The following is a 72089-nucleotide window of genomic DNA, read 5'->3' as shown; positions in this document are numbered from 1 at the left end:
TCTGATTACCAGATTACCAGTTATGTGCTTTAGACCACTACACCAACTGAAGATGATATCATATGAACCTTTCAGGTAAGACATGCCGTGAGCTCTGTGGTTGTTCAGCAACAATATACATTTTGGTTGAATTTGATCTCATTTAACAAAATCATGTTTAATTGCAGAACTCCCATGAAGAATTTCAATTGACAGAATTGTGTTGGTCTCTGTACACTCTTAAACTACTATTAAACGTGTATATTTAAGCAATATTACACAAGCAAGTGTGCGATATGGCCCTACATCAGCACTGCTGTGATTCGGCCACAGACCAAGTGCCGTTGGTAATTACAGCAGTGCTGATATAGGGCCATATCGCACGATTGCAAGTGTGATATTGCTTATATACAACAGTTCAACGAACAAGGCAATTTAAAAAAATTTGGATAAACTGAGCACATCATAAAAACACATTTGTGCATGGAACTACTTTCTTACGCAATGGATCAGAATCTCCCGTTGCTGGTTCAAAACAAATGATGCGTCCAAACCTCCGTTAGTAATGTCACTTCAGAAATAGTATCACGGCTTGCGCTGTTTCTAACAAGTCATTGGATAAACATGGATAGACGGCTGGATGTTTGTGCGTGTGCGTGTGTGTGTGTGTGTGTGTGTGTGAGTGAGAGAGAGTGTGATCACCTGTTGCCACACCCAATCAGAGTTGCTGTCAGCTTTCTGAAGGTCAGCTTTCTCAGTGGAAAAATAGCGTCCAAGAAGGGGTATTACTCTCTATTTCGGGGTAGCCGGTGCGCAAGAGTAATTCACTATAGAAACAGCGATGTCCTCCGCCATTTTAAACAGTATGTATCCAATGTGGAAACTCCAATAAAAGGTAAGCACAAGAGTTCTGTAATAAATCAGTCTGTTGTGTCTCTCAGCTGTGATGAGCCTTAATCCTGAACTTGTCCGTTTAAAGCCGTTTAAAGCTATTGGCTAGCTTAAGTAATGTATTAGTAATACAAGCGATCATGGAGCGCTTTTCTATGTAAACAATGACTAACGAATTCACTTTACGTCACCAACTGGCTCATATTACACACAAAAATTATCTTTTGCCACCACCTGCTGGCTATCATATGTCATTTCAAAAATAAAGACCGTAACTCTTAACACATATGCACTACTCTTACACTTTAGTGACACACACACAGTGAAGCGTCTGAGTGCTGATGATGTCATACTATAAGTGCTCATGGAATGTCTCTCGTCCAATCAGATTTGAGGACCGGAACTAACTGTTGTATATATTTCAATATTTAGCATTGAATTTAAAAAATATTGTTTTATACTAATAAGCCAATTTTGTTATATTCTACTGTGATTTTAAATTCGATTTTGTAATTTGCGAATGCATAGTTCAAGATGTTAAGTGCAGTCTTGTACCTAGATATTGCAATTTAATGTTTAACATATTTTTTATTTGCATTAAGCTATCAAAAACAGAATGAAAACCGATTTTCTGAAGAAAACTTGAGTGTTGGCTGCAATACTAGCGTGTTTTGGGTAGTTGCCAGGGCGTTGCTATGCAGTTGCACTGGTTTTACCGTTGCCTAGTTGTTGTGGGTGGTTGCTAGGGTGGTTGCTATGTTACTAAATGGCAATTAGGTTGGTTGCCGAGTGGTTGCTAGGGTGTTTTGCATGGTTGCTAGGTGTTGGTTTGCAGTTTAAGCTTCTCAAACGTCTCATACAAATCTTGAGTGAATGCGGCCAATGCTAGTACGTATTCTCGTGAGTTCATGAAACTAGAAGATGGTTTTACTGAAGCTCTCTGGAGCTCATAAAGAGAATGTTGCTACAAAAGCCATGATTAGTATTCCATGTCTCTCTCCCCACAGGACCATTACCCCACCTCCAAACAGATGTGTCTGGATTTAAACACTGTTCACTTGCTCTGAAACCCTCTGTTGGCTACTAGACAGGATATTACAGTCCGTACCTGTAGTCATATGGAAAAAGTCAGTCCATAAGATGTCAGATATGTTCTGAAGAGATAGGGTGCTCTGGTCAGAGTCTTCCTCTGCAACGGTTTTAAAGGACCCTGCCTCTGTCTTCGTTTCGGCCCACTGAGCAACCAGACACAGGAATATAGGATTCAGCAGGCGCGGTCGCAATCCATGCGGTTTCCATGGAAATCTCCACACTCTGGGGTGTAGTTGGATCCCTTATGTTATTTTTAAATGGTTGAAAACACATAGCCCCTAGATGAAGGGTCTTAAAGGAGTAATTCACCCAAAAATGATTCGCAGACAATCTTGCCTTGAAAATCATGACTGGCAGCTATTGCAACTTGGTCTCATGACAAGCCATAATAATAGTATGAGCAGTGTTGTATATAATGTAATTACAAAGTAACTAGTCACTGCAATCCAATTACCTTTTAGTCAAAAAATAGCTGCACATTTAGCTGCAGTTTCCCAGTGAAATGTCCAGCGGGGGGCGACAAAAGCGAGTGAAATAGTGTCGTAATCGGACGAGGTTTTAAGGTAAATGTTTTAATGAGTCAAACTCAGCTCCCTAACCTCAAACTTGAACATCCTTACCCTCAATAAACCCCTTAACCTATCCGATAGTGGCCAAAAACAACATGCAAAATCAAAAGCACATATTCTGAACCAACCACATCATCTCATGTTGCATTTATGACACTTTCGTCTCACGTATCAGCTTGCCTGATTGTCTGGGCTCGCGTACTTTTGAGTCCAAAGTCCAAAGGTGGTGGTGTAGTGGGCTAAAGCACTGAACTGGTAATCAGAAGATCGCTGGTTCAATCCCCACAGCCACCACCATTGTGTCCTTGAGCAAGGCACTTAACTCCTGGTTGTTCTGGGGGGATTGTCCCTTTAATAAGTGCACTGTAAGTCACTTTGGATAAAAGCGTCTGCCAAATGCATAAATGTATATGTTATATTACATTTTGTAAGGGGCATAATAGGACTCCTTTAAGTAAAAGTGAATAAAAAGTTGTTGTAGCACCTCTAGTGTTCATTTAATCATGAAACTGCGCCGAAACATAGAACAAGGTACATAAAAGTCAGTTTGCAAAAATGTAGTTACAGTAACGTTCATTATATGAGACTAGGTTGAAAATGAAAATTCGCTCATGTGCAAAAACATACGACTCCCATAGGAAATATCATAACATCATATGTTGGGCCTTGCTCAAACAAAATCACAATTTTAACAGGAAAATAACTTTAGTGGACTGTTTTGTTTACAATAAAGTGTTGTATAGGAGGCAATAATCAAACTTGATGCCTGTTTTGTATCGATTTGCAATTCTGCATGTCGATTGATTAGCCAAAATCTTCTTGAACTAGCCACGTTGTATGCTATGTAGTGCAAATTATTATGAGTTTTCATGAGATTGTGATGACCATTGTCACCATTCACTCATTTTGTATGGAAAATTGCAGTATAAACATTAGCGGACTCCAACTTTCTCCTCATTTGCACCTTTGTGCAAAACTCACAAACTAAAATTAGCATTCATCGCTTAGCATTCCTTTAGTATGCACATATTCAAATATGCACATAAATCATCAATAAGGAATGTGTGCCTTATATGTAATGAAGTCTTTGCAATTGCAAGACAACCATTTGATATGCAAAGTCTGTTTACAGTCTCTCACTTTCTGCAGAGACAGTGGGTAAATAAGTTTTGCACACCGCTCTATTTAAAACATCAAGAATTAAAAATTCATAAGGGTGATTAGAGACCAGTGGCATGGGGGTGAAGACTTATTACCAGCTCAAGTCGCTTAAGATGTAAGTGGGACAGCGATGTTTAAGAAAAAGCAATGTTTTTGAGTGGAGAAAGTCATATTTACAGGTGAAACCACGTTTTAATATTGTATTGTGTAATAACACAGTTATAACACTGTAATAGTGGGTTTTTCAATGCTTTTTAAATGGTAGTCATTTTTTTCTGTTTCTGTTTGGAGAGGAGGATAATAAGGCAAGACAGGCAGTGTGTGAGACCCAAAACTAACAATATTGGGGTAAAATCACACAGATGCGATCATATAGCAGCCTCCGCACGTTGTTTTACCCTGCAGCCCTGACAACACGCCTTGTAATTTCCCGATGCATCACGCCTGCAGTCGTACACGATTTGCATCCAAACCCGTAAAGCCTGAAGTCCTCTGTTACCCACATTGGTTGCAGGCGGAACGATTTATGCCAACACTAATTGAATTCACGTTTCAGCCATTGAATCTCACTTCATTCATACTAATGGTGAATGTGTGAACATGTTTGCTCTGAAATGCTCGCAGGGAAAATGTGAATTAATTGCAGAAGTGTGATTTATTCACTGCTCAGCACATCACATACGTGTGTGACAAAGAGAGAAGAATGTGATTTATGGAGCTGTTTGTTATTCAGAGTCGGGCTTTTGCTGTGCATTACTTGTTTAAACAGAATGTGTGTTGTTAATCTCATAATAAGAGGTCTGGGAATAATGATACTAGGTGGAAATATACATTTGTTGACCGCCGTTATCTGAATGCTTATGAAGTGTTTGGAGAGGGTGAATCTCATGAAAACAATTCCAGATCACATTTAACCCCGAAATCAAAAGATGAAAAATAGCTTTTGCAAGAAGGAAATGAGGCCTACTTTGCACTTTTTGCATTTTCATGTAAAAATTAAGCACTTAAAGTATGATTAAATAAATGTATTTGTTAGGGTTAAGTTACATTTATATATATATGCTCTTATTTTTTCTTATATATATATATATATATATATATATATATATATTTTTTTTCCTTATGAGTTGTAAATAGTTCTGTAAATGGAAATATTTAAAGACAGAATATAAAATTAGAGGTAAAAAGTATAGGCATAATAAAGTTTGGCTTCAGCCCATTCCTTTTTGGACATGGATGATGTCATAATAAATAAAGAAGTAAATAAATAAATAAATGAAAAATGTAATAAAACAGTACAGTTAAAAAATGGTTACTTAACATACTATTCATTGTCACTACAATATTACTATAGTAAAAGCATGTTTTACACCAAAAAACAAATCCTGTTTAGCCTACAACAGTCAAGGTTTCTACATTATTACTATAGATATATTATTTCTGGCAAAAACCATGATTAAAGTCTACAATGTTACTTAAGTAAAACCATAGTTAAAGTAAATGCTATAGTAAAACCATAATAACCACAACATTGTTTTTTAATGCCAGCTTTCATTTTCTGTGTTTTTACTATGGTTTAACTATGGTTAATATATGGCTACTGTATTAAAGACATGGTAAATTTATTGCGAGGGAACGCAAAACTATTGCGAGAATACAAAACTTATTCCAAGGGAACGCAAAACTATTGTGAGAGAATACAAAACTTACTGCGAGGGAACGCAAAACTTATTGCGAGAGAATGCAAAACTTACTGCGAGGGAACGCAAAACTTATTGCGAGAGAATGCAAAACGTATTTCAAGGGAACGCAAAACTCTTGCGAGAGAATGCAAAACTTATATAGAGGGAACGCAAAACTATTGCGAAGGAACGCAAAACTTACTGCGAGGGAACGCAAAACTTATTGCGAGAGAATGCAAAACTTACTGCGAGGGAACGCAAAACTTATTGCGAGAGAATGCAAAACGTATTTCAAGGGAACGCAAAACTATTGTGAGAGAATGCAAAACTTATATAGAGGGAACGCAAAACTATTGCGAAGGAACGCAAAACTTACTGCGAGGGAACGCAAAACTTATTGCGAGAGAATGCAAAACGTATTTCAAGGGAACGCAAAACTCTTGCGAGAGAATGCAAAACTTATATAGAGGGAACGCAAAACTCTTGCGAGAGAATGCAAAACTTATATAGAGGGAACGCAAAACTCTTGCGAGAGAATGCAAAACTTATATAGAGGGAATGCAAAACTATTGCGAGGGAACGCAAAAACTTAAACTATAGAGGAATGCAAAACTATTGTGAGGAACAAAACTTACTGCTAGGGAATGCAAACTATTGAGAGAACGCAAAACTAACTGCAGGGAATGCAAAACTATTGTGAGAATGCAAAACTTACTAGAGGAATGCAAAACTATTGAGAGAACGAAAACTTACTGAGGAGCAAAACTTACTAGAGAGCATAAAACTATTGTGAGAGAATGCAAAACTTATATAGAGGGAACACAAAACTATTGCAAGAGAACGCAAAACTAACTGCGAGGGAATGCAAAACTATTGTGAGGGAATGCAAAACTTACTGCTAGGGAATGCAAAACTATTGAGAGAGAACGCAAAACTAACTGCGAGGGAATGCAAAACTATTGTGAGGGAATGCAAAACTTACTGCGAGGGAATGCAAAACTATTGAGAGAGAACGCAAAACTTACTGCGAGGGAACGCAAAACTATTGTGAGAGAATGCAAAACTATTGCGAGGGAACGCAAAACTTACTGCGAGGGAACGCAAAACTTATATAGAGGGAATGCAAAACTATTGTGAGAGAATGCAAAACTTATATAGAGAGAACGCAAAACTATTGCGAGAGAACGCAAAACTAACTGCGAGGGAATGCAAAACTAACTGCGAGGGAACGCAAAACTATTGCGAGGGAACGCAAAACTTACTGCGAGGGAATGCAAAACTTATATAGAGGGAATGCAAAACTATTGTGAGAGAATGCAAAACTTATATAGAGGGAACGCAAAACTATTGCGAGGGAACGCAAAACTTACTGCGAGGGAACGCAAAACTATTGTGAGAGAATGCAAAACTTATATAGAGGGAACGCAAAACTATTGCGAGAGAACGCAAAACTAACTGCGAGGGAATGCAAAACTATTGCGAGAGAATGCAAAACTAACTGCGAGGGAATGCAAAACTATTGCGAGAGAACGCAAAACTAACTGCGAGGGAACGCAAAACTAACTGCGAGGGAACGCAAAACTATTGTGAGAGAATGCAAAACTAACTGTGAGGGAACGCAAAACTAACTGCGAGGGAATACAAAACTATTGTGAGAGAATGCAAAACTTATATAGAGGGAACGCAAAACTATTGCGAGAGAACGCAAAACTAACTGCGAGGGAATGCAAAACTATTGTGAGAGAATGCAAAACTAACTGCGAGGGAACGCAAAACTAACTGCGAGGGAATGCAAAACTATTGTGAGAGAATGCAAAACTTATATAGAGGGAATGCAAAACTATTGCGAGGGAACGCAAAACTAACTGCGAGGGAACGCAAAACTATTGCGAGGGAACGCAAAACTAACTGCGAGGGAACGCAAAACTATTGCGAGGGAATGCAAAACTTACTGCGAGGGAATGCAAAACTATTGTTAGGGAATGCAAAACTTACTGCTAGGGAATGCAAAACTATTGTGAGGGAATGCAAAACTTACTGCGAGGGAACGCAAAACTATTGAGAGAGAACGCAAAACTATTGCGAGGGAATGCAAAACTATTGCGAGGGAACGCAAAACTTACTGCGAGGGAATGCAAAACTTATATAGAGGGAATGCAAAACTATTGTGAGAGAATGCAAAACTTATATAGAGGGAACGCAAAACTATTAGCGAGGGAACGCAAAACTTACTGCGAGGGAACGCAAAACTATTGTGAGAGAATGCAAAACTTATATAGAGGGAACGCAAAACTATTGCGAGAGAACGCAAAACTTACTGCGAGGGAATGCAAAACTTATATAGAGGGAATGCAAAACTATTGTGAGAGAATGCAAAACTTATATAGAGGGAACGCAAAACTATTGCGAGGGAACGCAAAACTTACTGCGAGGGAACGCAAAACTATTGTGAGAGAATGCAAAACTTATATAGAGGGAACGCAAAACTATTGCGAGAGAACGCAAAACTAACTGCGAGGGAATGCAAAACTATTGCGAGAGAATGCAAAACTAACTGCGAGGGAATGCAAAACTATTGCGAGAGAACGCAAAACTAACTGCGAGGGAACGCAAAACTAACTGCGAGGGAATGCAAAACTATTGTGAGAGAATGCAAAACTAACTGCGAGGGAACGCAAAACTAACTGCGAGGGAATACAAAACTATTGCGAGAGAACGCAAAACTAACTGCGAGGGAATGCAAAACTATTGTGAGAGAATGCAAAACTTATATAGAGGGAATGCAAAACTATTGCGAGGGAACGCAAAACTAACTGCGAGGGAACGCAAAACTATTGCGAGGGAATGCAAAACTTACTGCGAGGGAATGCAAAACTTACTGCGAGGGAATGCAAAACTATTGTTAGGGAATGCAAAACTATTGTGAGAGAATGCAAAACTTATATAGAGGGAATGCAAAACTATTGCGAGGGAACGCAAAACTAACTGCGATGGAACGCAAAACTATTGCGAGGGAACGCAAAACTAACTGCGAGGGAACGCAAAACTATTGCGAGGGAATGCAAAACTTACTGCGAGGGAATGCAAAACTATTGTTAGGGAATGCAAAACTTACTGCGAGGGAACGCAAAACTATTGAGAGAGAACGCAAAACTATTGCGAGGGAATGCAAAACTATTGCGAGGGAACGCAAAACTTACTGCGAGGGAATGCAAAACTATTGAGAGAGAACGCAAAACTATTGCGAGGGAACGCAAAACTATTGCGAGGAAACTCAAAACTTACTGCGAGGGAACGCAAAACTTACTGCGAGGGAACGCAAAACTATTGTGAGGGAACGCAAAACTTACTGCAAGGGAATGCAAAACTATTGCGAAGGAACGCAAAATTATTGAGAGAGAACGCAAAACTAACTGCGAGGGAATGCAAAACTATTGAGAGAGAACGCAAAACTATTGCGAGGGAATGCAAAACTAACTGCGAGGGAACGCAAAACTATTGCGAAGGAACGCAAAACTATTGCGAGAGAACGCAAAACTTACTGCGAGGGAACGCAAAATTACTGCGAGAGAACGCAAAGCTATTGCGAGGGAACGCAAAACTTAGTGTGAGAGAACGCAAAACTTACTGCGAGGGAACGCAAAATTACTGCGAGGGAACGCAAAATTACTGCGAGAGAATGAAAAACGTATTGCCAGAGAATGCAAAACGTATTGCGAAGGAACGCAAAAGGGGCTCCGTGCTATGAAAAGTTGTTTGATGGGAAAAAGCAGCAGATTCCTCAAAATGTATCCTTTTTTAATTGAGAAAATTAGACATTGAAAGATTTTTCATTTTTGGGTGAACCATCCCTTTATAGAGAGAGGGGACATTTAATCTAGCCTAAATCCTCAAGTTTATGTTTTTAAATTATACCAAACTATCAAGGGTCAGTCTTCTAACAGAGCCAGCTGATGACTACATAGCGACGGCAGGAAATGAGGTAGCAGATACGCACCACTTACTGTGGGTTTTCATGGCAAAACGCAGCATATGTGAGGATGTGAGGGCACATAAGTCGAGAAAGGTCTGGAAGATGTGACTGGTACAACCTTCAACGCAGGTTGTACCTGAAACAAATTCAGTTTCAGATTTATGTGACAAGATGCCAGATATCATTTCTTTCAGTCACTTTAGTTTCAAACAAAGGGTTGGTTGATCTAAAGGTTGTTAGGAAGGACGTTTGTTTGGATGCTTGAAGCTAGAATTCCTCTGGTTTGTTCTCCGATGATGGTGCAGTGTGAATGTATGTGGAGTGACACCGCTTCAAGACAACCCCACAGAGACATACGAGCATTACAGTCAGATTGTCACTGTCATATACACCGAGGATGCTTCAGGGAAGGTCACGACACAAGACCAAACTGCAACAACAATAGAGAAAGAAACAAAACTGAGAAACACACACACACACACGGGCATGTTTTGTTACCTGCTGATGTGTTTGGTGGTTTTTGTTGCATTACTGATTTTATTGCATTACTGATTTTATTGTGCACTCCACAAGAGATGATGCGACACAGTTACTCATAAACGAGCAGAAATGAGGATGTGTAATCGTGCTCTAGAGGACAGAGATGAACTGATGCTCGTGGAGTTTCTCTGGCCGTCTCTCTGCGCTGTTGTGATTTATCACCTCAATTCTGCTGAATGTGACTCAACACACTCCCTGAGAACTGTAGAGAAACAAACCGTACACTTCCGATGAGGTTCTGCAAGCTTTAAATTGCTTTTTATAATGCATAATGGTTTTATAGGTTACATGTGAAGTAATTGATCTACACATGGGCAGGACAGCTTGTATAATCAATTAACATCTACACTGCAAGCGACACATCACGATAAACCAGCTTACGACAAGTAGTGCAAGAAAATCGAAAGCTGCCATTGTAATCAATTTAGCTGTCTACGCTACACGCATTGTGATGTAACCGTTATAATAAATTAAGCTATCTGCACTGCATGCAACACAACGTGACTTTTTTATTCAACCTTGTTGATTACATTGGTAGCATTGGTTAGCTTGCTGGGGATCTCATCGCTGTTTTTTGCAGATGATGTGGTCTTCATGTCATCATCGGTCCGTGACCTTGAGCTCTCACTGGATCACTTGGCAGTCCAGTGTGAAGCGGCTGGGATGAGGATTAGCACCTCTAAATCTGAGGCCATGGTTCTCAGCAGGAAACCGGTTGAGTACGTACTCCGGGTAGGGAAGGAGGTATTGCCCCAAGTGAAGGAGTTCAAGTACCTCGGGGTCTTGTTCACGAGTGAGGGGACAATGGAGCGGGAGGTTGGCCGGAGAATCGGGGCAGCGGGGGCGGTATTGCACTCGCTCTATCATACCATTGTCACAAAAAGAGCTGAGCCGGAAGGCAAAACTCTCGATCTACCGGTCAATTTTTGTTCCTACCCTCTCCTATGGTCATGAAGGCTGGGTCATGACCGAAAGAACTAGGTCGCGAGTACAAGTGGCCGAAATGGGTTTCCTCAGAAGGGTGGCGGGCTTCTCCGAGAGATAGGGTGAGGAGCTCAGTCATCCGTGAGGAGCTCGGAGTAGAGCATCGAAAGGAGTCAGTTGAGGTGGTTTGGGCATCTGGTAAGGATGCCCCAGGGTACCTCCCTAGGGAGGTGTTTCAGGAACGTCCAGCTGGGAAGAGGCCTCGGGGAAGACCCAGGACTAGGTGGAGAGATTACATCTGCACACTGGCCTGGGAACGCCTCGGGGTCCCCCAGTCAGAGCTGGTTAATGTGGCTCGGGATAGGGAAGTTTGGGGCCCCTTTCTGGAGCTGCTGCCCCCACGACCCGACTTTGGATAAGCGGTTGAAGATGGATGGATGGATGGCAGTGGGACAGCTATGTTCATTTTATTGCATCCATTCTTTTGTAGTGTAGACAGCTTTGTTCATTATAATCGTAGGATTCGTGTCATTTCATTTCAAGTGTATACAGTAGAGGTAGACCGAAATATCGTTTTTACCGATGTCATTTTAAAATAAGAGTCCCTGGTGTATTTCTGGCATTTTTATACATAAAAGTCCCGCGTTATGCACCACATCTTTTTGGTTGAATTATAAAGTGCATCTGGGATTTTATTAATATTTAACTCTTTATTAGTGCTCGTCATAGTAAAGAAAGAATAACATTTTTATTTTGAGATTCTATACATCGATTTTTTTTAAAACTATCAGTTGCCTAATCCAGTGTTTCCCAACATTTTTTCTGCCATGGCACACTTTTTATGACGAACAAATTATACGGCACACCACCCAGGAGGTCGCTGCCCCTTCAGTATATCACGGCGCCGTTTTATAACGGTAGTTCATTTCAGCTTGGTCCCGGTTCTCCCGATGGCCAGTCCATCCCTGATCGCCCCCAAAGTGTGTCCGGGAAAATGCCCGGTATGCCAGATTACCAATCCAGCCCTGCACACCACTATCCCACATAGGCTAACCATCGTCAACATTTGTCCTTTTCAAGAACTTGTCCATGTTTTCTGTCCGTCTTAGTAGCATAAAATTCGGCTGTGCAAAACAACAAAACAAAAAAAATGCATTTATCAAAATAAGATTCCCCTGTGTATTTCTGGCTTGTATATACTTAAAAGTCCAGCGTTACCACATCTTTATTTTTTAAACAGCTTTGTTCATTATAATGTTAATTATAGAGTGGCATTCTAGTTTGTTGCGTCACTTCGTTTACAGTGTAGACAGATTTGCTGGTTATAATAACAGTGTTAAATTTTATCTAAAGGACTGACCTCGAGTGGGCTTTGGAGTGTGTGCGTGTGCGTGTGTGTGTCACTCATCGTGTGTGTGTGTGTGTGAGACTGTAAATGAGTGTGTGTGTGTGTGTGTGTGTGTCACTCATCGAGTGTGTGTGTGTGTTTTTGTCACTCTTCGAGTGTGTGTGTGTGTGAGTGTAAATGAGTGCGTGTGTGTGTGTGTGTGTGTTTGTAACTCTTCGAGTGTGCGTGAGTGTAAATGAGTGTGTGTGTTTGTCACTCTTCGAGTGTGTGTGTGAGTGTAAATGTGTGTGTGTGTGTGTGTGTGTGTCACTCATCGAGTGTGTGTGTGACTGTAAATGAGTGTGTGTGTGTGTCTGTCACTCTTCGAGTGTGTGTGTGAGTGTAAATGAGTGTGTGTGTGTGTGTGTTTGTCACTCCGAGTGTGTGTGTGTGAGTGTAAATGAGTGTGTGTGTGTGTTTGTCACTCTTCGAGTGTGTGTGTGAGTGTAAATGAGTGTGTGTGTGTGTGTGTGTGTATGTCACTCATCGAGTGTGTGTGACTGTAAATGAGTGTGTGTGTGTGTGTTTGTCACTCTTCGAGTGTGTGTGTGAGTGTAAATGAGTGTGTGTGTGTGTGTGTCACTCATCGAGTGTGTGTGACTGTAAATGAGTGTGTGTGTGTGTCACTCATCGAGTGTGTGTGTGACTGTAAATGAGTGTGTGTGTTTGTCACTCTTCGAGTGTGTGTGTGAGTGTAAATGTGTGTGTGTGTGTGTGTGTGTCACTCATCGAGTGTGTGTGTGACTGTAAATGAGTGTGTGTGTTTGTCACTCTTCGAGTGTGTGTGTGAGTGTAAATGTGTGTGTGTGTGTGTGTCACTCATCGAGTGTGTGTGTGTGACTGTAAATGAGTGTGTGTGTGTGTTTGTCACTCTTCGAGTGTGTGTGTGTGAGTGTAAATGAGTGTGTGTGTGTGTGTTTGTCACTCCGAGACAGTGTGTGTGTGTGAAGTGTAAAATGAGGTGTGTGTGTGTAGGTTTGTCACTCTTTGACAGTGTGTGTGTGGAGTGTAAACATGAGCTGTGTGTGTGTGTGTGTGTATGTCACTCATCGAGTGTGTGTGACTGTAAATGAGTGTGTGTGTGTGTGTTTGTCACTCTTCGAGTGTGTGTGTGAGTGTAAATGAGTGTGTGTGTGTGTGTGTGTCACTCATCGAGTGTGTGTGACTGTAAATGAGTGTGTGTGTGTGTCACTCATCGAGTGTGTGTGTGACTGTAAATGAGTGTGTTTGTGTGTGTGTGTGTGTGTGTTTGTCAGTCTTCGAGTGTGTGTGAGTGTAAATGAGTGTATGTGTGTGTGTGACTGTAAATGAGTGTGTGTGTGTGTGTGTGTGTGTGTGTGTGTGTTTGTCAGTCTTCGAGTGTGTGTGAGTGTAAATGAGTGTATGTGTGTGTGTGACTGTAAATGAGTGTGTGTGTGTGTGTGTGTGTGTGTGTGTGTGTGTTTGTCAGTCTTCGAGTGTGTGTGACTGTAAATGAGTGTATGTGTGTGTGTTTGTCACTCTTCGAGTGTGTGTGTGTGAGTGTAAATGAGTGTGTGTGTGTGTGTGTGTGTGTGTGTTTGTCACTCTTCGAGTGTGTGTGTGTGTGTGTGTGTGTGTGTGTGTGTGTCTAGACATAGCAAAAGGCTTGCATTAATGGCCTGGTGGGAATGGAGGAAGTTCTCAGTCATTAGTGCCCTTCATCTCGACAACAGTGGCTTAATTACTTAATTGGGCCTGAACCTGTGGTTAAGTGACGATCTAATTGCAGACTGAAGAGTTTAAAACATGTTCTGCTGCAATGTGTGTCATTTTTAAGTGCCTCTGCAATGCTGCAATTGATCCTTTGGGTTTTCAGAGACCTCAGAGTTGATATATTCTCACTGTCTCTACTATTATCAGGGAGTTCATAATAAAATCCAACACTATGCAGCATAAAACCCTTCATATTAATTATGTGTGTGCATAGTCACGCCGATAAAGATCACCCAAATTGAAATTTCGTGAAGTGAAGAGGATAGAAATAACTGAGAGATGATATTATATTATTATATATTCCTGGTGGGGTTCCGAATATATAATTATTTCCCATAAAGAAGCTTTATATCAAACCAAAAGGAATAGCTGCCACCCTATTCAACTGCTCTGAGATCAGTTTATTTGTTCATCTATAATGGCAAAAATGAGGCTGAAACTGGCCCTGAATCAGTGGTGATCAACTGCTGTGGATTGATTAGTATGCAGGCAGCAGTATGCGTGTCCTCCGCGTCTCGGCTGGCATTGATGCCAGCGCTGGCATGAGATTTAATTAGCTGACCAGCTTTAACAATGGCACAGGACTCTGCGTTGTCTGTGTGTGTTTCACAAACACACTGTTGGCAAACACAATCAGCCATGCATTGCCATATTTGTTTACTTGTTTTCTAGTGGGCTCCAGAAGTCTGAGGCCACTGGTGAAAATGCTTCTGTTTTGCATTTTTCTGATTTCCTGCAAAAAGTTTCATTGCTAATTATAATATAGGCACTAAAATGAATGTGAAGTTATGCATACCTGCTAATATAAATGAGCTTCCTTCATGCTGGTTTTTACAGGAACAGTTATTTCCCGACAGAATTGCTCCGTGTTTGCTAGACGGCTCATGTTTGACGGTAAACACTGAACAGGAATTTCCTTTTATTTGAGCAATAAACAGTAGAGGTACTTTCTACACGCAGAAACAGGACATGGCTGCCGCCACTGGAGGAAAAATAACATATGGTCTGTGTTTGTGTACATTTAAACAGGTCTTTAGCATCAGTTGGCATAACAGTCATGATAACATTGACGGTTATTGTTTTCTCTTTAACTGAAAGACAGATTCATGTATGTTACTTCCATCAAGTATTGCTTATGTCCAATTTATTCGTCAAATCTTTGAACCATGGAAGCGTGACGCTGGTTGTGCTGAGAGCTGTTATATGCTTTTAATTGGCTACTTATATACAGCTAATCGAACCTCAGCACAGGGCTCAAAGATGCGCACACACAAATATGTTTACTGCAGATATACAATCTATTTTAATCCGCACCATCTCATGGGGGTATGTCCAACTTTGAGAACCAACTTGGGTATTGTATGTGTATTAATGTGACAACAATTAAGTTTGAAATGTTTACCATTGCATATTTCATGCTGTTTCACATACTATTTTTTATAGTATGGAGCATAAACACACACACATATATATATATATATATATATATATATATATATATATATATATATATATATATATATATATATATATATCAATATTTAAGTCCTTTTTTACTGTAAATCTACACTTTCACTTTCACATTCAGCCACCTACTATTCACAGCTGGTCAAAGGTGGAGATTTTTTTGTAAAAAGTACTTAAATATTGATCTGTTTCTCATCCAAACCTGTCATATCACTTCTGAAGACATGGATTAAACCACTCGAGTCATATGGATTATTTTTATGCTGCCTTTATGTGCTTTTTGGACCTTCAGAGTTCTAGTCACCATTCACTTGCATTGAATGAGTGCTGAAATATTCTTTTAAAACCTTCAATTGTGTTCTATAGAAGAAAGTCACACACATCTGGGATGAGAATGAATTAATTATGAGAGATTTACATTTTTTTGGTGTACTGTCCCTTTAAATCTTCTGATTCTCAGATGATATGATGCGTCTCCGGTAGAGTTTCAGAAGAGAGTTTATAACAAACATTATATATAATACAACATACAGTATTTATATATATATATAATATTAGTATTGTTGTATATACTACTTATATTATAATTTATAGTATTTATAATAGTATATATTTAATATTTTGATTATTATATATCAAATTGTCTTTTTTATTATCTATTTGAATTATTATTTGGGTGCCGTTCTTAGCAAATATTGATATATGTGATTAATTACGATTAATTTAAATGATCTGCATCTTGTAAATTGTTTATTTATTGACAGACCTCAAAATTATACTTCCAGTGTATTTTGATATACAGCACATACACTTGTAAAAACTTTCCAACTTTGGATGTTTTGGTACCAACAATATAAATTCTGTGGGAATTATTTCATGCATTTCTTCTCTAAGGAAAATTGCATAACTTTGGAGTTGCTCTTTCAAAGAGAAAATGTCATTTTCTCTTAAAAATCCTCAGGAGAAATAAAAACAGACACAAATGAGACAATTGTAGTAGTTCAGAGCTATAACATGAATGTGCATAGCATAGCTCAGATCATTTAGAATTAGATGAATTTGATGAGTTCATTTTAAGGTATTTATCTTTGATTGCAGACTTCGGGACCTTGGCAAATCTGAGCACAGTCTGAGGCATTGTTGGGCTCTCTTCATATATGAGATTGTTTCACTTGAGAAACATCTGAGAATCAGAAGATTTAAAGGGACAGTTCACCCAAAAAAATGTAATTCTCTCATCATTTACTCATTCTCATCCCAGATGTGTGTGACTTTCTTCTATAGAACACAATTGAAGGTTTTAAAAGAATATTTCAGCACTCATTCAATGCAAGTGAATGGTGACTAGAACTCTGAAGGTCCAAAAAGCACATAAAGGCAGCATAAAAATAATCCATATGACTCGAGTGGTTTAATCCATGTCTTCAGAAGTGATATGACAGGTGTGGATGAGAAAAGTTCAATATTTAAGTCCTTTTACTAAAAATCTGCACCTTTGACCAGCTGTGAATAGTAGGTGGCTGAATGTGAAAGTGAAAGTGGAGATTTATAGAACAAAATGACTTAAATATTGATCCGTTTCTCAACCACACCTATCATATGACTTCTGAAGACATGGATTAAACCACTGGGTCATATGCGTTTACTTTTATGCTGCCTTTATGTGATTTCTGGTCACCATTGACTTACATTGTATGGACCTACAGAACTGAGATATTCTTCTAAATATCTTCTTTTGTGTTCAGCAGAAGAAAGAAAGTCATATGCATCTGGGATGGCATGAGGGTGAGTAAATGATGAGAGAATTTTCATTTTTGGGTGAACTGTTCCTTTAAGAAGTCTCCATTTAAGGTCATTACCGTCTAGGAGAAACAACTGACATATTAAAGGGAACTTATGTGTTTTTCCTTCATTAGGGGTAGATTCCAAGTTTGTCCCAGAAGTCACAGATGTCGTCACGTGAGCCCACCTGTGCGTGCGAATGCACAGTTAGATTCATGGTTAGCCACCCGCTGTTAGCCGTGTAGCGTGGCCATGAGGGGGGGCGCTGCTGCTGACAGAACGTGCTCATGTCAGTATGTGATCCCGGGTCACCCGCATGGGCGAACGCCCCCCAGTAGCACAGCATACGATTGGACAGCAGGTGCTCAGGTGGTGTCAGGGTGAAGTTTGCCACAGGGGCGGAGTCAAACAGGAAGGGCAGCTCTGCGCCATGACATACGTGCTTGTAACAGAACGTCAAACCCGACCACACGCGCGGATCACTTGCTACGTGATCGAACACGTACATCCAGACAGAACTGCCTGAGAGCACCGCGGCACGTGCTGATCTTCGGGACGGACACAAGAAGATGTAGTCTGTAACAATCTGAAAGAGAAAAAGAGATGGGCAGAGATACTTCGTAAATAAGTCCGAACCTCTGAAACTGTGCCCGCCCTCTTTTTTTTGTCATCATGGTACCGGAAGTATTTCATAGTTTTAAAAAGCATTTAAAAATTGTACCAAAAGACAAAGGTACAAGACTCATCTTTAATGAGGGAAATAAATACAATCCCATGATGCATTGCTAATAACGTATTTAAATTAAAAACTATCTAAATAGTTCTAATACTGTTGTTCTCGCAAAATAAACCCCGACAGGGTGATCAGGACTTGGACCTGAAGGGGTTTATTTTGCGATAAAAACACGTCAATTTATATATATTTTGTAAATAATGACCCTCTGACTCATTATCCAGCTTATTACAAGACTACTTGCCAATTAAATAAATAAATGGACGTGTATCTGCAGTTGTTTCTCAAAGATATCAGACCACTAGATGGCGCCATTGACCAAACAGAGTATTCCAGAGCGCCGTGTAATAAATACAATTATTGCTTTACAATGATTGATTATAAGTATAGACATAATAAATTTTAATGCAAAATATTCCGATTTTTTAAAACACATAAATAGCTTGAGAATATAGATATGATTGAGCCATTTAGAGTGCATCATGGGAGTGGATGCTCGCTGCTCTTTTGCAGCAATTCTCTGATTGGTCAATCTTTCTCTTCAGGATCAAAGGTAGTGTAGTTCTTCAGTGTAGTCTGTACTGGAGTGGCAACATAGCAACTGGGCCAGAATTGGTATCAGCAACTGATCGGCCCCAATGTGCATCGGCCCACCGGGAAAATGCCCGGTATGCCTGATTACAAGTCCAGCCCTGGCGATGGGAAAGTTATACATTTGGGGGACAAATATATAATAATTGGGTTCTGGCATGATGATTGGCAGACAAATGATTTTAAGGGGTTGGAAGTCAGACGGAGCACAACCATTTGAGATGGGGAGGGTGACTGCTTTTGAGAAGATGATAGATGGAAAGCTGGGGTGGGAGGACTTGTTTTTCAGGAAGTGGGGTAGGTATTTAGTGGTTTTGGGGGACTCTAGGGGAAGGGTTGAGGAGAGAGAGACGTTTAGTTTAAGTGTGTGTGTGTGTGTGTGTGTGTGAGAGAGAGAGAGAGAGAGAGAGAGAGAGAGATATGGAGTGGAGCAGTAATGTAGCGGTTAGCGCTATGAACCTGGTGACCCGAGTTAGATTCCCGCTCATGGCCAACACCAGTGACGATTATCTGAACCGGTCCCGGGCCTCCGCTAGGTCGACTCAACCTAAAATGAGTACCTGGTGCGGTGTGTAAAACATCGCCACTGGGGAGACGGTTGGCCATGGTGCTGGCCACCCACCCCCTCGTGTACCGTTCCGGCTCGCTAACAGCACTTGCCCCTACAGTCTGTTAAGGCTAAATGGGGGATCTGTGCGTGTGTGTGTGTGTTATTTAATGTTCTTTGGGGTACGGCTGGTGTCCCATGGATTGATTCCTAAATTACCGTTAGGAATCAGTCCATGGGATTTGGGAATGGGATTTTTATTTCCGGAACCTGACTGGTGCGCTCTATTCCTCTAGGCGAGTCTTCATATTTAAAATCATGTATAGTTGCACTTGAATGTCAGAACATTTGATATGATGAATTTAAATTCTTACAGAGCACATTATATTGTGAAGTGAGTGTGTGCTGAAATGTGTTTAGTTTTGAGGGATTCGGTGCAGCGATTTAAATGGAGGCTGATCAGCCTTTGTTTAGAGCTTTACATCTTACTGTAGGTTAAGTATCACTATCTGTTACCTGGTAACCAGACACACATCAGATAGAGAACACACACACACACACACACACACACACACACACACAAGGCCAAAGCCCACACAGAATCCACCGCCTGCAGTCGGGCATGGATCACTTTCAGCACAGACACACACACACACACACACACACACACACACACACACACACACACACACACACACACACACACACACACACACACACACACACAATGAGTGATATTGAATGTCTCCTTCTCTGTTGACTGAATGCTGATTCCTTTTATCCCCCAGAAGGCTCTAGTGATTTGATTGACAGGTCGTGGTGGCCTTTGATATCTCTTGGGTGAAACATAGTGGCAGAGGAATATACAGCACATGACACACTGGAGTAACAGCGCTCTCTTGTGGACATCAGCTAAACTTTATCCTTTGTATATTAGGAATCTCAGAGTTTTAATATGTCTCTTGTGTCCATACATGTACTGTAAACACACATACACACACACAGAAGATCTCAGTCCTAGAGCGTCACTGACCTGTGCTAGCATGTCCCTGCGGTCATCGTCTTTGTACAGTGGCAGGTATTTGCGCAGGATTTTGATGGCGTGTTGTTTGAATATGGCCGTTGTGTAGATGGTACACTCGACAGGTGACACCGGCTTAGTGAAGACCCCGTACACAAAGATCACTCCTTCCTCTGAGGTGGTTCCTACACAAGACACATAACAACCAGCCCTCAATTATTATACCAACAGTTAAAGCTGAAGTGCGGAGCTGTTTGTAAAAATGCTTTCTCTTATCCCAGCTTAATATGCAGAGACAACTGTAATTGAGCCATTTGAAAATACTGTGTCTCTGTGGCACTATGAGCGACGCATCCATACTGGACAAATGGCGTGACTTGGGGGCGGGACTTTATCTTTGTTTGACCAATGGCAGACGTGGGGTGTCTTCAGAAAGCTGTTTGAAAACAATCCTTTATTTTTGCAATTCCATTCGGTGGCGCTAGTAGTGCAGAAATGACACCCCTCACTTACTAGGCATTTGGCTGGCAGGATCCTGACACGTATGTTCTATGACTCTGTGTGAGCGCATGGCTTTGGTGGTTGTCCTGGCCATGTGCTCTTCTGTCTAGTCTGTGATTCATGTTCAGAGCATGGTGTCTGGATCCTGACTCTTTGGTCTGGTTGTGTCTTGTTTCTGGACACTCATACTCCATGTCTTGTCTATTTGTTTGAGCACATATCCAATGGTGGCTTCATTTGCTTTGTGCTCTCCTGTCTCTCATCCTGACCCCGCCCCCTTGTTACCTCTTTATTAGTTCATATAGTCCCGCCTCCAAGTCACACCATTGGTAGGGTTGTTGTGTCGGGTTGGATGGCACTATTGTTAGATTCAGATGGCAATTTGAACGAGTGCCTCGTTGTTTAATATTTCCAAACTGCAAATGAGCATCCGTCCGGTAAAACTCAGATTCAGTGTACCGAGCAGAACTGCTTTCTCCTTCTGCCAGTGTCCTTTCTGAAACGCGCTCACTGACTGTTCCTTGATCAGCTCTCCATCAATATACGGCCCCCAGCTTTCAAACACCTCCAGAAATCGGAATGGGTTCACCACCTTTGAGCCTGGCAAAAAAACCAAATAGAGTACAAAATTTAACATACAAAACAGCCACTTAATTTGCAGAACAGTATAAAATAATGTGTAAACTTCTTTGTGAGGAGGAGGGCGGGGCGGGGCCAGGCCGTGACTTTGCACGCACGGCGCCCAATCGCGCTAGTCAGCCGAGGAGCAGGACAAGCGCAGAGGAATGCGGCAGTTCGGAGAGAGAGAGCCGCATGCAGCTGCAGTGTGTGCATTTATGTTCTTAACTTTTCATTATTATTTTGAAGGTTCAACCGGTTCCTGCCTCCTCCTTTCCCATGTCAACCTTGTTACAGATGCAGGGTTTGGGGGCCGTGATCTCGCAGGCGATGGAGCGTCCCGTGCTGTACATTAGTCGTAAGTTCTAGTTGAGGGAGACTAAGCAAGACACCCTTTTTCAATCGTGCTGTATTATCAAGTGGGCGGTCCTAACACTCCGCTATTACCTGCTGGGGCGGGCCTTCGTCCTCAGTGGCTCCACCACATGAAGGATGCCAACGCGTGGATCACTCGTTGGTACCTGGCACTTCAGCCCTTCAAATTTAAGGTTGTCCACAGATCTGGTCCGCAGATAGTTGTGGCTGATTTCCTCTCCAGGAATGGGGAGGGGGCCAGACATTGTCGGGCTTGATTAGGGCGGTGGGGGTATATGGAGCGGGACGTTGTCATGTGTCTATCACTGGGGAGAGAGGAAGCAGTATGGGCCATCACCTAGTGATGGAGACTGGAGAGAGAGTGTCAGACACGAACACAAATACGGCAGCTGCATGTGGCTCTCTCTCCCAAACTGCCGCATTCCGCTGCACTTATCCCTCATTGTCATCACGCCTCCGTCCTTGAACCGTCTCCAAGAAGTGCGTCTTATGAGTGATATGATATCTGTTCAATGTGGTGTGTGAAAAGGACGATAAGTCAACCACTGTTTGGCCATTTTGCAAATGGCAACACTTTTGTATCAGCTACAAAATCTACCATCAGCCTTAGTAATGAATTATCAGCTGATTTCCAAATTTCTAAAGACATCTAGATATCTGCATTAGTATCGGCTGTTGAAAAACTCATATTGGTCAACTGCTATGTTTGCTTATTTTCTCTCCATCTCTCAGACACGTAGATGTCTGTGGAGGCTCTTACTGGATTTGATCTGAGCGGTCAGCACCGCCTGAGGACTCCGAGACAGCAGACACACAATGTCCTTCACCGAGCAGTTGGACATCTTCGCAAAGTCCTTCCCCAGCCTCAGAGACTCGTGCCTGAGGACAAACATCAGTGAGTAAAAACAGCCGATTGATCCGTACGGATGCACGTTCATTATGAGTGTTTACCGTGTTTTCAGTGGAATGGAGAAGGGTAAACTCTGGAAAACAGCCTGTTTGAAGAGTGGTTTGCTGCTTTGGATCATGAGATGCAGACTGACTGACTGAGCTCCAGCGCTCTCTCCGAAAATCGTCACCTGAATTCACATACAGAAACACAACAATACTTTTAATTACTCTTCCAGTCAAAGTGGGAAATTTACTGTCTGGAATACCATCTTTAGCCAGCATAAGATTTATTAGCTGGTCTTACGGCTGGTTCGGTCTAGTCTATTTTGATGGTTTTAGAGGGGTTTTGGTCACTTGACCATGCAGCTTAAGGGTGACGGCATAAGATAGTTTGCTGGATTTAGAAGGTCTAACATGGTCTAGGGTAAGTTCTTTAGGTTTTAGTTAGTTTTTACCCGGTTTGGGTCACCTCCAAACACTGCAATGTTCTGTTGGATCCAGAGCAAAGCCATCTGCTGGTCCAGAATCCCATAGTTTCCTGCCGCTGATGTTCTTGGGTCCTTTCCTGACACCAGAAACCCAAACGCTCCTGAAGAGTGAGACCAGTATCAGGTGTATCCCAGTCATGACAAATAGTGAGTGTAATGTATCATTTCTTTGATTAAATATTATCTCACCAAGGCGGTAGGCCACACTCACAACCACCGTTCGTGTGAAGTTGCTGATGTAGCGTGCGTCGTAAAGCGGTTTGGAGGCGGAGCCTGCGATGAAGTCACCGCCGTGAATCCACACCATGACGGGCAGCGGTTTGTGCAGCGGGGCTGTGAAGTTCACACTCAGAGGAACAAACACATTCAGGTACAAACAGTCTTCGCTCACCTGAGGAGAGATGATAATATTACACTTCTACACAAACACACAATGGGAAATATATTTATAGAGGATACCTAAAAGTATTTTGACCACAAAGGAACACTTGAATTTGCACTAAAGTGCTGCTCAAGCTTTTCGTAGCCATTTTTGCTCAATTACTTTTTATTAACTGGATTCACCAAAGCGCTTTACACTGTGTCCCTGTCCCACACACACACACACTCTAATCTGCCATTGGGAGCAACTTGGGGGTCAGAGTCTTGCCCACTTTGGCATGTGGAGTCGTGTGGGCCAGGAATCAAACCGCCAACCCTGCGATTGGCAGCCGACCCGCTCTACCACCTGAGCCACAGCTGCCCCATATTGCTCCATATGACCTGTTCAAAATGTGCCCTTTACACAGAAATGTCAAATATATATATTATTTTTTAAGATCACACACAGCCATGATGGCTAAAGGGGTCCTCTTTTTTTTTTTTAAATCGCAACATTTGATTTGTTGATGATGATTTGGTGGAAAAAGGTGTTTCAAACATGATCAATTAATCATATTTTAAAACAAAATTGTTAAACAGCTTATTTAAATATATATATATATATACATATTTAGGACCAGGGCTGGATTGGTAATCTGGCATATTGTCCCAGTGGGCCGACGCGGCGGCTCATTTTAACTTATCGCGGCCCATTTGGACCGTTTCACGGACGACCCACAGGTCCGCTCGGTTCTCCCAATGGCCAGTCCGCTCCTGATCGGCCACAAAGCGCGTCGGCCCACCGGGAAAATGACCGGTATGCCAGATTACCAATCCAGCCCTGTAAACGTCACATCCTTTGGATTTTCCCAGCAAAAGCGACCCTCTCCCTTCGCATGAAAATCAGTCTACAGGCTTTAATAGGCAACCCAGGAAGTCCGGGAAGGGCCTTACACATAACACCAAAAATGGTTTTGCTATGCTTGAAAATACAGTGGTGTCCAAAAGCCACATCGAAAATCTGTCTTTTTAAAAACAAAGAAAAGTTCTGTCATTCTTCGTCCCTCCCCTCCTCACCTTCTTGGGACACTCATCAGAAAGGGGTCCGATGCACGCCTGCATGCATGCCGCTCTGGGATAGGTGGCGTCGTACACCCCCTTCCACGGTGTGACGGGACGGGGTGGTTTCCAACGGTACGCTGCAACAGGTGGATCAGCGAATGGGATCCCATAGAAAACGTGAGACTTGTCCAGCGTCAGACCCTGAACGGTGCCATCTTTGGTGAGGGTTTTGGGTCCAACAGAACCAGTCTTGACAGATGTACCAGATTCACGAGTCCTTTCAAGGATCCTGTATCTGCCCTTTTCAGTTTGAAGGTCCCCACTAAACTTGCCCACGAGAGGCTGATCTCTAATCAGCGTTCCAGACACGCTACGAAGAAGGGCAGCCAGGTTCATATCCTCCTCTGAACTGAATCCAGAACTTATGAACACACATGCCACCACACACAGCTCCAATAAACACCTGTATGTTGGCATATTTACTGCCAATCTGAGTTTGTGGGTCTTCTGTTCAATTCAGGCTGGTTTGAAGCTGCCCGGTGAGACTGGATAGATGAAGAAAGACAGTAGCGTCCCAGAATTCACCGGTTTGGCTTGTCTCAGCACTTGTGACTCTCATTTCATTGCATACAAGAGGGACTGAGTCTATGCAGACCCATGACATGTTTAAATTAAAGGCACACTGTCTGTACTTAAGAAGTTAACATGAATTCCCTTCACATTCTCACTCATTACAGAATACTACAAAAGGACAAAACAACAACTTCATAAAAGCATCATAATAGTTTGTCATATATATATATATATGCTATTTTCCAAGCCTTGCGATAGTTTTGTGCGAGAAACATATTGAAATTTAAGACACTTTTCAATGAAAATGTAGCTTGACAGTTGTAACCGTTCACATTTATGTCATGGAAAAGAGCAGCTTGGACATTCTGCTATAAAATAACTCCTTATATGTTCCACAGAAGAAAGTCATACATGTTTGTAACTACATGAGGGTGAGTAAATGATGACAGAATTGTTATTTTAGGTTGAACTATCCTTTTAAAGGGACAGTTCACCCAAAAATTAAAATTCTCTCATCATTTACTCACCGACATGACATCCCAGATGTGTTCATACAATGGAAGTGAATGGTGACCAAAACTTTGAAGGTCCAAAAAGCACATAAAGGCAGGATAAAAGTAATCCATACGACTCCAGTGGTTTAATCCATGTCTTCTGAAGTGATCTGATAGATGTGTATGAGAAACAGATCAATATTTATTCATGTTTTACTATAAAGTATAATTAATTTTAAAATAATGTTTTTTAAATAATAAAAAAATTATAATGAATAATTATTTTAGAAGTAGTGAATAAATACAAACGTTTCTTATAAAATAATCATTAATAATGTTTATATAATATGATTATTTAATAAAAATTACATTATATTTATCATATAATCATGCCTTTATACATAATTACAATCATTAGTGATTATAGATATAATCCGTAACAATGAATAATAAATAAACTATTTTAAATAATTAAAATTAATTATAATTAGTCTAAAAATAAAATATTTTTCAAAAACATTTATTTTGGTATAATTATGATGCTAGTTTTATGTTTTAAAAAATAATTGCGTTTTCTTGGAATAGAATAATTTTTTAAAATTGTTTATTTATCTTACTATTGTTTACTTCAGTAATTAAATTTGGTGTATTTTGTAACTAAACTGTTTTGTATTTCATAAAGATCTACAGGCGCCTGTTCACAGATCAGTTCTACCTTCTCAACACTTGGCGGCAGTGCACGCTATGATTTTTATTTTATTTTATTATTTTTATTTTTTTAATTTTTTTTAGTGCCATTCTGAGATAGTTTATTTTGAAGCCTTTTTTTATTTTATTTTTTTATTAAGCAAACATAAAAAAATATTACAGAATGGCATTCAATTTACAATCAGCTTAAATTTAACATGGGCTGACGCACAAAACATTAATATAATAATAGACAAAAAATAAAACAAATAAACAATAAAAACAAATAAAAAAATAACAAAAAAAAAATAAATAACAAAAAATAAATACAAATTACAACATCATATGACGTCTCCAGGGTACAAAAAATAATTTTGTACACGCTCTGATCTCTGAGCGCTCATGACGTGCTGACGCAGGGCCTGACGTCATCATCACAATGGCGGCGCCCACAGAAAACGTGGGTAAAACTCAAATAAAAAATACAAAAAGAACAAGGTACAGTTTCCCTTGCCAACCCCCAAATATACAACATTGTATTGTCAGAGCTCGTACTGAAACTGCACTTGTTATAAATATTCAGATAAACGAATATTACCGAGATGTTTATGTTTGGAGCAGCACATGTATAGTTATATTTAAAATGAACATAAATATGTATTTGCATTTAGACATAAAACAGAATCCGGTTCTGAAATAGAATAAAATTAAAATGCTTGACGTACTGCTGCCTATAATGGAACCTGTATTACCATGTACATTCAATGAAAACATGGAGTTACTTTAATATCATGTCCAAAAACCATGACACTATTATGATATTAAGTCCAAAGAAACATGGCAAAATGTCTAATAATTATTTCTTGCTCTTTTCTACAGGTATGGAAAGTCGTATTGGACGTGATGAAGAATATTCACCCCATTTACAACATAAAGGTACATAGAAACGCTGGAGCCTTGAGGATTTCATTTGCAAACCAAGCATTACTTTTCAAAGAGTGTCTAATGTGCTATGGTCTGGGCTTGTAACGGAAAGTTTGGTGGTTCAAACCCCACATGAGTGGTTTTATTTAGAGGTAGGCCGATATATCGGTTTTGCCGATTAATCGTGCCAATAGTTTCTTTTTTCTCAGAGATGCTCTTCTGAGATGTGGGTTGGGACTGATTTGGGGGCACAAGGATTTAATGTTGAGGCGATTGGTGTATATAAAAAAAATGTAAACAACTTAAAGAAACAATAAAAAGCTAACTTTATCAAAATAAGAACGCTTGGAATCGGAGCCTGTCTAATTTCATGCAGTAAATGTTTCCAGATTTTTTGGGCATAATGTTGATTCCCACAGAAATGTATTTTGACTCGCCTCTCCTTTAAAAAATCAAGGTTTCAGTGAGACACTTACAGTGGAAGTGAATGAGATCAATCTTTGGAGGGCTTAAAGACAGAAATGTGAAGCTTAAAATGTTATAAAAGCACACATTAACTCCTGTGATAAAACTTGTGCGTTATTTGAGCTTTAAAGTTATTTAAATTGACTTTTTTACAATCGTTTTAGAATTTCAGGGTTTGTTGCATTACATCGTCATGGCAACAAAGTTGTAAGATTAGCTTTAACTTTGCACAGAAAAGGTTAGTAAGTGATTTTATCGCACTAAAATCTTTGTTTACGTCTTGTGGCAATAATTTTATAGAGTATTTTATGGATTCATTTCCATTGTTAGTGCCTCACAGGAACCCATATTTTTGCTTATTTTAAAAATAAAGATGGGCAAATAAATTCATTTTTATTTAACATTATTCCACAAATGCTGTTGATTTGAAGTTATGAACCCAGAATATTTCTTTAAATTGCTTAGCCTGATATCTTATATTTCATATTAGTTGTGAGAGAGTTAAAGTGAAATCTTACAATAAACAGGGCAATATAAAGCATACTTTATACTATATATATATATATATGTATATGTTTTGGAATCAAATAATCAAAATGTTTTGGAGTCGCCTCCCAGCCCTAATCAGTGATTCTGAACTGGTCGGTCACAATCCAAAAATGTGCCGAGGGTCTGTTCTAATAGAGTCCCAGACATAAGTGAAAAAACAAATACATGCAAATAAATTATCAAAAAATAAATAAATACACAATCATCTTTTAAAAGGGAGGAGTCAACCCTTCACTTTAGTTACAGACGTGAAAGACTGAGTGTCCAATCAGACTCAGAGCTCCAGATTCATAAATCATTTACAAAATCATTTTGTTTCAGGCTTTTCACAATACATCATGTTCCAAAACAGCACAGTTGAAGCAATTTTGGCCTTGTGTTGGGTCACCTCTTGAGATTTTCATCCAGTGTTAAATCTGGGTCTGAAATGAGCCAGAAAATCAGCATTAGAGGACCTTATTTTAATACTCAAACATGTTCCAATTGTTTTCAGTCTTCTCAATAAAGACATCGAAGCACTTGGTCATATTTATGTATCACATGCTGCTTGCTGGGGGGGTGTTCACACGGCCACGGTGTTTGTTATGCTCTCTCACGCATTCGTCAATAAGCTTTTGGTTCATGATGTTGCAGACGGGTGCGCTGGTCTGTATTTAGGGAGCCAAATTAAGAAGAATTACTACAGAAAGCAGAATGTCAGTGCCTCTCATAACTGAACTATTTTGCAAAGTTGACAATCTGAAAGTAAGGCACACTACCGAGTATCTGTTCCCTGTGAGAGGTTAGCTTCTGCAAATGCATTTGTGTCATGCACACCATTCAAATCCAAAATGTGGGTTAAACTTATTGCCATATTTACCACTAAACTACAACGTCCTATTCAAAGTTAATCATTCACATTCATGCTAAACTTGAACACATTCACTAGTTTACCTTTTACATACATGAAAATACTCTCATGATGAGTTGAGACTGAGATGATTTTAATGAGAAAAGGATGACCACATTTTCAAAGGCTATAAATATCCTTTTAAATGGCTTTATTGAGTTCAGAAGTATTATTTATTATGATTAAATGAGCCCGAATGCATTCGATTATTTAGATTATTCAGATCACGTTACAATATAGCTCCTTAACGTAAAAAAACACTGCAGGTTCATCAACAAATTTCACTTCCCAAATTGGCCAGACTTCAAAAAATCCAGTCAAAATCCAGTACTGTAGATGTAGTTAGAGCTACTGAAAAGCAGAAATGAAACGTCATGCATTGATACGATTATTCATATCTTCCTGTGATTTTCATATGACCTTGCAGATACACGGGCAGGTTTACTATTTCTGAGGCCCCAAGCACCCGACCAACCTGGGGCCCCATTTAGTACATTTTGCTTAAAAAAATTACATTTTTTTTTATTCATCCTATCAGCCAAGAACATTTCTAATGGAATTCTAGTTAAAGATAATTAATGCATGTTTTCCATTTTTTCAACAATGCAGCAATTAAAAAAAAAAAAAAAAGCAATATTTCCTACATGTATTTTTACAAAAACACTTTATATATATATATATTTGAACAGGGTGTGCAAAACCTAATACTTCACTCACTAACATTTTGGAATTTATTATGATTTAATATTATTATAACCCAACAATTATTAGTTGTCTATTTTTTTCATTTTAATACAGTACGATACAGTATTATTATTATTATTATTATTACTTTGAAGATTGGTTGTATTCTGAGACCCTGCAAAAATAAATAAATAAATAAAAAATAATTTTTACATTTTCACTTTTTTTTAAACATCAATAAAGTGATTTGTGCATAAAAAGCACATGATGATAATTATTTTTTTTATATATATTTGATTCATATTTGATTTGCTGTGCTGAACTGTGATGTCATTCAATGTACATTTCTATAGACCAATGAAGATGTCATGGCCAAACTCTTTTTTTACATTTACATACACATTTACATTTAGTCATTGAGCGGACACTTTTATTCAAAGCGACTTACAAATGAGCAAACAGTATCCGCAGTATTACAATACAGTGCAGTTTTCTTTTTATACTGTTAAATATGAAGTATGTGCATTTAGTGTGGATAAAAAGATGCACCAAGATACTATAAATGGGTCTCAGGAGGGTACACGAGGGTAATATTTACTTCATCTGGAGCTTATATTCTGACACTGCAGTGTATTGTTCACCATGTTGCAAAAGGCTGTATTTTATGTTAGCAACGTAGGCAACATTCATAACAGTAAATGTAAACATACAAGGCACGGCGGCCGCACACGAGAGCGGAAGGGAAAAAGTAAACAGTGCCGCTGAAACTTTGCATGGTGCAGAATAATCTGGAATAATGTTAAACATTAACATAACTGATGCAGCCCAGCGCATGAAACAGAACGCAGTGTGCCAGTCCTGCGTGAGACACTGAAGTCAAGGTGAAGGGCGTTCGTCCAGCGCGTGTTTACATGGACAAACAGAGCAGACAGCCCTCAACTCGTGGGTGAAACAAGTTCAGAAGTCCTGTTTATTTTTCATACCTTACAAACCCGAACACAAAGTCCTTCTTGAAAGACTGACCCAAACTCAGAGGACCTCTAACATGAACCGCTTTAAGAGCGCTGACAACATTGTGTCACGCGTGTACCCAGAACATCATGTCACCCCCCTTTTTGCTGAGCTTTTCTATCGTGGCGGGGGCCCCCCAGGCGTCTGGGGCCCCATGCAATTACGTGGATTGTATGGTGGTTAAAACCGCTACTGTTCATGCACAGTTTGATTTAGATGCTGTGATGTGACGGTGGCTTTATTACAGGATGATAATTGCTCTTGAGACAATCTATTTCCCTGTTATGATCTCTTCTTTACAGCCGTACTTTAATTACCAGACTCGGTCAACAACAATTTCTTTATTCTGGATCATTTAGTTGCTCAATGAAGAACTGTCAAATCTTACAACAAATATCTGTTGAATGAACTGTATTTGTTGCAGTTTTACTCAACTGTATTATCTTTTGCCTTTCTGTTTGATAAGAGTTTTTGGGCGTTTCGTTTCTAATCTCACAGACACATGAAGAAAAGTTGCAGACAGAATGAATGCGGTTAATATAACAACAGCTAAATGTATTTAAGTTATTTTGCATGAACGCATACAAACATTGGACACATGCTTAAAAGTGAACGAATGTTGTTGGATTATATAACTAAATATCACGCTGTGTCACTAATTAAGAAAGATAGCACACAAGCATTTCCCTAAATGAAGTTTTGATGGTTTTCAGATGATTAATCCATCAAAATGTGTCTGCAGTATTGTGACACTTGTGGCAACATGTTCGTAGTAAATGTGTTGAAATAAAATTGTGGTTACACTCAGGGCTGGACCACACACACACACACACACACACACACACACACACACACACACACACACACACACACACACACACACACACACACACACACACACACACACACACTCTCTCACACACTCACACACACTCTCTCACACACTCTCACAAACACACACACACACACACACACACACACACTCTCAAACACACTCACACACTCTCTCTCAAACACACTCTCTCTCACACACACCCTCACACACGCACTCACAAACACACTCTCTCACACACACACACTCTCTCTCACAAACACACTCACACACTCTCTCTCTCACACACACACACACACACACACACACACACACACTCTCAAACACACTCACACACTCTCTCTCAAACACACTCTCTCTCACACACACCCTCACACACGCACTCACAAACACACTCACACACTCTCTCACACACACACACTCTCTCTCACAAACACACTCACACACTCTCTCTCTCACACACACACACACACACACACACTCTCTCTCTCACACACACCCTCTCACACGCACTCACAAACACACTCACACACTCTCTCTCACACACACTCTCTCTCTCACACACACACCCTCACACACACACACACTCTCTCTCACACACACCCTCTCACACACACTCACAAACACACTCACACACTCTCTCTCAAACACACTCTCTCTCACACACACCCTCACACACGCACTCACAAACACACACTCTCTCACACACACACTCTCTCTCACAAACACACTCACACACTCTCTCTCTCTCACACACACACACACACACTCTCTCTCACACACACCCTCTCACACGCACTCACAAACACACTCACACACTCTCTCTCTCACACACACACACACACACACACTCTCTCTCACACACACCCTCTCACACGCACTCACAAACACACTCACACACTCTCTCTCACACACACTCTCTCTCTCACACACACACACACACACTCTCTCACACACACTCTCACGCACACACTCTCACACACACTCACTCACACACTCTCACACACACTCTCACACATTAACATTACACTGCTGTGCAGGAACTTGACTTCACTATAAACTGTGTTGGGAAGCTACTTTGAAACTGTAGTTTGACAAGCTCCTCAGAATCTTAAGTAGTTAAGCTACTCTTTTGAAAAAGTAGTTAGCTACACTACAAGTTACTATCAAAAAGTAGTAAACTATATTGAAGCTACTTAATGAGGCAATATGTTTTTTAATGTTAATATCAAAAATATTAATAACAAAATGTACACTAATAACATGTATTAATTAAATACATTTAACACATTCATTGATTTGATGTATCTTGTATTTATCATGTATATGTAAAGCACTATGGATTACTAGTAGTGGATGAAATGTGCTGTAGAAACAAACTTTGATTTGAAATGATTTTATTATGTGAGAAGAAAAAGGGCTCGGATGGAGACACGAGGCATGAAACTTGCACAGCTATTTAGTAAATCAGTTACATCCATTAAATACATTTTAGCACTCATTAAACCTAAACATTTGACCCCAGAATGCAGCAACTGGCCAATCACGATCAAGTATTCTGTGTAATAAGTTAAAACATAACTTTAACTGTGTCAAAGGATTATAGTGTTTTTGTGGTCATTAGATCTGTTTATACACTCAAAAATATGCATTTCAAAGTCTATCAAATTAAATTGAGTAATCTTTAACAAAACCAAATAAATAAAATAAAACTTAAATATTTTCATTTGTGTTGATTTGATTCTTAAAAATCAGACAATTCTATTCGATGGAATTTTATGATATTGAAACATAAATCTTAAAAATGCTAAAAACCATTTGTGATAGTGTAACTAAGGCATGAATTTCAAAAAGGATGATTGAGCAGCATTTCATTGATCTGAGTAAATCATTTAATTATTCGTAGTAATCATTCTAAATTATGTCAATGTAATCTTCCATTTGACATCGATCTGAAGTTACATTTTCCTTCTACCCAAAAACCCCAGATAAACACAAGCAAATCATTTATAAAACCACTCAAACATCTTGATAGTATCATTTAAACTGTTGTATGCTAGAAAAGTTGTGTTTGCATTAACACAGCACACAGCCGCCATTGCTTTCCTGTGTCCGGTCCGTTTCAGAGACCGTTTGAAGGAAATGGTCCCAGTCTGGCGCTGATAGTGGTAGTTCTGTCTGAAAATGATTCCAGAACCTGTCAGACAAAATCAAATGATATTATCAGGGCTGTACAGCTGAAAAAGCACTTTTTTGTGTTGTTGTTTTTCCAAGTTAGCATGCCTGTAACGTCAGAAGTATTAAATATAACTTAATATCCCTTTAATATCTCCTCTTCAAAATAATTGGATTGCTCTTTTTTTGATGTTCATTATTTAAGTTTTGTCTTTCTTTCTAACATTTTTGAACAAAATCTAAATATTCAACCGGGGAAGTTTCTGAAATTTGGTTGATTTGACGTGGAACTATGGAGGAAAAAACATGCAAAAATAATAAATAAATGCATAAATAAATAAATGTAATAATAAGAAAATAAATAAAGTAATAAATGTTTTGATAAAACAAATATAATTAGTTTTTAATGTAATTAATTTTTGTATGACTTTTTTCCTTTATTTATTATTTTCTCTTTATATTTATGTTTTTTTTTTAATTATTTATTTATGCATTCATTTATTTTTATATTTATTTATTCCCACATGTATGTATTTACATTATTATTTATTTAAATTAACACATAAATAAAAGAAATATGCAAAATAAATTAATAAATAATTAAAAGTTAAAAAGAATAAAAATACAGTTAAGAATAAATATAGAAAATAATAAAGGAATAAAGCCATACAATAATAAATTCAGGAATAAATGTAATTAAAAACTAATTATATTTGTTTTATCAAGACATTTATGTTTTATCAAGACCTCCTGATGCACACGTGGACTATCTGACATGCTTAGGTGAAATGCTTGATAATGTCTCTGATGTCAATTCTGAACTATATTTATTTGGAGATATGAATATTGATTGGAATGATGACAGATGCACAAAGAAAAAGAAATTACTTTCCTATATAAGTGTCTGCAATTTACATCAAATTGTCAATGTGCCAACAAGAATCGTTACCAACAAGGTGGGCATTACAACAGCAACATGTATTGCCCACATTTACACTAATGTACCAGAACTGTGTACTGATGTTGTGTCAATACCAGTTGGGTTTAGTGACCATAATCTTATTGCTGTTAATAAGAAAGCGAAAGTCCCTAAAGCTAAAGCTAATTTTGGTACTTATAAAAGGTCTTATAAAGTAACAACTATTGAAAAGATTGTGGGAGAAGTAAAACATGTTGATTGGAAAGATGTGTCCTGTGGCCACTACCCAGGAGATTCTTTGGATGCTTTCATGAGTATGCTTTTGTGCATTGTTGATAAATATGCACCGATGAAAAATAGGGTAATAAAATCAAATGGTGTGAGGTGGATTGATTCAACATTGAAAAATATGATGAAACAAAGAGATGAGGCTAAACAAATGGCTGTGAAAACGAGACTATTGGAGGACAGATTAAAATACTGTAAATTAAGGAATCAAGTTACTAAAATAAATAAAAGGAAAAAGAAAGAGTATTACAAAAATAGAATAAACAGTGTTAAGTATGATGGCAAAAAGCTTTGGCATGTCCTAAATGAAATTATGGGTAGAAATAGAAATGCATCGCCTTCTTTTGTAGAGTCTGATGGAGGTTTTATAACAGAATCTAAAGACATTGCAGATTATTTTAATAATTATTTTATAAATAAAGTAAATAATTTAAGAAAAGGTTTTAGAACACAAGACTTTGATTACTGTGAACTGATCAAAAATGAAATCATGGCTGATAAAATGTGTAACTTTCATTTTAGTCGCGTGCAAACTGCAGAAGTGATGGCCCTGTTAAAGTCTCTTCCAACACACGGTAGTCCAGGCACAGACAACTTGGACAGCCTAGTATTGAATAAAACAGCTGAATATATTGCTGCTCCGTTGTGTTATATATTTAATCAGTGTATAGCGAGTGGGATTTATCCATCTTTGTGGAAGGAAGGGAAAATTATTCCATTGATAAAAAACAATCGATTATCTTATAATGGGCATAACTGTAGACCTATAAGTATTCTGCCTGCACTCAGTAAAGTTATGGAAAAGATTATTCATACACAAATTCGTAATTACTTTCAGAACAATAATTTGATGACTATGTTTCAGCATGCATATAGAAAGGCACATTCTACCTGTACAGCTCTTACACAAATGACCAATGGACGGCTTAGAAGTATGGATAACTCTGAATTAGTTGGCGTGGTCATGTTGGACTTCAGTGCTGCTTTTGATGTAATAGACCATTCTATTTTAATTGAGAAATTAAAGATCTACGGATTTTCTCCTTCTGCTATTTTACTAATGAAAAGTTATCTTTCACAAAGAACGCAGCTGGTTTTTTATAATGGTTCTTTATCTAATTATAAAGGTTTAGTTTGTGGTTTACCACAAGGAAGTTGTTTGGGTCCTCTTTTGTTTTCAGTTTTTATTAATGATTTGCCCTTAGCTGTCAAAAAGCATCAATGACAATGTTTGCAGATGACTCAACTGTTTACTATGCTTCAAACTCATGTGACAAACTTAATCATGTTCTGTCTGGAGAGTTGGATTCGGTGTATAAGTGGGTTAGTGGAAACAAATTAGTCTTAAATATATCCAAATCTAAAAGTATGATCATTGGATCAAAACAAAAATTGATGCTTGGATCGGATTTAAAGTTACATATAGCCGGGCAAAGAATACAACGAGTAGAAAAGGCTAAACTGTTGGGTCTGGTTATTGATAGTAGTCTTTCTTGGACAGAACACATAAATACTATTGTTAACAGAATAGGATGTGGCATTGCATTAACTAAAAATGTTGTCATTATGTGAATCAGGAAACTTTAAAAATAGTAACAGAGTCATTCATATTATGTCACTTGTCATACTGCACTGAGGTGTGGTCTTCTGCAACTAAAAAGGACTTGTCAAAAATTCAGGTTGCGCAAAATAAAGCAGCAAGACAGGTTCTAGCCTGTTCAATTAAAACAAGTAGAGATCAGATGTATTCTACTCTTTCATGGCTCACTTTAAACCAAAGAATAACAGTTACTTTAAGCAGTATGATATATAACACATTGACAATGAAAATGCCTATTTCTCTGTTTAATCAAATAGTGTATTGTAATTCTGTGCATAATTATAACACCAGAAAGGCAAATAATGGTCATATAATGACCCCTATCCAAAAACAAATTTTATGAAGAAAACCGTTCTGTATAGAGCAATAGTCATCTGGAATAACATTCCCATTGAAGTTCAGTCAGCTTTGTAATAAGCTGGCATTTAAAAGAAGTCTAAGGTGTTATGTGTCGATGTAGGTTTTTATATGTTATGATTAAGGTAATTGTAAATAACATGGTATTTATATTTAGTTTTATGAATCGAAACTAGATTGTATGTAGGTATGAGTGTGTGTTTGTGTATGTATGTACATATATAAAATGTATATATTGTTTACTGTGATGATTAAATGTGTTGTTGTTGTTGTAATGTAATTTTTTAGAATGGAACCCAGGAAGACTAGCTGATGGCACAGACTTTCAGCTAATGGGATCCTAAAAATAAACAAATAAACAAATAAATTTATTCCTTTATTTATTTTTTATTATTACATTTATTCATTTATTTTTTTATGCAGGTTTGGGCCTCCATAGGAACAGCCCTCTTAGTTTTATTTGAAATGGTTAACAGAATCACGCGTGATTTATGTTGTAATCAGTGCAGTTTTATTACTGTTTTTAGCATTTACATTGTGGAGATGTTATATATGGTTATGTGCTTGGTTTGCATGCATGTGTGATGTGTGTATCTTACTTGTGGTGGTAAACATCAGGATCTCGACTCATTCTGTTATTGAAGCCAATGTACAGATCGTCCCATAACCGCCCATTCAGAACCACATGTCTCATCACCCCAACTCTGTTCTTAATCTAACACACACACACACACACACACACACACACACACACACACACACACACACACACACACACACACACACTTTATTTATTAGTGGAGTTTTATTGGTGTATCACTATTTTCTATCTCTGTTACTATTTCTCATAGTTATGGTAAGTGATTTGAGTGAACCCCCAAACTATTGTAGTTATTCATTTTCATTAAGATTCAGAGCATTTTCAGTCTATTCATCTCACTAACCTCCTCATATGAGTGATCTCTCTCTGGTCTTTTATCTGGAAATGAAAGATCCATAAAGTCCACAAGGTAATCGAAACCACCGTCCAATCGATTGAAATCATCATCGGTCTCAATAACCTGGTGGGAAAACATTTGTCAGTATGTTAACAAGTATGTTTTGCTTTGCTTGTGCAAACAGCAGCTGTCTTTCAGATCCACCACCAGTTTGGGAATGAAAACATTATTTACCCGAATGACCAGATTGTAGCCTTTAAATCCCGCCCAGTTATAATAAAACTGGATCCAGCTTTTGTATTTAAAGATATCAGCTGAAATGGAAGCATTCAGCTCATCCAAATACAAGTCAAAGTCCCAACTGTCCTTATAGATCTTTGAACCATTTGGCGGTTCAGTAATGGCCTTCCTACGATTGTGGTATTAAAACCAGAAAAGAAAATCATTTTAATAAAGTAACAGATGGAAATAATAGCAGAAAGTAACAAGAACTGATGGACATTATTGCATGCTACAAATGCTACACTCAAATGCTGCCTTCAAGTCCAATGTTTACATTCACGTCAGAAAACATTGGTGGATTTTATATATTTTTTAAATTCTTTTCCACCTGCAGACAAAGTCAAGTCTCACATTTGCACAAAATGATCAGAAGACAATGTACAGTGCATCCGGAAAGTATTCACAGTGCTTCACTTTTTCCACATTTTGTTATGTTACAGCCTCGAGTCTTTTTGTGTATGACGCTACAAGCTTGGCACACCTATTTTGGGGCAGTTTCTCCCATTCTTCTTTGCAGGGCCTCTCAAGCTCCATCAGGTTGGATGGGGAGCGTCGGTGCACAACCATTTTCAGATCTCTCCAGAGATGTTCAATCGGGTTCAAGTCTGGGCTCTGGCTGGGCCACTCAAGGACATTCACAGAGTTGTCCCGTAGCCACTCCTTTGTTATCTTGGCTGTGTGCTTAGGGTCGTTGTCCTGTTGGAAGATGAACCTTTGCCCCAGTCTGAGGTCCAGAGCGCTCTGGAGCAGGTATCCATCAAGGATGTCTCTGTACATTGCTGCATTCATCTTTCCCTCGATCCTGACTAATCTCCCAGTTCCTACCGCTGAAAAACATCCCGACAGCATGATGCTGCCACCACCATGCTTCACTGTAGGGATGGTATTGGCCAGGTGATGAGCGGTGCCTGGTTTCCTCCAGACTTGACGCTTGCCATTCAGGCCAAAGAGTTCAAACTTTGTTTCATCAGACCAGAGAATTTTGTTTCTCATGGTCTGAGAGTCCTTCAGGTGCCTTTTGGAAAACTCCAGGTGGGCTCTCTTTTACTGAGGAGTGGCTTCCGTCTGGCCACTCTACCATACAGGCCTGATTGGTGGAGTGCTGCAGAGATGGTTGTTCTTCTGGAAGGTTCTCCTCTCTCCACAGAGAAACGCTGGAGCTCTGTCAGAGTGACCATTGGGTTCTTGGTCCTCCTCCCTGACTAAGGCGCTTCTCCCCTGATTGCTCAGTTTGGCCGGGCGGCCATCTCTAGGAAGAGTCCTGGTGGTTCCAAACTTCCATTTACTGATGGAGGCCACTGGGCTCATTGGGACCTTCAATGCTACAGAAATGTTTCTGTACCCTTCCCCAGATCTGTGCCTCGATACAATCCTCTCTCGGAGGTCTACAGACAATTCTTTGGAGTTCATGGCATGGTTTGTGCTCTGACATGCACTGTTAACTAGGGACCTTATATAGACAGGTGTGTGCCTTTCCAAATCATGTCCAATCAACTGAATTTACCACAGGTGGACTCCAATCATGCTGTAGAAACATCTCAAGGATGATCAGTGGAAACTCAGCTCAATTTTGAGTGTTATGGCAAAGGCTGTGTTTAATACATTTGCAAAGATTTCAAACAAACTTCTTTCTCGTTGTCATTATGGGGTATTGTGTGTAGAATTTTTAGAAAAATAATTAATTTAATCCATTTTGGAAAAAGGATGTAACATAACAGAATGTGGAAAAAGTGAATCACCGTGAATACTTTCCGGATGCACTATACATTAGGCGCTTTATCTGTGTAATTTATCAATTTAAGTCAACTTAAAAGCAGCATTAAGCTATCGTGCTACATGCTAATAAATGCATGCTACATAAACATGCTCACATGCTACATACTAATTCTCGCATCCTCTACATAGGCCTATACTATTGCATTTGTGCAACATAAACATTTACACATGCTACATACCAATGTTTACATGCTCTACTTATATTAGTGCATTCATGCTACATGCTAAAGCTAATTCAAAGCCATCAGAACGGACCTGTTGGATTTGTCATCCAGAGCTATGGCCAAATCCAACACTGAACCAGGTAAAGGAGTCCAGGTTAAGGTATTTGGGCATCTCTTCCTTATGGATTCGTTCAGGTCTACTGGATTGTTCTTGATGTTTGTCTCCTTTATGTACCTGTTAGTTCACACATTCAAATGTTCCAGTTACATCATCATTGATTTTTTTACATGAATTAATAATTATAATAATACCTTTTATTTATAATGCGCTTTTCTTACACTCAAAGCACTACAAGATTGAATAAACACATAAAATACAACAGCAACCACCATACCAACAAATTAAAAAATGTCTTCCAATGGCAGGCTAACACCTTGCATGGCAGCTCTGCCGCCATTGGTGTATGAATGTGAGTTTTAATGGGTGAATGGAACACAGTGTAAAGCGCTTTGGTAACCTCTAAAGTTAAAAAAGGCACTATATAAGTGCAGGCATTGAGAGAGATATGATAATCAGTTTGGTGTTGAACAAACATGCCTGTGAACTGTTTGTCCAGACTTTTTATATTGCCACTCTAGTTGCCTACCTCTGGCCTTCAGTAAACATAACTCGGTTGTATACCAGGGACATGGTTTCCTAAAGATGACAACACGCTCTCTCAGTGGTGCAAACTCCTCCAACATAGTAGACAAAACAGAATTATAGCCCTCGACTGAATTAAAAATTATAAGCACAGAAACAGAATTAGAGAAAAGGTCACAGTCCATGTGCTTGATATTTCTAAATGTGATAACACGTTCAATCAAAGACTTTGAAGTTCAAGTGTTGAGCTCAAAAGTAATGAGCTCATGAATTTCAGTGCTGTCCAGCACCAGAATAGCAACACCAGCAGAGCTAACCAAATTTAATATGTGGTTATCCCAAACTATGAGTTGGAAAGTTGACATGTTGTGTAAAATTAAAACCATCAATAATTTCCAAACAATTGACAGCACTAACAGAATTCAGATCGTCAACATGTCAGAGAGCAGTGCCGTTTTATGATTCAGTGACCTTGTATTTAAGTGTGCAAGTCTTACAGTACTGTGATGCATAATACCACCATGCTTGTCGGAGTGAATTTCAGGATAGCATGGGTTACTAGGACAAATGCCCTGGCAAACTGAGTAATGACGAACCAAGCACCTACGACTCGACCAGGATACAGTGATGCCGGATTCAGTAATTCAGCATTTATGACGATAGCCTCTGTGTACATAACTAGGCAGATGGAAAAGTTGCATGGAGCACAAAGTTTGTATAACACTGATGTCAGGATGGGCATGATGTAGCCGGGAGAGAAGTTTGGAGAAGGAGTACCTTATCACAGTGAGATCCACTTGTTTAATCCACTGCTTTGCACAAGTCCCTGATAGAAGGACGATGCTGATGTTCCAAATAGTCAGAAAAAGCTGCGTGATGAAATCCAGTATGAATTCAGGACCCCTCATGATCAAATTCAAAGTGAAAACGCTGAGAAATCCCGATCCCGACTCCGAAAGCAGCAGCAGAACAGGTCAAAGAGACAGTAGCGCATCTGATCCAAGTGAGGTATGAATAATAAAATCTAATTATAACAAAGCAACCCAGCTGCAGAAATCCCTTCTGCAATTTTCTTTTATTTAAAATGAAAACTAACAGAAAAAACAAACAAACAATAAAACCAAAAGTGGAGAAACAGCAACTAATGTGCACCAGCAAAGTCCTCTCCGAACCGGAAGTTCTGAATGTTTACTAGATGTCTAAATGGATAAAAATCACTTTACCTTTGTTAAATAATGTGATATGGCATACATGAGCTAAGCATTATGATGAATTTCTCATGGCAAAGACTTTAAATGGACCTGTCTGAAGGGTGAGCTTCAGTGAAGTAACCAGCGAATGGACAGTAGATCTTGGGCTGTAGGGAATTCACCAGCTGCGTCTTATAGTTTAACAGTTTCTTCCTTTCGTTCTTAATGAAATCACTCTTCCAGGTTTCTGTCAAAGGGAGAAAAAGAAACCCAGTAGAATCATGATACCAGACAGCCGTGTGTTTGAAAGTAATTTTAACCCCATACTTTTACTTAAGAAACTAAAGTCGGGTCAAAAGTCTGAGACCACTAGTGAAAGAGTTTTTCCAATTTAATATCAAAATTTTCATGGCAAATTATCAGCATAACAATTTCAGTGACATAGGTAAAATACACTATTTGGCATGTCCCCCTTTTGCTTTAATGACAGCATGCACTCAAGCTGTCATGAAGAACACCTCTGCGGAAGCAAGGAAATCCAACCTTCTTTACAAAGGAGTGAACATGGTCAATATCACAAATCATACTGATCGCGCTGTGAATTTGGCGACAATATGTCAAAAGCTCTGTCAAAAATTATCCACAGGGTGGCTCCAAAATCATAGTTTTAAGACCAGCCACCCCCCGCATCGCTCCTCCTTCCCATGGGATTGAGGACGACCCGGCTGGTGATGGAGGCCAGCGTGCCCAGTCTGAGGCTGATGCCCAGATATCCAACGTGCTTGCCCGGGCCGCCATCAGTGTGGGGCTGGACTGGAACCCTCCATCCTCCTCACAGCCTTCGCGGCTGGATGATTGGTTCCTCGGGTCTGCGCGCCGCTCACAGCCCCCCCGGTTCCTTCTCGGAAGTGCATGATGAGCTGACGAGTTTGTGGAGAACACCCTTCTCCACCTGTCACAAATTCTCTCACTCATCCGCTCTCACTACACTCGATGGCGGAGCAGCCCATGGGTACACGGCAGTCCCCCAGGTGGACAGAGCGGTTGCAATTCCCCTGAGGAAGGACCTTCTTTCTCAGGGACGGGGCATGCTCTGAAATCTGCACCCAGACCTCTGGAACCTCCACGTCTGGCCCCTCCCGGGATGTGGAAGATCTAGCTGATCTACCACCTGCTGTCGTAGACATGATCAACCAAGCCAGAGCTCCCTCTACCAGACAACTTTACGCCCTGAAGTGGCGCTTGTTTGCAAATTGGTGTTCTTACCGGGCTGAAGACCCACAGAGGTGCGCAGTTAGGTCAGTACTTTCATTCCTGCAGGAGAGGTTGGAGAGGAGGCTGTCCTCCTCCACCTTGAAGGTGTATGTAGCTGCTATCGCAGCCCACCATGATACAGTAGACGGCAAGTCTTTGGGTAAGCACGACTTAATTATCAGTTTCCTAAGAGGCGCCTGGAGGTTAAATCCCTCCCGGCCAAGCCTGTTCCCCTCCTGGGACCTCTTGGGCCTTCAGAGACCCCCCCTTTTAGCCGCTAGAATCAGTCGGACTCTCTCCCCCAAGACGGCCCTCCTGATCATGCTCGCCTCCATCAAAAGGGTCAAGGACCTGCAAGCGTTTTCTGTCAGCGACACCTGCCTGGTGTTCGGTCTGGCAGACACTCGCTTAGTGATCCTAAGACCATGACCGGGCTACGTGGCCTTCAGGGACCAGGTATTGAAACTGCAAGCGCTGCCCCGGGGGGAGGCAGGCCCAGCCCCTTCGTTGCTGTGTCCGGTACGTGCTTTGCGTACCTACTTGGACCGCACGCAGAGCTTTAGATGTTCTGAGCAGCTCTTTGTCTGCTTTGGTGGACAGTGGAAAGGGAACGCTGTCTCCAAGGCTTTCCCACTGTCCGAGCACACTCAACAAGAAGTGTTGCAGCCTCATGGGCACTGGCCAGGGGCACCTCCCTAACAGACATATGCAGAGCAACGGGTTGGGCAACAACCAATACCTTTGCGAGATTTTACAATCTCAGGGTTGAGTCAGTTTCGTCCCGTGTTTTCTCATGTCCGAGCCAGTAGAACTTGGTACATGCTGACAAACTGACGGGGTGGACCGCTTGCACCTAGCGCCCTTTCTCTCAGCTGAGGTAAAAAACTCTATTGCGTGAAACATAGAGAGAGAAAAGGCTGCTCCCATGCTTGGCACGTCACCTTGTTCCCCCCTGTCAGTGGGAAGGGTATGTGAAGTCTGACACAGCCGGTCGCTTTGGCACGTATAATAACTGCCCGCTCCTGTGTCAGCAGTACACATACACAGCTCAGCGCATGGCATGATTTAAATTGGACCCCTAGTGTCGCTGCTTCGAAACAATGTCGAAGTGAGCGACAGACGGGGAACGTCTAGGTTACAGATGTAACCTCCGCTCCCTGATGGAGGGAACGAGACGTTGTGTCCTCCCGGCCACGCTGAACCGAGCCACTGTTGCGGCAATACAATACAATACTGATTACAGGTATTCAACACTGCCACTCATACTGCATATACTTGTTTATGTACATTTGATTTTTGTAAAGGCAATGCAAGCAGTGATGTAGCATTATTATGTATTTGTTAAGAGAACCATATAAGGATTTGATTTTTATTTAGATAAAATTAGATAAATTAATTTTACATCCTCACTGCTGGTTCAGGATTTCTTCCTCGAGTTCATTCTGCATTTAATGTCGGTTGTCAAAACAGCACCACCAGTAGAGCTGGTTTTGGTAAATGCAGCGGCTCCTGATCTCACTCAAAAGTTCATTTTTAATTGGTTAGGGCTTTACATAATTGTATACAGTAAAGTAAAACCAGTTACACAGTCAACAGGAATGCATTTCTAATTAACCCTACATTATCACCCAAAAACCCAACTCTTAACTATGTAATCATGTTGCACAAGTGTGCATTTTGATCAGCACAGAATTAAAAGGTTCTTCATTTTACCCCATTTCTTTGCTTTCAAATATTATCAAGCCTTGTTTATATCCAGGCTTAAATGAAAAAATCCCAGATTTTCAATGTGGTCTCAGACTTTGGGAGCGGTTTGTCTGTCCCACTTTAGTCCCCATTGTTTTCTTTTTAAAAGAATCACACCTGTGTAACTCACCTGTGTATTTGCCGCCATGAAATGTCATTGGAAATCCAGATGCGCCACCGGCAAAGTCACTCATCATAACGTCGACACCGTGTGGGAGACGTCCGTTGTTTGGTCTTGTGCAATCGACTGTGTTCAGTATCATGTGACCTTGAAAGAGGGTTCAGAGTATATGTTTTGGCACATGATTAACTTACATTTTTTAATTTCATTTTAAGGCAGGTTTGACGTCAGGAAATGAGCAATGATTAAATTATATAGAACATGAATTTTTAGGTGAACTATTAAAGTTGTTATAGACACAAATAGGCCATGTACAGTGTTGAAATGCACTTTTACACTTTGCAAACAAACAATATCTTTGCCATCATTGCCAGATCTGAACTTGAACTTTAATTCAGTGTTGTTAATAGGAATGCCAAAACTATAATAGAGATCTGAAATGTGACTTGACAACCTGTGACATTTGACAGGTTGATTTACATGTAATCTGTATGGTCACAGTAATCAGATTTAGCTGCAACATGCTACCAAACCTCTTTCTATTAACAGTGAACAAGATCAGCTGCACATGATATTAATTGCTCATGGCTTCCTTGATTATTTCATCTTTTCATTTTATAATATGTATAATGGTATATAAACTCTGAGCCTATCATTAAACGGATGTTTAAACTGTGTGTAGATGATTAAGATTGAATTCAGTGAGATTGAAATCGTCATGGTTACTAACGGAACCTCCGTTCCCTGATTGAGGGAACGAAGCGTTGTGTCGATGAAGTGACACTAGGGGTCACACCAGGGAGCCCAAGACATCTCTGATCTTTGAATTCTTTGAACAGGTTGAGAGAAAGGTGGCTTTCCTGGACCACCAAGGTGGACATTGCCTGCCGAAGAGACTGTGCCATGACCTTCATTGCCCAGATGGTGAGATTGGTTGCTGAGCACAGCTCCTGCATTAGTCCCAGGTCAGGACTACCCTTGTGCATTTCTTTAAGTACCTTGGTTTGGTGCACTGCAGGAGTGGGTGGAGGCAGCTCATCCAGCAGCATCATTGGCTTTAGCCGCCAATGACGACATAAGCCTACAGGCCCTGGATGGGAGTCTCGGACGACTCCGCCAGGTGGTGGCGCTCTGCGGGCACAAGTGCACCCCGACCGCCTGATCCACCTGAGGAATCGCTGAGTACCCCCATGCCACCCCACCATTGAGGTTAGTGAGAGTGGAGGGTTTGGGCAGTAAAAGGTGCCCGCCACGTCCACGTAAGCTCCTCATGCACCTCTGGGAAGAAAGGAATAGGGGCGGAGAATAGACGTGAGCAGTGCTCTGGCCCCAGGAACCAATCGTCGAGTGGAGGATTCCACTCTGCGATGCTGCAATCGACAGCTCATCCTCTTATGAAACCCTGAATGAAATCACTAAACCGCCCGAGACGGGCCCGTGGCCACATCCCAGAACTCGACCGTAGCATGCTGAGGAATGGTAGGTCTGTGAGGGGTTTCCAGGCGGAGAGGCTCCCGTTGAAGTCCCGAGATCGCCCCCAGTGCTATCCAACTCGCTGAGGCGGCTTTCCCTCTGACGAAGGAATGCCGCGGCCACATTATAGCCATGGTCATACTCTCACAATGAGGGCATGAACCATCCACGTGGGTAGCACCCAAGCATGTGAGACAGCGACCGTGGCCGTTGAGATAGTGACCGCAACCAGGAATAACACACAAACGAGAAGGCATCTTGAAAAAGACGCTTTCGTAAGTGCCACTCTTTTAATAGGACAATTCAGTTTTTTAGAGAAAATGTCTGGGGCTCCCGGGATTGACCGCTAGTGTCACTACATCAACACAACTTCGAGTGAGTGACGGAAGAGTAAAAGAGATTTCTTCTGTGTTTCACAGACAAAACATGGTCAAAGAACACTTAGTTTTTAATGAGATGAGTAAGACGATGACAAAATGAAATACCTTTATACTCCACGATTACGCAGGTATCCATCTCAGGATGAACTCCGTCCATTAGAATCATAAATCGCAGGTTTTCATCGACCTTGAATAAAAAAACACTCAATATCATGACAAATACAGAGCGTGAGAGTTATTAAAGAGTCAAGGAGATTTACGTACATTCTGCCATACACCAAACGGCACGACTTTGATGTTTGTTAAATTCACGCCACTTTTCCCCAGATACCTGCCAGAAAATTGGAACACAATTTGTTTTTCCACTCATGCCCACGTGGCAAAATACTCAAAATCTATTAATTCCTCTAGAAGTTTGTTTACCAGAACACCGGCCGTGAGGTGTCTCCAACATAAATGGGAATATCTGGCCGCTTTTGGGCAAGAAGTTTCAATGTGGGGTAGCTGAAAAAAGAGAGATATTATGTTCAAATTTAACCCTTGTGCATCAATTAAAAAAAGTTACACACAGGTTCATTATGGACAAAAATGTCCATGTCCAAAAACTGTCATAAATATTATAGATTTATATTTTTTTCCACTTTCACTGACATTTATTTAACCAGCATCAGCTCTAATCAGAATGACCAAACATTCATTCATTTTTAGAATTTTAACCCTTTAAACGCCGGTTTGTTTACATAATGCCACTGTTGTTGTTTTAGGAAAAAATGAAAAATAGTAATTATTTTCAATTTAATAGATGCTAAGCAGAATTTTTTTTCTTTGATTATTAGAGCCTCGGATATGTCAATGATTAACAACAACATTCATTTTGATGCTTTCATATTTTTTATGCAGTATCAGATTTAAAAAAAGCTACCACTCAGGTCCATAATGGACATTATGAGCCTCAGACACATACAAACCACACTCTGAAATCCATACCAACACACTCGCACAATTATATATTCATAATGTATCTAATTGGCTCTATAATATGCATAAGCCAAAAACAGCAGAAAACAACAACAAAAGCGATGATATGCCAAACCTGAAAAAATGGCACGATCTGGTAAAAAATATTTAAAATGTAAATTTTGAAGCCTTGCCAACATCATGAAAGCATGTTAAACAAGATTGCATAATTTTATAGTTAAATGGCACTGGGATTTAAAATCGCAGTTTTAATGGGTTTCAATGTGCCATTTTTGTCCAAAACGACGCTAAGAGGAATATTTTGTGTAACTAGTGCAAAAAATATTTTTTTAAGAAAATAGGGTGAAATATTACAATTCCAATAAAAATTCACTCCTGTGGAAAATTTTATGCAGTTAGCATTAACACAGACAAAGTTATTAAAAAACAAAACTGAAAAAGCCAAAAATGTCCACAAGGATGCACAAGGGTTAAGTATAATTTATGTGCCAAATGAGAGACTGCAGAAATATAACAGCATCTTCATTCAGTGTAAAGGAGGCACAGAAGCTGCATCTGAAGGGGGAGACTGGGGTTAGTTGTCACAAGGGCGTTATCTCAGTTACTGTAAAGTTTAAAGTCAATTACACAAATACATTTTTTCTCTAACAGGGTTTTTGTATGTTACATCAAAACTCTAATACATTTAAATATTCTATCCTCTAAAATAAAATGAATATTTTCATGTTTTTGCTAGTAAAATATTACTAAAATGCCTATAATGTGGTTTATAATAATATGCTATTATATATGTACAGGACCAAAAGTATGTGGACAACCAAACACCACACCTACTTTATATGTGCTTTTCCAATATTTACATTCAGAACCATATCGGCATTAACAGGAAGTCAGCTGCAGGGACTTCCATTCAGAGACACAATCGCATCAGTGAGATCAGGTTAAACACTTTGTTTCTTCATCCCACAGCTGCTTAATGAATTCAGATGTGAGTTTGTGAAGTTCGAGTTCAGCTAGTCATTTCTTTATGGACTTCCTTTTGTTTACCAGTGCATTGTCATGCTGGAACAGTAGTCAAGTCAAGTCAAGTCAATTTTATTTGTATAGCGCCTTTCACAATACACATCGTTTCAAAGCAGCTTTACAGAACAGTAAAGGGTCATGTTCCACTAAAAATGTTTAAGTATATTGCATGGCTCTATGTTATAGTTGATATTATACACCTGTTACTAATGGGTGCTGCTAAAATAGCCAATCATGTGAATTACAATTATGTCCACATATATATATATATATATACAGTGGGTACGGAAAGTATTCAGACCCCCTTAAATTCTTCACTCTTTGTTATATTGCAGCCATTTGCTAAAATAATTTAAGTTCATTTTTTTCCCTCATTATTGTACACACAGCACCCCATATTGACAGAAAAACACAGAATTGTTGACATTTTTGCACATTTATTAAAAAAGAAAAACTGAAATATCACATGGTCACACTGATTAATTGTAAAAAACAAATGTTATAAAAAAAAAGCATTAAATAAATGATGCAAGCAATCATGCCATCTGAGCTATATGTATGTAGAATTCCATAATAAAAGGAATAATATTAAATGTATTTCTGGTGTCAGAAGAGGGCAGTCATGAAAAATGTGCTTCACTTATCACATTGTTTTTAATTATACATGTTATATTCATAATTATTTTAATTATTATGTGTTCATTGAATTGAATTATCTTTATTTGGAGGCCTTTCTCAGCAAATATCTATATTATGTCAATTGTGACTAATTTGATTAATTAATCAGCATTATTCCGGGTTTCCATTCCAATGGTTATTATTATTATTATTATAACTTTTTTGTTTTTTGTTACCTTTGGTCACATGCCGCCATGCATTATTTCAAAATAAGATTTTTGTTTGTTCAAAAAGTAGCAATGTGTCATATGACAGAATGGTTTCACTAAGCAGCATCTAATCTCATATTTCTTTTGAAAATTGTGTGGCACCAAATGACAAAAGCTATAAAATCACCACATTAAAAAATAAAGCCATCCTGAGAAATCATCACTGTAGTAACACTACTTTTTCCTAAATTCACCTCTAGGGGCGCTATGACCAAAACAATCTGCCCAAACTTACAATGGCTGCGTAATTGCTGCTTGCTTCAATATTTCAGATTTTATTTTAAGTGGCATTACAGTTCATGAATTTGGAGGTAACTTAATTTGGCAGTGTAAAAATACTTCATCTTAACGGTCTGTAATGTATGTGTTATATAATGAGGAAACAACAGTGTGCAGTATGGAGAAGAGTGTTAGCGTGACAAAAGTGTGCTGGTGAATGAGAAACAAACCTGAGATGATCCGAGTGCATGTGGCTGATGTAAATCAGATCAGCCCGACAGAGTCTCTCCATCGCATCAGGCGGAGGCTCGTGTAAAAGCCACCATCCTCGAGCAAACGCCGGACCCGTCAGCCACGGGTCAAACATCATCTGCTTATTCCCGGCTTTAAGCTCCATGCATGCATGCGTAATGTACGTCAACTGAAACACACAACTAAAGATTAATTAAAAGAATTGAATTTATTTACCCACCTATTTCAGTAATGATTGCGAAAACAAACAAAAAAGGATATATATACATTACTATGCCATTTCTCACACTCAAATACACACATGTGAGCACACAGTGTCTGCTGAAGTTAAATAAAGGACTATTTGATTTCTGAACATGTTGCTTTTGCTTGAAAATTACTCAAAGTCGGGGCTTGGGTAGCTCAGCGAGTATTGACGTTGACTATCACACCTGGAGGCGTGAGTTCGTATCCAGGGCGTGCTGAGTGACTCCAGTCAGGTCTCCTAAGCAACCAAATTGGCCCGATTGCTAGGGAGGGTAGAGTCACATGGGGTAACCTCCTCGTGGTCGTGATTAGTGGTTCTCGCTCTCAATGGGGCGTGTGGTGAGTTGTGTGGATCGTGGAGAGTAGCATGAGCCTCCACATGCTGTGAGTCTACACGTTTTATGCACAACGTGTCACGTGATAGGATTCACAGATTGACGGTCTCAATAGTGGAGGCAACTGAGACTTGTCCTCCACCACCCCGGTTGTACCTACGCTAGGACCTACGAAGTAGTTGGAATTGGGCATTCCCAATTGGGGAGAAACGTTAATCACATTTGTGTGTGAGAAACGGCAGATAAAGTAATATATTTGCACCATTCATGGTGTCATGTCTCCTTTTGAGTTCCACATTCAGGTTTGGAACAATATGAAGGTAAAAGATTGAGAATTTTCCTTTTTAGATAAACACTTGCTTTAAGCAAAATCATCCATTTGTTCTCCGTTTAATCTCACTGCTGGCAAGGAGAAATAACTGAGATATTAAAATGTCTCATTCGTGATTTTTCTTTCCAATGGCTTCAGTGGGAAACGTTTACAGTGTTAATGAATGACAATGTTTTAGGGGCTCCGGCATTCCATTTGGTGGTGTGTTGAGTTTAAAGAGCAGTTATTGATTGTGCTTGTCATTGTATTTTACCGTCATCTCGCCGACTTGTAGCTTTTGTTGTTCTCTGAGATCCACAGTCCAAGGATCTGGAGGATTCAACTCCACCAGCTCTAAACTACCATCTGTACCTGAAAACACTGCATCTACACACACAAGCACAATACATTAAAATGTATGTACTAAATTCTGATCACACATACTGTAAATATGAATAATATCCATATGTGGTTGGGTGGGGGAAAACCGGAAATAAAGTATGAATTTCTTTTTTCTCCCAAATTTGGAACGCCCAGTCTTTTTCTACCATTCACCTCCTGGTGAAAACTGTCCAGTTATACAATACTCTAGAAAACTAAAATATACAGATCAACCATGGATCACAAAGGGATTACAAAATGCCTGTAAAAAGAAAAATACACCAGAATAATATTAAAGGAATATGGGATATATTAAATAGCATTATTGCAAATAGTTCTGGAAAAGCGAAGTTACCCTGAGTATTATATTGATGATAACACCATAATGGACAATATGGGTGATGTGGTTAATAGCTTTAATAATTTCTTTGTTAGTTTTGGACCGAAACTGGCATAAGACATTCCAGATCCATTGTCATCTGAAGATAGGAATGAGAATTGAATAGAAAGAAATCCAAACTCAATGTTCCTTACAGCAGTGGAAGAAAAATAAATTATCGAAATTGTAAATACATGTAAATACTAAACATCAACTGATTATAATGTTGATATGAAAATGGTGAAAAACCATTAACATACATATATAATTGATCATTTCATACCAGTACTTCTCCAAACAAAATGAAAATAGCTAAAGTTGTGCCGCTGTATAAAACTGGGGATAGACGCAACTTCACAAATTACAGGCCGGTTTCTCTACTTACACAATTCTCCAAAATTTTAGAAAAATCGTTCACTAACAGATTAGACACATTTTTAGATAAACATAACTTATTTTCTGATAGTCCATATGTATTCAGACAAACAGCTCGACAACAGTGGCATTAATTGATTCAATAGAGGAAATTACAAAAGCCACAGATCATAAACAGCATGCAGTTGGAGTTTTCATAGATCTTAAAAAAGCTTTTGACACAATCAATCATAACATATTAATCAATAAATTGGAACGGTATGGGATCGGGGGTGAAGTATTGCACTGGGTGAAAAGTTATTTAAGTGACAGGAAACAATTTGTGAAATTTGGGGAATATTAATCGTTGTGCTTGGACTTTGTTTGTGGCGTCCCTCAGGGGTCAGTACTGGGTCCAAAATTATTTTTGCATTATATAAACGACATTTGTAAAGTATCAAATATATTCGCAGATGACACTAATATATTTGGTTCTGGGGGGAATTTAAAAGAGCCACTGGAGATTATTACTTCAGAAATTTGCAAATTAAAAAGGTGTATTAAATAATTAAACTAAATGCATGCTGTTTGGTAACTGTAAAAGGAGTGCACACGTCCAGATACAGGTAGAAAGGGTTAATGAAAACAAGTTTCTTGGGGTGATAATAGATGACAAAACAATGTACAAGAAGTTAAATATTTAGGGGTTATTCTGGATTCAACTCTTTCTTTTAAAAGACATGTTAAAAAAATGACTAATACATTGAAATATAATATAGCGACGTTTAGACACATTAGAAATTCTCTTAATTACGAGGCATCATGGGTTTATTTGAATGCAATGATATTTTCTCATATTAAATACTGTATTTCTTGTTGGTCGCAAGCAAACGAGATAACTATAAAGCCAATTATATCACTTTATAAACAGGCCATAAAAGTATTAAATAGGAGATCTTTGCAGTATCATCATTGCGGTATATTGAATAAATGCAGGTTATTAAGCTTTGAAAATGTAATTATTTTTTCAAATGTAAGGTTTGTTTTTAAAATAGTTAATAACATTGCTCCTCCCCCTTTTAAAAGATTTGTACATCTTTGTTCAGAACAGATGACAAGGGTTTCTTGATCTACTGCACGGAGAGATTGCAGCATTTGCACAATCTGCCTTTTCATAAAGGCAATTAAAGAATGGAATAAACTACCGGATGATCTTAACATTTCTTTCGATTTTTATACATTCTCCAGAAATGTTTGTACAATGGTAGAATTTTATTGTTGATGTATATGTTTGTATTTATGTGCGTGTTTTATGTTTATATTCTTTTATCTACCTGCCCAGGGACTGTAGACGGAAATTAGCTAGTAGCTAAATCTGGTGCAAAGCATCTCTTCTCTTGTGAGATGAATGTTTTTGTGCATGATCCCTGACAAATAAATGAAATGAAAATTATATTTTATTATTCGTCTCCAAATGAAAAGCCTTTCTATCAAACTAATCAGAGAAGTGAAGTTACACCCCATTCATCTCCATTATTTGCACTCGGTATGGACAAAAGTGTCCAGAGTGTTTCATTCGGACGTTTATTTAGATAGCCTCGAGCACATGTCTGAACCCAAAATGATGCATTAATAAATCCCTTTCTGCTGGACAGTGGATTGAGGCGGAGGTTAATAAACTCGGCTCTTATGCTATAAGATCAGTTGCTTATTAAAAAAGTGATACAAAGGGGAAGATGCTGATATGTGTATTTATATATATTACATTTGAGATATTAAATTAAATGCAAAGGCAAAATATGCAGCAATAAGGAATACATTATGAAGACAGTTCACGTAAGATCATAAGGGGATTCAAGGCGGAGATGCAATTTAATTTACATGAGAAATATGAGGAAAAATTGTTGCAGTTTTTAATGAATTTGATGCATGTTTTATATATGTATATATATGATCCTACCAAGTTCATCCTGCATGAAACTGTCGGGTGGGTTCACGTACTCCATTGTGGCCACGTTAAGTTTCCAGTAGTGTTTGGTGCAGCGCACAGTTCTGTTACAAAAACACAAATATGATACAAGTGTACACATACTGCATGACTGGTAATACAGTTAGTGTAGTTAATGTCTGTAATAAGGCTGTCTGCTGAATAATCATCATAATAATAATAATGAGTAATACATATAAGTATAACAATTTACAATAAGGTTTGATGTGTTACTTTAGTAAATGCATGAGGTATAATGAGCTAACAATGAACACAATCATTTTACATTTATTTATCTAATGTTAATTTATAAGATGCAGTTTGTGAATTGTAGTTTCAGTTCATAATGCATTAACTAATATTAACATCATTTTAAATATACAGTATATTAGTATATGTTGAAATGAACATTAACTGAGATTAATAAGTGCTGAAAAATTACTGTTCATTGTTTTATCATGTTCAACCTTAATGTAAAGACCATAATAATAGAAATAAAATGAAGTAAAATATGCAATCCAGTGTACTTAACATTGCACATTGTATCATACATACATTGCACATTAATTTAATTGTTCATTAATGCTTTATATATATTTCAAAATAAATGTATTCTGGTTTCGGGTTTTATTGCATTTAAAACTTTGTATATTTCCAATTGTATATTTCGGAATACGTTTATTTAATTAAACATAAAAACATTCTATTTCTATAACATTTTCTTGTTGCACTATTATTATTATTATTATTATTATTATTATTATTATATAAAAGCTTATTGAACATTAACATTTATCTTTATGTATTTGTCAAGCACTTTTTTCCAAAGCGACTTACAAAGCACAAGTTATGCAAAGAACATGCAAAGAACATGCAAAGAACATGCACACCCAGAGAAATATTAATATGAGCTCAAATCCACTGACCTGCCATCAATATCCTCAATGTCTTTAATGAAGAGTCCACCCTGGTGCTTGCACTGGTTCCTGCATGCACGGAGTTTGTCTTTGTTTTTGTAAATGATGTAACATTTCCCGTCCTCTGTGTTTTTCTGGAAATTAATGCCATCTTTCAGCGCCTGAACTGATTCAGGATCCAGTCGCAAGACCGTCCGTGCGACCTGAGATGTCATGTTGATCTTGCAGTCTTAGAGAAATCTAGAGAAATTAAACTTAAAAAGTTCTGTCCTGTAAGTATTGATATGAAAGCTTATTTAAATTAATAGTTTAAATTCTGTCTATCAAACTCTTAATGCTTTGAAAATGGTAAATGCAATATTCTAAACCCAGATTTCTAATGGCAAAATCAATGTTTGTCTTAAACGTTCCTATTCTAATTAGATTATGCTGTTTAATGATTTCTGCTAACCAGCTTATTTGATTGAAATCGAGACAGGGCAGGTTACACCTCATTACATTTTACCTTTGGATTCAGGACGGGCTTCAGATGAATGTTCTTTCATTCAGGGCGGTAAAATGAATAGCTTTAAGTATTTTTAAAGTAAGAAATATGGTAAATTAATATTTTGAACGGAAACCATATACAAAACTTTTGCAAAAGTTAATAAGAAATAAGTATGATTTATATATATATATATATATATATATGCAAATAAAGAGAGCGTAACATTACCTTGTCATGTGCTGTTGAATTCATGTAAAAAGTAAAGGAGAAGAGGGAGATTGAGTGTAAAGTAACATGTTCTGGGTGGAGCAAATTGGAGTGTTGTTGTTACTGTTAATCAAAAGGTCACAGGTGGTGTTTTTGAGTAAGGCACTTAACTCCAGGTTGCTCCGGGGGAATTTTCCCTGTAATAAGTGCACTGTAAGTCGCTTTGGGTAAAAGCGTCTGTCAAATGCAGAAATGTAAATGATAAATGTAGCAAACGAGTCTGCTTGAGGTCTTTTTTCATCAGTGCAGAAACACAAATCAGGGAAGTCAAAAAAATGTGGTTCAACATTTTCTATTAAAAGACTTTTTGGAAAACAAAAGTTTTAAGATCGATTTAAGCAATGTCTACGGAACACAAAAAGAGGAATTAATCCGTATTTAACATGTCCAAGCCGCTCTTTTACACAGAATCAAATTGGATAGGATCATTCTGTAAAAGACAACATTTCAAATAATAATTCTGATTGCCACAAAAAATCATTTTGACTCGTTCCTCGTCAATAAAAACAAGAAGTAGAAAAAGTCACGGGTTATTGAAGTCAATGAGTTCAGTCCATAAACGTCCTAATCTTGTCTGTGTAGAGTTATATAGAATATTGCATCTCTGTTGCCATGACAATGCATTGCATAATGCCAGTGAACCCTGTGAGTGGTTTCAACACATAAAAATCATGTAGAACAGTAATATCATGTTAACACACATTATGTCCACACCTTGTGGCTATACGTTTGTAACAGTGTGTATTGTAACATTTACAGACTGGCCTCAGTTACTTTTAGAAGTGCATTACTGGAACTGTAATTGCCGCTTTTATTAATAAACGTTGGACAAGTCAAAAGCAATTTTATGCTGATCAACAATATGCAATAAATGCTGTCGATTGAGCTTAATTTGTGTTGAACACGGAACATTCTTTTACGTTTTTTTCTGTTGTATTGCAAAGATGAAAGATGTCGTATTTCTAAATGATCTGCATTATCGCTTTTGGGTACATCTGACATGTTCCAGTTCCTCATGCGCAGTTTCATTTAGATGCTGTGATGTGACGGTGGCTTTATTACAGTATGATAATTGCTCTTGAGACAATCTATTCCCCGTACTATTAATTACCAGACTCAGTCAACAACAGTTTCTTTATTCGGGATCATTTAGTTCTTACTTTGAAGTCACTTCATGATCGTGCATTAAAAAAGTGTAAAATCTTACAACAAATATCCGTTGAATGAACTGTATTTGTTGCAGTTTTACTCAACTGTATTATCTTTTGCCTTTCTGTTTGATAAGAGTTTGTGGGTGTTTCCTTTCTAATCTCACAGACACATGAAGAAAAGTTGCAGACCGAATGAATTTAACAACAGCTAAATTATTTAATATAAATAATATTTATTAGGTTAATTTAACAGCTAAATGTATTCAAGTTATTTTGCATTTTGACACATACTTAAAAGTGAACAAACACACACACACATACACACAAATACACACACATACAAACACATAAACATACACACCCACACAAACACACATACACACATATACACACATACACACACACAAACACATATACATACACACAAATACACACCCACACAAACACATATACATACACACAAATACACACACACTCACACATACACACTCACTCACACATAACACACACACACTCACACACTCTCTCACACTCTCACACACTCACACATACACACACGACTCCTCACACACTTTACTACACACACACACACACACACACTCTCACTCACACACACACTCTCTCACACATGTTGTGTTTCCATGTTTTATGGGGACTTTCCATAGACATAATGGTTTTTATACTGTACAAACTTTATATTCTATTCCCTAAACCTAACCCTACCCCTAAACCTAACCCTCACAGTAAACTTTCTGCATTTTTACATTTTCAAAAAACATAATTTAGTATGATTTATAAGCTGTTTTCCTCATGGGGACCGACAAAATGTACCCATAAGGTCAAAAATTTCGGGTTTTACTATCCTTATGGGGACATTTGGTCCCCACAAAGTGATAAATACACGCTCACACACTCTCTCACACTCACACACTCTCACACACACACACACACACACACACACACACACACACTCTCTCACACTCACACACTCTCACACACACTCTCTCACACACACACACTCTCACACACACACACACTCTCTCACACACACAGTCACACACACTCTCTCACACACACTCGCACACATGCTCTCACACACACTCGCACACACTCTCTCACACACACTCGCACACACACACACACACACACTCACACACACACACACACACACAATCACACACACATATGATTAAGTGTCTTTAATTAAAGTCTGTGCAAATGAATAAGAAAGAATTACATGACTAAATGAAGTTATGGTACAGTAGGTGACATTTACACTGTTTGTAAATAGTGGCATTACACTGCTGTGCAGAAACATCACTTGACTTCAATATGTGTAAATGTCTCCAATCTTTCGACCGTTATTTTTAATGCATGATGATGAAATGTTCTTGCAAACGTTAATTAATGGCAGTTGTTATCATATGAATAGTATTGGGGTTTTATTGTTTTACGTTAGCTCGCTGTGTGTGCTGAGTGCACATTAACTGAAGTGATAATACACTCAGTCATCAATGTTACAGGTTCAGTGTTCTTTCAAGACTAGAGATTCTTGGCAAGAGTTTTATTACAGGGCTGACCGACAAATAAAAAGATAATATCTATTACTTATCTCACTGGTCAGAAGTCCATATTTGCTGACGGACATCTGCTCAGAAGGGATGGGCAACGCAACTTAATGTTTTTTCAGTCTGATACCATCCGTGTGAATACTATATATCATTCCAATACGATACCTCTACTAAATATTTCTCAGGATAAAATGGGTAATTCTAAAACAAATATTGTATAAGCAATCTTATTTTTCCAACAATGTTGGATCTTAAAAATGTTAAAGATGAGATTTTGTAATCTCTGGAAAAGGATTAAAGTCTTGGAAGCATTTGGAAAATGTGCTTTCATGCAAAGTTTGATTACGTAGATGACATTTCTCATAAGAAGTGTTGGGTAAGTTACTCAAAAAATCACTTCACAACAAATTATTACTTATCTATAATTGCAATATTTCAAAAAGTAATTACTTTAAATAATGTCAAAATTATGTCCATCTTCTTGTTTTGTGTTGCACACAAGTCACTAATACTCTACTGAATTTAAGCTGTCACAGAAATTCAAAGAGACGTACATAAAAATGTGTTTAACTGTCTAGATTCAGATCTCAGAAAACAGCGGTTCCCCGTCTGTCACTCATTCGATGTTGTGTCGATGTAGTGACACTAGGGCTTTGATCTTGAGAGCCCCAATCAACTTTGCTTTATTCAGACAAGGCCAATGAAAATTGGCAAGTGGGATTTGCATGCCACTCTCCGCACCTGAACATACAGGTATGGAGATGGCGAGCATCACTCATTCAGATTTTTTGTGTGTGTTCGTCCTCTCACCTTGATGTCAGGTGGATCTATGGCGCATTTCAGAAGACACCCTAGCACGGACGAGTGTTGTGCTTCCCCTGGGTGCTTCAGCGATTGAGTACCCAGGTGTAAAGAGTATATTTTCAAAAAGAGTATATTTCCTTCTATAAGAGCTCGCACAAGCGGCTGGGCCCCGGTACCCAAATTGTCAGCAAAATAGCAGTTGCGTCATTCCCAGGCCTCCCGGCCCTTGCGCCTGCAACGGCCAGGTTGTGGAAGTCTTTCTGGTCGATGCGTGGGATGAGAGCCCCTCGCCTTCCCTTGTCCTCTGTCAAAAGAAAGCTGGCAAACAGATAAGTATGGCAGTTCTTGGGGCCACTCATCTGCCCCACCCGCCGACCACCGTTGCGGGCTCGCGGGGCAGTACGCCCCCGGACAAACTTCCTGGTGGGGCGTCTGCTTTGCCTTACCACGAACCACCCTCCTCGGGCTCGGTAAAACCAACTGTCCCCTTGGTGCCATTAGCACAGAGGCGGGAACCCCGGCTAATGCTTCCCAGCCCGTTGCGATGGCTCATCAGGACGATCGGTCTCAGCTATGCGATCCAGTTCGCCAGATGACTGCCCAGGTTCAGTGGTATTCTCTCCACTGCGGTGCGGGGCGAGGATGCCTCGGTCCTTTGGGTGGAATTATAGAACCCATCCCCTTAGCCGAGGCACACAAGGGCTTCTACACTCCCATTTTATCATGCCCAATCCTAGATCTGTGAACCTTGAACACAGGCTTCCCTTCAAGATGTTGATGCAGAAGTGCATCCTGGCATCAGTACTTTCAGCCCTTAGTCAGACCAGGCATTTCTATGGGCATGGGTTCCCTTAGAGCAGGTCTTGAGGCACGTTGTGATGGCAGATGCTTCGAAATTGGGCTGTGGCACCATGTGCAGGCAGTATTGCCTGCAATGGCACATCAACTGCCTAGAGTTGCTGCAGAGGCTTCGGCAGTCGATCCAGGGCAAGCATGTGTTGATCCGGACGGACAACACAGCGACCGTGGTGTATGTAAACCGCCAAGGTGGTGTACGCTCACGTCGCATGTGGCAACTCGCCCGTTGCCTCCTCCTTTGGAGTCAGCAGATGTTGAAGTCTCTGCGAGCCACTCACATCCCAGGCATCCTCAACCATGCAGCGGACAAGCTCTTACGATAGGTAACGCTCTGTGGAGAGTGGAGGCTCCACCCCCATGCAGTCCAGCTGATTTGAGAGAGATTCAGGGAGGCACAGGTGGACCTGTTTTCCTCCTGTGAATCCTCTGATTGCTCCCTTTGGTACTCCCTGTCCGAAGCTCCCCTCGGCATGGATGCCCTGGCACACAGCTTGCCTCGGGGGCAGCGCAAGTATGCATTTTTTTTGTGGGAAAGCTGTTTCCAAACAGAGACTGGCCCATGGGATTGTGGATGCCATTTCCTTAGCTTACCAATCCCAAGACTTTCTGTGCCCCTTGGGAGTGTGGGCGCACACCACAAGAGGTGTTGCATCCTCCTGGGCACTGAAGAGGGGCGCCTCTCTGGCGGACATATGCAGAGCAGCGGGTTGGGCTATACCCAATACTTTTGAAAGATTTTACAACCTCCGCATAGAACCAGTTTCGACCCAAGTGTTACAGGGTAACAGCAGGTAGGCCGGTCAGGTGTTTCGCTTGCACTTGCGCCTTTCTCCTTTCCAGGTGATAATGTGTGCTATTTGTCCACAAGCAGTTCCCCGTAACCAGTGAACACTGCACAACTCTTTAATATCTTAAGTACTATTCGGTGGCGAACTTGGCGGAGGAGTGATGCTGGCCCAGTACTCGGGGTATGCCCCTTTTCAGGTGAGCCCATGTACTTTGGCTCAGTGCCCCATACGTGGTGATTCCCCATCAGTAATCTCGTATGATGCATTTCCACAGTTCGGTTTCCCCTTAGGTGAAACCTGTGTTTCCCCTAGACAGAGCTTAGCTCTGACTCGGCCACTGTTGATGTGTACCCTCTCCATAGATAGGGTATTCCCAGTGGCTTCCATGGTGAGTCCATGTGAGGTATTCTCCACATGTTAACCTCCCTCCGGTAGGATGTGGTCTCCATAGTGCTCTCCCTCCTGGAGAGGGAAGAGTGCTTACCCAGCACTATCTTAGTAGGTTCTCGGCGGGAAATTGCCTGATACAAAAAAACGCCTGTAGCCTCCTCGGGTAAGTGCCTCCTTCCACTCTTAATGGGATCAGGGAGACGCCTTACCTAAATTCTTTCGAAGGTCATGACGTGGTCAAGTGCTCGCTGTGAAGAACGCATCAGCTTGACCCTGTCTGCTCCTCCGTACTTCGTGACCCGGCTCAGCGCCTGCGCTGTTTCGTATAGGTACCCCTAGTGTTACTACACCAACCCAACGTCGAGTGACAGACATGGAATGTCTTGGTTGCAGATGTAACCTCTGTACCCTGTCAGAGGGAACAAGATGTTGTGTCCCTCCTGCCGTGGCGCTGAGCCGACCACTGACGTGGCTGGGACTCTTTCTCGGCTCCTCAGCATTAATCTGAATGAGTGATGCACGACATCTTATACCCGTATGTCCGGGGCCAGAGAGTGGCATGCAAATTCCACTCGGCAATTTTCATTGGCCTTTTCTGAATAAAGCAAAGGTAATTGGGGCTCTCAAGATCGAACCCCTAGTGTCACTACATTGACACATTGTCTCATTCCCTCCATCAGGGAACAGAGGTTACATCTGTAATCAAGACAGTATTTAAGCCCCTCTTTAAAAAGATCAATCTGACAACTCCATATTAGGCAAGATCATTGAAAGTGTTGTATTCAGTCAAGACTTAAGAGAAAGTTGTTCATGCATTCATCACCAGAAGGCTGTTCGTTTTTGAGGAGACAAAGTCAAGTTTTCAAGGTAAAATTTGTATTTATTAACAAGACAAAATAAGTAGAAAATCATCCACCCAGCTGGGGATCTTGTCTGCTTCGCTCGTAAGCTTCGCTCGAAAGACCCCGTTTATCCTGTGTTCCCTTATTTTCTACATTTCTGACCCAGGGTGTATTCCTTTGTTCTCGGTTTTTTACTCTTTTGATTGGCTTATTTTTGCCGCAGGGGCATCTCCAATATTCAATCATTCCGTTGGTTTGTTTTTGCCGCAGTGGGATTACTGGTTTTGCCTCCAACTGGTTAGTTCTTATCAGTTCCCTGCCTGAAGAATTTCCAATGTAGAAAACTGTTTCTAGGTTCCGCCCATCTCCTGTGTCAGAAATGCAGTTGCAGTTTATCACACCTTCACATTCAATTATCCTTTTAGCGTTTTTGGTTTTACCATATATTTTCTAGTTAGTTACACACATAATTCATCAATTGTTAGCAGGCATACATTGTTTATGATTTGTCACACACACATATATACTGATTAATATTGTAACACACAACATATGCTAGAAAAGTTGTGTTTGCATTAACACAGCACACAGCCGCCATTGCTTTCCTGTATCCGGTCCGTTTCAGAGACCGTTTGAAGGAAATGGTCCCAGTCTGGAGCTGATAGTGGTAGTTCTGTCTGAAAATGATTCCAGAACCTGTCAGACAAAATCAAATGATATTATCAGAGTTGTACAGCTGAAAAAGCAGTATTATTCACCTTCCATTGATTCCTTTTGTCTTGAGAGGAAGAGGAAGTTGATTGCTGATTGAGGGTCTAGGAATCGACCTTCATAATCCTCTCCAAAGCGAGTTGCTGACCCCACAATAATGGAGGACAATACAGGAGGTGGAATGGACTTAAGATCATTTAAAAGGTCTCCTTTCTTCTTTGACATTTGTTCATATTTATCTTATCACTCTCATTTAGAAGGATTACTCTCATTTTGACAAGATTATCTTTTTTTTAATTCAACCGGGGAAGTTTCTGAAATTTGGTTGATTTGACGTGGAACAGCCCTCTTAGTTTTATTTGAAATGGTTAACAGAATCACGCGTGATTTATGTTGTAATCAGTGCAGTTTTATTACTGTTTTTAGCATTTACATTGTGGAGATGTTATATATGGTTATGTGCTTGGTTTGCATGCATGTGTGATGTGTGTATCTTACTTGTGGTGGTAAACATCAGGATCTCGACTCATTCTGTTATTGAAGCCAATGTACAGATCGTCCCATAACCGCCCATTCAGAACCACATGTCTCATCACCCCAACTCTGTTCTTAATCTAACACACACACACACACACACTTTATTTATTAGTGGAGTTTTATTGGTGTATCACTATTTTCTATCTCTGTTACTATTTCTCATAGTTATGGTAAGTGATTTGAGCGAACCCCCAAACTATTGTAGTTATTCATTTTCATTAAGATTCAGAGCATTTTCAGTCTATTCATCTCACTAACCTCCTCATATGAGTGATCTCTCTCTGGTCTTTTATCTGGAAATGAAAGATCCATAAAGTCCACAAGGTAATCGAAACCACCGTCCAATCGATTGAAATCGTCATCGGTCTCGATAACCTGGTGGGAAAACATTTATCAGTATGTTAACAAGTATGTTTTGCTTTGCTTGTGCAAACAGCAGCTGTCTTTCAGATCCACCACCAGTTTGGGAATGAAAACATTATTTACCCGAATGACCAGATTGTAGCCTTTAAATCCCGCCCAGTTATAATAAAACTGGATCCAGCTTTTGTATTTAAAGATATCAGCTGAAATGGAAGCATTCAGCTCATCCAAATACAAGTCAAAGTCCCAACTGTCCTTATAGATCTTTGAACCATTTGGCGTTTCAGTAATGGCCTTCCTACGATTGTGGTATTAAAACCAGAAAAGAAAATCATTTTAATAAAGTAACAGATGGAAATAATAGCAGAAAGTAACAAGAACTGATGGACATCATTGCATGCTACAAATGCTACACTCAAATGCTGCCTTCAAGTCCAATGTTTACATTCACGCCATTTTTGTATCTTTTCTACCTGCCGATAAAGTCAAGACTCACTTTTGCACAAAACGATCAGCAGACAATTTACATTAGGTGCTTTATCTGTCAACTTAAAAGCAGCATTAAGCTATCGTGCTACATGCTAATAAATGCATGCTACATAAACATGCTCACGTGCTACATACTAATTCTCGCATGCTATACATAGGCCTATACTATTGCATTTGTTCAACATAAACATGTACACATGCTACATACCAATGTTTACATGCTCTACTTATATTAGTGCTTTCATGCTACATGCTAATGCTAATTCAATGTCGTCAGAATGGACCTGTTGGATTTGTCAGCCAGAGCGAGGGCCAAATCCAACACAGAACCAGGTAAAGGAGTCCAGGTTAAGGTATTTGGGCATCTCTTCCTTATGGATTCGTTCAGGTCTACTGGATTGTTCTTGATGTTTGTCTCCTTTATGTACCTGTTAGTTCACACATTAAAATGTTCCAGTTACATCATCATCGATTTTTTTTTAACATGGAAGAATGTTTACTCTATGCCTTAATGGATAAAAATCACTTTACCTTTGTTAAATAATGTGATATGGCATACATGAGCTAAGCATTATGATGAATTTCTCATGGCAAAGACTTTAAATGGACCTGTCTGAAGGGTGAGCTTCAGTGAAGTAACCAGCGAATGGACAGTAGATCTTGGGCTGTAGGGAATTCACCAGCTGCGTCTTATAGTTTAAAAGTTTCTTCCTTTCGTTCTTAATGAAATCACTCTTCCAGCTTTCTGTCAAAGGGAGAAAAAGAAACCCAGTAGAATCATGATACCAGACAGCCGTGTGTTTGAAAGTAATTTTAACCCCATACTTTTACTTAAGAAACTAAAGTCGGGTCAAAAGTCTGAGACCACTAGTGAAAGAGGTTTTCCAATTTAATACCAACATTTTCATGGCAAATGATCAGCATAACAATTTCAGTGACATAGGTAAAATACACTATTTGGCATGTCCCCCTTTTGCTTTAATGACAGCATGCACTCAAGCGGTCATGAAGAACACCTCTGCGGAAGCAAGGAAATCCAACCTTCTTTACAAAGGAGTGAACATGGTCAATATCACAAATCATACTGATCGCGCTGTGAATTTGGTAACAATATGTCAAAAGCTCTGCCGCTGAAATCAGTCTCTGCTTAACAAAATTTGAATCACTGTCCCCAGTGGTCAAAGCTGGAAGTGATGTTAACCATTTTGAGGTTGGAATTATCCACAGGGTGGCTCCAAAATCATAGTTTTAAGGCTTTTGCACACCAGAGGCGATGCAATAATGCGAAAAGAATCGCTGACAAATGGCCCATTTATATAAAAAGCGAGGCAAATGATCGCCCGTTTGCACATTCACGCCTTTACAACAGGTGGCGCTAATCGACAAGCCATGTTACCCTGATATGGAAGATGGAGCAAAGCCCCTTTCAGCTGGTCGTCCATCTGCTCATCACGTATGAAATTGCAAAACAAAAGACAAGAAAGCAGTTTTTTTCTAATGTGCAGATCGAACAATTTAAACAGATTTCTATACAAGCTGCAATAGCAATGATATTTTTTTTTATTTGAAAACTTTCAAGACACCTCAAACTATTTCAGTTCGCCTGCTGCCAGTATTATCGTGTAGAACCAGTCTGAAGGAAAATAAAGTAATATCAATGGTTAAAACAATACTGATTACAGGTATTCGACACTGCCACTCATACTGCATATACTTGTTTATGTACATTTGATTTTTGTAAAGGCAATGCAAGCAGTGATGTAGCATTATTATGTATTTGTTAAGAGAACCATATAAGGATTTTATTTTTATTTAGATAAAATTAGATAAATTAATTTTACATCCTCACTGCTGGTTCAGGATTTCTTCCTTGAGTTCATTCTGCATTTAATGTCGGTTGTCAAAACAGCACCACCAGTAGAGCTGGTTTTGGTAAATGCAGCGGCTCCTGATCTCACTCAAAAGTTCATTTTTAATTGGTTAGGGCTTTACATAATTGTATACAGTAAAATAAAACCAGTTACACAGTCAACAGGAATGCATTTCTAATTAACCCTACATTATCACCCAAAAACCCAACTCTTAACTATGTAATCATGTTGCACAAGTGTGCATTTTGATCAGCACAGAATTAAAAGGTTCTTCATTTTACCCCATTTCTTTGCTTTCAAATATTATCGCCTTGTTTATATCCAGGCTTAAATGAAAAAATCCCAGATTTTCAATGTGGTCTCAGACTTTGGGAGCGGTTTGTCTGTCCCACTTTAGTCCCCATTGTTTTCTTTTTAAAGAATCACACCTGTGTAACTCACCTGTGTATTTGACGCCATGAAATGTCATTGGAAATCCAGATGCGCCACCGGCAAAGTCACTCATCATAACGTCGACACCGTGTGGGAGACGTCCATTGTTTGGTCTTGTGCAATCGACTGTGTTCAGTATCATGTGACCTTGAAAGAGGGTTCAGAGTATATGATTTGGCACATGATTGACTTACATTTTTAAGGCAGGTTTGACGTCAATGACCAATTATTATTATATCACATCTGTATTTTAATCAAACACGATTCTCAAGTTTAGATTTGTGAGCTAACGCTATCGTATGGCTTCAGAAGACTTGTAATATAGAGCACAAACCGTACAAACTACTTTTTTACATCTGTTATGGTGCTTTTTCTCCATTTTGAAGCTTGTTATGGTGAACATTTGTATGTCATTGTATATAAAAGAGTGGTGATAAAAGAAAAGCAGGAAGTTATACGGGTTTGGAACAACATGAGGTTAATAATGAGTAAATAATATAGAACATACATTTTTAGGTGAACTATTAAAGTTGTTATAGACACAAATAGGCCGTGTACAGTGTTGAAATGCACTTTTACACTTTGCAAACAAACAATATCTTTGCCATCATTGCCAGATCTGAACTTGAACTTTAATTCAGTGTTGTTAATAGGAATGACAAAACTATAATAGAGATCTGAAATGTGACTTGACAACCTGTGACATTTGACAGGTTGATTTACATGTAATCTGTATGGTCACAGTAATCAGATTTAGCTGCAACATGCTACCAAACCTCTTTCTATTAACAGTGAACAAGATCAGCTGCACATGATATTAATTGATTAATGATTGCACATGGCTTGTAAACTATGAGCCTGTCATTAAACACATGTTTGAACTGTGTGTGTAGATGATTAAGTTAAGATTGAATTCAGTGAGATTGAAATATGAGATTTCTTCTGTATGTTTCACAGACAAAACATGGTCAAAGAACACTTTTGACAAAATGAAATACCTTTATACTCCACGATTACGCAGGTATCCATCTCAGGATGAACTCCGTCCATTAGAATCATAAATCGCAGGTTTTCATCGACCTTGAATAAAAAAACACTCAATATCATGACAAATACAGAGCGTGAGAGTTATTAAAGAGTCAAGGAGATTTACGTACATTCTGCCATACACCAAACGGCACGACTTTGATGTTTGTTAAATTCACGCCACTTTTCCCCAGATACCTGCCAGAAAATTGGAACACAATTTGTTTTTCCACTCGTGCCCACGTGGCAAAATACTCAAAATCTATTAGTTCCTCTAGAAGTTTGTTTACCAGAACACCGGCCGTGAGGTGTCTCCAACATAAATGGGAATATCTGGCCGCTTTTGGGCAAGAAGTTTCAATGTGGGGTAGCTGAAAAAAGAGAGATATGTTCAATTTATGTTCCAAATGAGAGACAGCGTCTTCTTTACACTGCAAAGGAGACACAGAAGCATCATCTGAAGGGGAGACTGAGGTTAGTTGTCACAAGGGCGTTATCTCAGTAGCTATAAAGGTTAGTCAAAGGGCAATTTCCCAAATACTTGTTCCCTATCTGTCACTCACTCGACGTTGTGTCAATGTAATGACACTAGGGATCGCCCTTGGGAGCCCCAAACACCAGAAAAGGGTATAAAAGGAGCTGGCTCGCAACCACTCACTGATGAGAGCGTCTTTTTAAAGATGCCTTTCCATCTGTGAATAATTCCTCTCGGCTTCCAACAGCCACGATCATTGCCTCATGTGTTTGGGCGCTGCCCATGTGGAGACAGCATTTGTGAACGGGTCATGTTCTCACTGCAAGAACATGACCATGGCAATGTTGCGGTGGCGGCTTTCCTTTGTCAGAGGGAAAGCCACTCCAGCGGCTCCCCACCTCTGTCCTTCTACCTACGGGTGTGAGGCCATGTCGGTTAGCACTGGGATCAATTGGGGGACCGCAATGGAAGCTGCTCTGCTGAGTAACCCCTCTTGGATCTCCCATTCCCGAGGATGCTCGATGAGATTGACGACTCGTCTCAGGGCGAATCTGCGATCTCACGGCCATGCCCCACCCCGGTCCCTTTCTTCCTGGAGGTGCATGAGGAGCTAACAAGTTCATGCAAGGCACCTTTTACTGCCTGTACCCAATGTCTGAGCTCCTCCGCTCTCACTACCCTCGATGGTGGGGCTGCCAGGTGGTAATCGGTTGTGGTGCACCTTTGCCCGCAAAACGCCACCACCTGGTGGAACCGTGTGAGACTCCTGTTCAGGGCCTGTAGGCTTATCACTGGCGGCAAAGGCTTACAGTGCTGCTGGGCATGCCGCCTCTGCACTGCACGCCATGGCTCTTCTGCAGGTGCACCAATCCTAGGTGCTTAGAGATCTGCACAAGGGTAGTTCTGACCCGGGATTATTTCAGGAGCTGCACTCAGCGACCGATCTCACCTTCCAGGTGTCGAAGGTCATGGTGCAGACTCTCGAGCAGGCAGTTCCCACCCTGGTGGTCAAGGAGCACCACCTATGACTCAACTTGGGGGAGATGAGCAAGGCTGACAAGGTACAGTTACTTGACGCCCCCTTCTCCCAGGTTGGCCTATTCGGCGACACCGTTGAGAACTTTGCCCAGCAGTTCTCGGCGGTTAAGAAGCAGATTGAGGCTATTCAACATATCCTGCCCCATGCGGTGATGACAACGGCTCTGATGTCTCTAGACTCAGCACGGCCATGAATTCGGGGTTCGAGCACCCTCAACGTGGCGGCTCCGGCTCTACCCCGCCGCGAGGCCCCTTCCACCAGTACGTCCTACGCTATTCTTCTCTTGGTTCCACTAGCCCACCGCATGGGGTCATGGCTTGTGCTCCCCAACCCATTGCGATAACTGACCAGGACCATTCGACTCAGCTATGCGATTCAGTTCACCAGGTGCCCGACTGGGTTCAGCGGGTCTGTTTTACCTCAGTATAGGTGAGAATGCCGCCCTGCGTGCGGAGATCACGACCCTTCTGCGGAAGCACGCAATAGAGCCTGTCCCTCCAGCTGAGATGAAGGGGTTCTACAGCCTTTACTTCATCGTACCCAAGAAAGGCGGTGGGTTGCAGCCAGTCTTGGACCTGTGAGTACTGAACCAGGCCTTGCACAGACTCCCGTTCAAGTTGCTGATGCAGAAACACATTTTAGCGAGGGTTCAGCATCAGGATTGGTTCGCGGCTGTAGACCTGAAGGACGCGTACTTCCACATCTTGGTTTTACCTCGGCACATGCCCTTTCTGCGGTTTGCCTTTGAGAGCCAAGGACCAAAGTCACAAGGGCAGCCCTTGCCCCATTAAGGGAAGTGGGCATCCACATCCTCAACTATCGGTAGGACTGGCTGATTCTAGCTCACTCTTAAGACTTGTTGTGTGCACACAGGGACCTGGTGCTCAGGCATCTCAGCCAGTTGGGGCTTCGGATCAACTGGGAAAAGAGCAAGCTCTCCCCGGTTCAGAGCATCTCTTTTCTCAGGTTTGAGTTAGACTCAGTCTCAATGATGGGCACAGTGGTTTGTCCGTCTCGCACCGCCAGTCCACGTAACACAGTTCAGCTTGTTGTGGCATTTTGTATAGGGACCCATAGTGTAACTACATCGACACAACATCGAGTAAGTGACAGATAGGGAATGTCCTGGTTACTTCCATAACCTCCGTTCCCTGATGGAGGGAACAAGATGTTTTGTCCCTCCTGCAACAACACTGAACTACCAGCTTAAATGGCTGAGACCCTGTCTTGGCTCCTCAGCACAAAACCTGAATGAGTGGTTGTGAGCCAGCTCCTTTTATCAGAGGTATTTGGGGCTCCCAAGGGTGACCCCTAGTGTTACTACATCGATACAATGTCTCGTTCCCTCCATCAGGAAACGGAGGTTACGAAAGTAACCAGGAATTTTGGGGAATTCTGTCCTCTAAAATGAAATGTATATTTTCATGTTTTTGCTATAAAATAAAACCAAACTGGCATACATTAAGTGTTTGACACTTTGTTTGTAGCCTGCTAGCTTTCTTTGCATCACATATCTATAATTTTTTTTACTTTTAATCATTAATATCTGCCATTTTTCAGTGTGCATCAGGTTTTCCCCACATAACCCCCTGTGAATACGAGCAGACAGAGAAGTAAGTTTGGAGCAGAAGAAATTGAAATAAATTGTGTAAATTGTCAACTTTACGCTAAGCAAAAAATTCTATTTTTAGCCATTTTACATGAACATGTTACCAGACACGATCATATTTTTGTACCAAGAAAATTCACTTTGGATCATAATTTCCTTTTTTCTAGTTTTCCTTTGATATTAGGACAAAAATCTTATTTTTGATAATAATTTTTTTTGATTGATCTTGTTTTAGAAACAACACTGCATAAGATATTTCGTTTTTTCAGAGAATGTATTTTTAATGTGTATTTTTAGTTTTTATATTCAAAACAAGTGAAAAAGTCAAAAAATTTATTTATTATGTATTAGTTATATTGAATTATCTTTATTTTGGGGCCTTGGCAAATACTGATATATGCTATTAATTGCAATTAATCAAATTCATTAATCAGCATGTTGTAATTAATTACAACATTTTAAACAATTGACTGCCCTGGTTTGGAATATTTTAAGAGTTATTTGTGATGTCCATTACAATGCCCATTGCTTCCGAATTATGCCTTTGTGTGTGTGTGTGTGTGTGTGTGTGTGTGTGTGTGTGTGTTTTTATATTAAGTCTCCCCAATAGAAATATTATATATAACTTTGCATAGACACATAGACATAGTTTTATTTTAATGACTGTAAGATGTAAGGCAGTATGTTAGTCTCCATTCACTTTTATTGCACCTTTTTTCCGTACAATAAAAGTGAATGGTGACTGCGGATGTAATAAGGTGTAACATTGTAACGGGTAGGGGATGGGTGAGGAGGAGTCTGGAACCGGCTGAGCAATAAACAAAACTTTTAATGACAAACTCAACTTAAACAACATTTAACATAAGACATACACACACAGCGGCCACATGCGTCACTCTCTATCTCGAACTGGCGTCTATGGCTTCCCTTTATCTCACTCTCCCGCTGATCAGTTGACTCAGCACCAACCGTGCACCCTCATGGCCCGCCCACGCCCTCCTCCTCGTCACACTGCTCCCCCACCCGATTCAGGCCCGGGCGCCATCCAGACTGACCTACTCCCCCCCAGCCCCATTCTCTGGAGGGGAGACACTGCCCTTCCAGCTGTTCCGCCAGCTGGTGGTCAACCCCGCCTCCTGGGTAAGAGATAATAATAAAAGGGATAGTTCATCCAAAAATGAAATTTCTCTCATCATTTACTCACCCTCATGAGACCACAGATGTGCATGAATTTGTTCTTTTTGCTGTGCACAAGCTCATATATCAGAATATATAAGCTTTGTAGGTCCATTCAATGCGAGCGAATGTTGGCCAGAGCTTTGAAGCTCC

At 39.8% G+C, this 72089-nt stretch overlaps 3 protein-coding genes across 6 annotated transcripts in view; all 3 read right to left on the bottom strand.

The window, feature by feature from the left end:
- Nucleotides 1–15502: 15502 nt before the first annotated feature.
- Nucleotides 15503–24953, bottom strand: LOC127639162 (crystal protein). Its single transcript, XM_052121040.1, has 8 exons — nucleotides 24384–24953; nucleotides 23136–23337; nucleotides 22914–23047; nucleotides 22519–22646; nucleotides 22328–22446; nucleotides 21034–21174; nucleotides 20086–20258; nucleotides 15503–17767 (listed from the first exon to the last, which is right to left on the bottom strand). The coding sequence occupies exons 1-8, from the start codon at nucleotides 24843–24845 to the stop codon at nucleotides 17312–17314; spliced, it is 1815 nt and encodes a 604-aa protein (XP_051977000.1). The 5' UTR covers nucleotides 24846–24953; the 3' UTR covers nucleotides 15503–17311.
- A 7887-nt stretch (nucleotides 24954–32840) lies between these two features.
- Nucleotides 32841–55786, bottom strand: LOC127638896 (cytidine monophosphate-N-acetylneuraminic acid hydroxylase-like). 4 transcript variants are annotated; one of them, XM_052120629.1, is made up of 15 exons: nucleotides 55766–55786; nucleotides 55060–55304; nucleotides 54107–54198; nucleotides 51307–51419; nucleotides 50120–50310; nucleotides 47206–47286; nucleotides 47047–47113; nucleotides 46888–46969; nucleotides 44939–45076; nucleotides 41920–42055; nucleotides 40067–40210; nucleotides 37988–38162; nucleotides 37760–37876; nucleotides 37415–37530; nucleotides 32841–33673 (listed from the first exon to the last, which is right to left on the bottom strand). In XM_052120629.1, the coding sequence occupies exons 2-15, from the start codon at nucleotides 55263–55265 to the stop codon at nucleotides 33553–33555; spliced, it is 1779 nt and encodes a 592-aa protein (XP_051976589.1). In that variant the 5' UTR covers nucleotides 55266–55304; nucleotides 55766–55786; the 3' UTR covers nucleotides 32841–33552. The 4 variants fall into 4 exon arrangements, with proteins under 4 accessions (XP_051976589.1, XP_051976587.1, XP_051976588.1 ...); XM_052120627.1 differs by lacking the exon at nucleotides 55766–55786 and adding an exon at nucleotides 55556–55724; XM_052120628.1 differs by lacking the exon at nucleotides 55766–55786 and adding an exon at nucleotides 55556–55616 and having other exon boundaries at nucleotides 55060–55290.
- A 6424-nt stretch (nucleotides 55787–62210) lies between these two features.
- Nucleotides 62211–72089, bottom strand: part of LOC127638895 (uncharacterized) — a 61992-nt gene continuing 52113 nt past the window's right edge. The window contains exons 20-29 of the mRNA XM_052120625.1: nucleotides 67928–68008; nucleotides 67769–67835; nucleotides 67610–67691; nucleotides 66621–66758; nucleotides 64918–65053; nucleotides 64593–64736; nucleotides 63943–64117; nucleotides 63715–63831; nucleotides 63418–63533; nucleotides 62211–62904 (exon numbers count right to left, since the gene is read on the bottom strand). Of these exons, the coding sequence (XP_051976585.1) occupies nucleotides 62784–62904; nucleotides 63418–63533; nucleotides 63715–63831; nucleotides 63943–64117; nucleotides 64593–64736; nucleotides 64918–65053; nucleotides 66621–66758; nucleotides 67610–67691; nucleotides 67769–67835; nucleotides 67928–68008 (1177 nt within the window). The 3' untranslated portion in view covers nucleotides 62211–62783. The remainder of the gene's footprint in view (nucleotides 62905–63417; nucleotides 63534–63714; nucleotides 63832–63942; nucleotides 64118–64592; nucleotides 64737–64917; nucleotides 65054–66620; nucleotides 66759–67609; nucleotides 67692–67768; nucleotides 67836–67927; nucleotides 68009–72089) is intronic.

Source organism: Xyrauchen texanus, chromosome 47, assembly GCF_025860055.1.
Source record: "Xyrauchen texanus isolate HMW12.3.18 chromosome 47, RBS_HiC_50CHRs, whole genome shotgun sequence".
Classification (NCBI taxonomy): domain Eukaryota; kingdom Metazoa; phylum Chordata; class Actinopteri; order Cypriniformes; family Catostomidae; genus Xyrauchen; species Xyrauchen texanus.
Note: the sequence above shows the minus strand (reverse complement) of the source record. Positions and strands in the feature narration are given on the sequence as shown.

Bases quoted from the DNA above. Each gene is read 5' to 3' on its own strand.
- LOC127639162 (XM_052121040.1), bottom strand. From the start codon at position 24,845: ATGCCAACATACAGGTGTTTATTGGAGCTGTGTGTGGTGGCATGTGTG. The intron at 23,338-24,383 runs GTGAGGAGGGGA...ATCTCTCCTCAG, and splicing joins CTGATGAGTGTCCCAAGAAG to GTGAGCGAAGACTGTTTGTA. The intron at 20,259-21,033 runs GTACACTGAATC...TGTCTTGTGTAG, and splicing joins GGAGAAAGCAGTTCTGCTCG to GAACCACCTCAGAGGAAGGA.
- LOC127638896 (XM_052120629.1), bottom strand. From the start codon at position 55,265: ATGACATCTCAGGTCGCACGGACGGTCTTGCGACTGGATCCTGAATCA. The intron at 54,199-55,059 runs GTCAGTGGATTT...TTTTTGTAACAG, and splicing joins ATTGAGGATATTGATGGCAG to AACTGTGCGCTGCACCAAAC. The intron at 33,674-37,414 runs GTAAGATACACA...TTTGTCTGACAG, and splicing joins CCTGATGTTTACCACCACAA to GTTCTGGAATCATTTTCAGA.